The 70,922-nt window shown below is 37.9% G+C and overlaps 5 protein-coding genes and 3 long non-coding RNA genes across 10 annotated transcripts in view; 2 read left to right on the top strand and 6 right to left on the bottom strand.

The window, feature by feature from the left end:
* Positions 1-226: 226 nt before the first annotated feature.
* Positions 227-2,980, bottom strand: LOC146486482 (uncharacterized). The gene has a single exon (XM_085096371.1). The coding sequence runs from the start codon at positions 2,648-2,650 to the stop codon at positions 1,145-1,147; it is 1,506 nt and encodes a 501-aa protein (XP_084952497.1). The 5' UTR covers positions 2,651-2,980; the 3' UTR covers positions 227-1,144.
* A 691-nt stretch (positions 2,981-3,671) lies between these two features.
* LOC146486483 (uncharacterized) lies at positions 3,672-7,809 on the bottom strand. 3 transcript variants are annotated; one of them, XR_014859459.1, is made up of 3 exons: positions 7,649-7,809; positions 5,231-6,000; positions 3,672-4,406 (listed from the first exon to the last, which is right to left on the bottom strand). XR_014859459.1 is itself a non-coding variant. In XM_085096379.1 (2 exons), the coding sequence occupies exon 2, from the start codon at positions 5,957-5,959 to the stop codon at positions 5,495-5,497; it is 465 nt and encodes a 154-aa protein (XP_084952505.1). In that variant the 5' UTR covers positions 5,960-6,000; positions 7,649-7,809; the 3' UTR covers positions 3,672-5,494. The 3 variants fall into 3 exon arrangements, 2 of the variants coding, with proteins under 2 accessions (XP_084952505.1, XP_084952517.1); XM_085096379.1 differs by having other exon boundaries at positions 3,672-6,000; XM_085096391.1 differs by having other exon boundaries at positions 3,672-5,991; positions 7,645-7,809.
* A 1,512-nt stretch (positions 7,810-9,321) lies between these two features.
* Positions 9,322-20,403, top strand: LOC146486484 (uncharacterized). Its single transcript, XM_085101133.1, has 3 exons — positions 9,322-9,460; positions 14,455-17,749; positions 18,695-20,403. The coding sequence occupies exon 2, from the start codon at positions 14,481-14,483 to the stop codon at positions 17,730-17,732; it is 3,252 nt and encodes a 1,083-aa protein (XP_084957259.1). The 5' UTR covers positions 9,322-9,460; positions 14,455-14,480; the 3' UTR covers positions 17,733-17,749; positions 18,695-20,403.
* A 2,734-nt stretch (positions 20,404-23,137) lies between these two features.
* LOC146486485 (uncharacterized) lies at positions 23,138-29,252 on the bottom strand. Its single transcript, XR_014859667.1, has 7 exons — positions 29,241-29,252; positions 27,695-27,790; positions 27,050-27,099; positions 26,280-26,315; positions 25,991-26,066; positions 25,298-25,319; positions 23,138-23,157 (listed from the first exon to the last, which is right to left on the bottom strand). It is a non-coding gene; the product is annotated as an uncharacterized LOC146486485 (long non-coding RNA).
* Positions 29,253-33,878: 4,626 nt separating this feature from the next.
* On the bottom strand, positions 33,879-49,560 carry LOC146486486 (uncharacterized). Its single transcript, XM_085096398.1, has 8 exons — positions 49,419-49,560; positions 39,722-39,794; positions 38,818-38,882; positions 38,188-38,218; positions 37,417-37,481; positions 35,844-35,886; positions 35,077-35,141; positions 33,879-34,029 (listed from the first exon to the last, which is right to left on the bottom strand). The coding sequence occupies exons 2-7, from the start codon at positions 39,791-39,793 to the stop codon at positions 35,115-35,117; spliced, it is 303 nt and encodes a 100-aa protein (XP_084952524.1). The 5' UTR covers position 39,794; positions 49,419-49,560; the 3' UTR covers positions 33,879-34,029; positions 35,077-35,114.
* A 1,903-nt stretch (positions 49,561-51,463) lies between these two features.
* Positions 51,464-70,922, bottom strand: part of LOC146486487 (uncharacterized) — a 79,278-nt gene continuing 59,819 nt past the window's right edge. Inside the window, exon 2 of the long non-coding RNA XR_014860569.1 lies at positions 51,464-51,541. This is a non-coding gene — a long non-coding RNA (uncharacterized LOC146486487). The remainder of the gene's footprint in view (positions 51,542-70,922) is intronic.
* LOC146486488 (uncharacterized) overlaps positions 51,611-70,922 on the bottom strand; it is a 37,497-nt gene continuing 18,185 nt past the window's right edge. The window contains exons 9-18 of the mRNA XM_085101215.1: positions 70,415-70,633; positions 69,195-69,571; positions 60,924-61,091; positions 60,544-60,654; positions 59,954-60,073; positions 59,459-59,549; positions 58,815-59,189; positions 57,381-57,521; positions 56,515-56,751; positions 51,611-53,474 (exon numbers count right to left, since the gene is read on the bottom strand). Coding sequence (XP_084957341.1) covers positions 53,128-53,474; positions 56,515-56,751; positions 57,381-57,521; positions 58,815-59,189; positions 59,459-59,549; positions 59,954-60,073; positions 60,544-60,654; positions 60,924-61,091; positions 69,195-69,571; positions 70,415-70,633 — 2,186 coding nt within the window. The 3' untranslated portion in view covers positions 51,611-53,127. The remainder of the gene's footprint in view (positions 53,475-56,514; positions 56,752-57,380; positions 57,522-58,814; positions 59,190-59,458; positions 59,550-59,953; positions 60,074-60,543; positions 60,655-60,923; positions 61,092-69,194; positions 69,572-70,414; positions 70,634-70,922) is intronic.
* On the top strand, positions 61,759-64,144 carry LOC146486489 (uncharacterized). Its single transcript, XR_014859461.1, has 4 exons — positions 61,759-61,840; positions 61,936-62,005; positions 62,378-62,543; positions 62,931-64,144. It is a non-coding gene; the product is annotated as an uncharacterized LOC146486489 (long non-coding RNA).

Genomic DNA, 70,922 nt, shown 5'->3' on the forward strand with positions numbered 1-70,922 from the left:
GATGTGTGCTTGCAGTTATTTTCAATTGAAACTTCATGATCCTGAAATATGTTCATGTCATAAAGCATCTTTAACCACCCCTGGTGGAGTAAAATGAAAGAGATGAGAAGTTTGTTTTAGGTGGTATCAAATTAATTTCATCAATTATTGTTATGTGTCTGGTCCATGCAGTTGCCTTCAGGTGAATGTTTGACACTTGATTTGAACATAAGCTCGTAGCCAGTAATATCAACACCTTACTTGAATGTTATTAATAAATTATTCAAAACAAATTGTATTTATCACTTATGGACTCTTATCTAATAAGTGAATATTTTATATATCTCAGTGCATATTACGTTTTTTTTTTTTTTTTTCAATAAATTTAAAGTGACTGTATGGAGTCAGACTTCTATTTAAAATTTACAGTATATGCTACATCACAAGGAAGTACTCTAATACTGAAAATATTAAAATAAAATTTTTAATTTCAGGCATGCATGACAATGCATACACGGAGATCTTACATGTAGTCAAATTACTTTTTTTATCTTCACACTCAAATTGGGAAAAAAAAGGTTTTGAAAAAGAGGGTTTCAGGTTTTGTCCACCTTCAAATGGCAAACAATAACAACGACAACAACAATGAAAAGTGGTGGTGAATAAAATGTGTTTCAGTCTGTATTTTTTATTATTTGTGTGGACATTTCCTCTTTATTGCAAGGTCATTTCTCAATATTATTTGTACACATTCACTCTATTAATAAGTTCCCTTTGCTACTCTACAAGTCTTCACAATGCTAAAATAAAAAGATGAAAAACTATAAAAATATGTCCCATCATGTAACCTCATGCAAAGCATAGGACAAGTGATGAAATGTTTACATGAAAACTGAAAACAAACTTGAACAAAAACTTTATTAAAGAGGTTTGTTACAAAAATGTTATGGTTGATGTTTTCCTTGTATGTATACATTCATATCTGAGAGAAAAAAGTGGAATATTAAGTGAAAGAAATGGTTTTGAACAACAGCAAGTAAGGTAGGAGTTGAGTAGCATATGCATAAGATGACATAATTTGATAATAATTATCAATTATATCCTAAGGAATTTTTTTGTGTTCCCCCCCCCCCCCCCCCAACAAAATGGCTTTGGAATGGTTCTGTCAGTAGACTGTTTCATTGAGGGTATTAAGAAAATTAATTAAATCTAACAGCAGTTGTCTTGAATTCCAAGGTTTGCCATTTAACTTCTCAAACCATCCTCTCAGTAGATTGTCAGCCTCTTCATTTCCAGTCAAAAGGTGACTTTCAAAAACTGGTGATGAGCTTAATTCATACATAGGCTTGTGAGAATCAGGGGTGAAAAAGAACTTGGCTTCCTGTTCAGAATTATAATATGGACTTAAATTTGTAACATTTTCTACATTAAGAGTTCCTGGAAAGCAGTGCATAGAAACAGCAGCATCATAACTTGATTCATCATCAGAAATCATGCATTCCCTTAATATAAAAAAGATTTCTAAAACTCGAACTGGAACCATGCTGTCTGACCAATGTGAGTCTTCTTTGTAGTTTTTGAACATAAACAGGAGTATGTTCTTAATATGATAAGATCTTACAAGCCGATGACAGCATCTTTTGCATCCAAAGATTTTACTCAATTTAGGAAGGAATGCAGACAGAATGCATTTTGCAGTGCAGTAGACTTTGATGCGCCCATCTTCTGGTTGGAGAGATTGGAAAGAAGAAAGCTCTAGATGAGGAGCAGTGATTCTTGAAGAAATGCTGTCAAAAAACCCATCTGCCTTACCAAGAATTGCGTACAATTCTAGTGGTGATTGCTCCATGATGTTGCTAATATATCTAAACAACAACGCTTGAATAGAAAAGAAGTCGGTGAAATTTGTATTTGCATCATCTGGAATGGACAGAGCCCCCTTAAAATCATCAGCTCTTATTGGCACACACAAACACAGGTCAATGTCAACGTCTAAGCCAAACTTGTTACACGTCAAATGCAGTGTTGAAGCTATACCAGAACCACATGGTATTTCCTTATCAGTAGTGACGCGTTTCCAACCAGGTAGCAATCGTGAATCAAATATCTTAATAAACGTTTCCATAAACATTGAACGTAGAGAAATCTCGAGGAAACTAACTGTTCCTGAATGAACCATGTATCCAGTCGGAAGCAGATCTACAGCAGTTGGGTCCTTTACGTATATCCTAACTAAATCCCTCCTGACAACCGTTTGAAAGTATTCCGTGTTGGCAAAATGTTCCAGGACAATCAGAAAGTCAAACTCATCCGGGGCCTCTATTTTCGTTTTCTCCGCTACACTTCCGGCTTGAACGAGTTGACATTTTTGGAAGCATTTGCAAGACTTCCCAAGCTCGTGTAAGCTGTTTCTTAACATGGTTGTTATTTCATGCGATATTTGAGAACTTCTTTGTTCATTATGAATGTCCAGCTGGCGAGAAAAACTTTGGAGAAATGAATCAAACACTGGACCAACCGAAACTGGAATTTTGTGCGTTGGAGGAGCTTTGATACCGGTGTGTTCTTTGGTGCTGTCTAATAATTCCCATTTTTCATACGGCCAATCGGGGATTCTCACGTTGAAACGATAGCCCTCGTTCTGTATCTCAGGCTCTTTTTTCGACGCCATTTCACTTGTACACCAAGGAGAGAGAAGAGCAATCCGAAGAGAGTACGCCAACTGAACAACATCCAATGAAATTAGAGTTCTTGAGTGCTTCGTGACGACAGGAGAGTACGTCCTTTGTCACGCAAGGTCCCTGATAAAGTGAACGTTGCGTGACAGGATGATATACTGTAATCACGACCGTGCAATCAGATCCGACAACAAAGATAACGAAAATACTTGAAATTCGAGCGGACGTATTTCATGTATACATGGAAAGAACGACAATCTGGCCTTTTTCAAGTTTTGGCCAGAGTTTGCTCCGCGTGTCAAATTTCCCGTTCGTTTATTCGTTGCCAATCAGATCCAATCTCGTACCCAGAGTCTTCAGGCTTTTTGGTCAGCGGGGCAACACCAATTCAAAATTACACTGTCCCGGATGTTTCAGCGTCCCTTAGCACGGAACGCCTGGCAAATTTTTGTCTCTCCCCAGACCCTTTTTAGCTTGAACGTGAGCTTTTGAAACTTCGCTCGCCCATGACCATGTTTACTGTCTTTACTCATACTGTATGTGACCATATCAGCTGCCATATGTTCCCCATGCAAGGTTATTTTATACTGTGGAATAACACAGAAGGGTTATCAATGGCTAAGCTAGGAGAAAAGTTAACCCTTCCTTTAGACGCGATGTGCATTGAGATCGTTATCCAGTCTTAATTGTTTTAGAGGGGCACAGTTTCGAAGAATGCTGCATGTTGGTCAAAACTCAGCAATACTGCTCACAGGTGGCCCAAGCTGAGAGCGGTAAAGGAGAAAATATAAGAGTTTGTATATGAAAATTTACAATCGCTCTTAAAAGGTACAAATTCCGAAAATTTTTCAATAAAAATGACATACCTTGTCTCTACGGTGTAGTGTCTGTTTGTTGTTTCTTTGTCTCCTTTTGCTGATTTGAGGTCATTTTAGCGATTTTTCGAATCCTAGGTTTCCCACTCTTAGAGAAAGAGTGGGAAACCTTTAATACAATGGTAGGGTTATCTTTTACAAAACTGGACCATTTTATTAATGCTTCCATCGATACAATATGTTGTTTGGCTATCCAAAGTGACACTAAAAATGGGTGACGCTGCCTCTTAAGAGATATCTTAAAACCTAGCTATGAAACTTATCAAACTGATTTAATTTGAATGATTTCAATTACTATAATTAATTTTAGCTTTGAACTATTATATACTTTTCTGCAGTGCTTTAGTTTTAGCACTATCAAAATTTATTTTATTGTCATAATTTATAAATAAATATATGAAGCCGTTTCAGCTTGCTGGTAAATCAGAATGCCTTTTATAGCTGAAAGAATGTGCTCAAAAATTCACAGTAAGTCACTCAGTTCTTGACCAACTGTTACTTTTTTTGGACCTTGTTCTCCAACACAGTTATACACTAGCTGTATGAAGGGGTTTAATGTACAAAATGGCCAAGAATGAATTAGCCTGGCACTATATACGATTGGACTATGCAAATTGATTAAATTTGCATATTTTACAATAGGTGTCAAAATTTCCCGTGCACTGCTTAGAGTACAGACAATAAAAATGACATCAGATGTAACATGCGTGGTTTCTCAATGGAAAATAAAGCCAATCCACTTTACCGAAAAATATAGTGAGTGGCACCTTTACCCATAATAATATTCTTAGTGTACACAGGAAAGTTCTGAAAACTTCAAACATAGCATACACAGTGTTCAAATAGAAGAAAGATCCTCGCAATGAGTACGCAACTTAAAGTGCTACTGTGACAAAATTTGTCTTTCTAATCTGAGCCATTTTAAAACATAAACAAGTAGTCTGTACGTGAAGAAGAATGCTGTTTACTATTTTCAAATATCTCTTTTTGTTCCAGAGATATCCAAGTTTTTAAAATATGCAAATCAGCCAAGTGATGACGTCATTAACTCAACTGAACTTTAGTCAAATATTATGAAAAAAGATATCTCAGCCAATTTGTATCAGAAATGCTCGATTCTTTGCAGTGACATTGTTCTAGGTGGGCTCCATAATATGAGCTTATCAGTTTTGTTACCATGGCAACATACTGGGTTCCAGTCCTCTCTGATACTTAAGGCTTTGCTGGCCACCTTTGGCATGATCTTGATATTTGCCAATGGTGCCTCATCTGCATGACACAGCAAGCGTATAAATATGTTAGGTCGAGTTTGTGGCCTTGTTAAATGTTTTTCAAGTTGAAAACCACTAAAATATTGAAATCAGGTTGGAGGGGACTGGAAAAGAGTGAGTTGCCATGGGAACCGAATTTTTTATAGCCGTGGGTGTATTGCCCTTAAAACTATTAGCCTGCCAGGTTTCAATGGTCTCTGCTGTAAATTGACTGAGATAGCTCTATTTATATAATTGATGCTATATTGAGTTGAGAATATGACGTCATCAGTCCTCTCATTTACATATTTTACACATTTTTCAAACGTGAATGTCTCCGGAACCAATGCAGATATTTAGAAACGGTAAACGGTGTTTTTAATCTTTCCTAGAATTCTATGTGATTAACCTTAAAATTCAAGAGGTAAAAATTTGATCATAGTAGCACTTTAAGCAGACGTTACGCAAAGAAAGTCTGAAAAAAATTCAGGCTCAGGTTTCAGGCTTTCTTTTCGCAATGTCTGCTTAAGTTGCGTACTATCTGCGAGGATCTTTCATCCGCAGTTCAAAATATGTTTCATATATTTTACTTTCATATACACAATGTTGTTAGTACAGGGATGAATTTCCGCAAAAAAAGACTTTCCTGTGCCTATTGGCTGTGTGAGGTTCACAAGGTATTGTGGTAAAATGAACAGCTGCCATCCACGCCCTAAGTAGATGTCTCTTCTCTACTATCCTGGCTGTCCTTTTCATCATGTGACTGTGGCATTTTGTCCTTCTCAACACGTGACTGTGGTGGTTTGTCCTTCTCATCATATGACACTGGTGATTTCTTCTCATCGTGTGACCATGGTGGTTTGTCCTTTTCATCACGTGACTGAGGCAGTTTGTCCTGCTCATCATGTGACCGGGATGGTTTGTCATGTGACTGTGGTGGTTTGTCCTTATCTTCTGACTGTGGTGGTTTGTCTTTCTCGTCATGTGATTGTGGTGGTTTGTCCTTGTGCTGGTTGCACTGGTGCCAAATGCATATAGCCTCTTTTGTAAATTTTTGACCACAATATTGGCACATGTACTGTTTACTAGGTTGGTTGTTCTTTTGACACCTGCGACGACGGCACTTAAAACAGGAATTGCAGTTTACGTGTAAATCGCTCTTTTTTGTTCGTGCCATTCTTGGCTTGTGAAGTTGTCACAGCTATTGATCTTTTTTTCCTGAAAATTAATAAAAAAGTATATTAATGTTAGTAACATGCCAGCCGAAGGCCAGGACTATTACTTATTTTTGAATCTGTCAGTATTTCTTATGCAATATATTGGGTTTCGAAAATACCACTTGTTCTGTCGGCTTGACATTTATGGGCAGTCAAACAGATGTTGACTTGGCTCAGCAAACCCCGATATGGGGCATGTAACCAAGGTATGCAGAACTAGAAATCCACAATTGCATCTGAAGCCAGTGGACCCACCCAACCCCCACTGGTATTGAAAGAAATCTTTACACAAGAAGTTCCACATGACTATGAAAGGGAAAGCTCCTCCTTCCTTTCACACTTTTGAAGGTGTAATATGCCAATTTAGATGCTGTTCAGTGCTGGCAAGTTGTTGACTCAAGAGTCCTCTCAAAAAAATAGACGTCAAATAATTTCATTATATCATCACAGCAACAAAAGGCATCAGTTTCTTTTGGTTAACAGCCTTACAGGGTTCATTCCAAAAACAAAGCCAATTTCACCAGTAAGGATCGTAGAAAAAGATGCATGCTGTTTAACAGTTATTTACACTCTGATGGTTGATTGACAACTGAAAGCAAGCATGCCCAGGCTAGGCCCTTTTATACTGCAATTTCCTGTTTAACCTGAGTGGCAAGGAGCAACACGTTGCACTCCTTAAAAAGTGACTACATGTATATGACAAGTTATCATGAATTCACATATTTGATATCTGTTTCACAAGTGCCATTTAAGCTGCATTCAGATGTATGTGGGTAATACACTTGATTAACAAACATTGTCCTGTCCAAAGTGTGAATTGTAAATGATGTGATCATGTGACCTGATGGAAATATGTAGTGATCTAGTTAGTTTGAGCATGTTTTCTCTTCAGGATCGACATGCAAAACAATAATATTAATATGTAAATTTTAAGCCCTAAAAACTACACATGCTTTTATTTTCTAAAACGAAGAATGCAACAATAAATAAGCTCATAGGTCAAATGGTTCCCAGAAATGTGCAGTTCCAGAAAATATCCATACTCCCCTCACTTATAGCCTTGATGCCACAGCCCACGGAGGCTCTTCGCTGTTGCTGACACGGTTCTGCTGGCTGCCCCAACCTCGTTCCCAGCATCCCTCCTCTTCACGTTCAGGGGGGCGGGAAGAAGAGAGACGCTGGGAACTAGGTTGCTGGCTGCCCCTGAAGACTTTCTGGACGTCTCCCAGACCACCCCCTAAATGTTGCATGAAAACGTGGGGTTTTTTGGTTAATATCTTTGTCGATAATTTTGTTACTTTTCATCACTTCTTTACCAAACTTGGTAATTTAAAATGAGACTTTGCAAAGTACAGACCCAGTACAGCCGCAAAAAGCCAACATACATGCAAATATCATTGCCAATGTTTACGTACTGCTATCGTAGTAATCTTTACCCTGCTAGCAGATCAGAGCGTTTCTTTCTGGCAAGCCTCTGGTATTTCGCTTGGTCGGCTTGTTAAGCAAGCCAACGCAAAATACCAGAGACGCGAACGACTTTGTAAATGCTACAGGACTTGCCAGAGAGAAACGTTCACTTCTGCTAGCAGGGTAAGTTATCTTATATCGGTGTTGTATTTATTTAGTAAAACGTTTACTCTTAAACTTACCTTTAAGACGCCTTCTGTTTGACATATATTTCGCTCACACAAACCTGCACGAATACGACGCCAGATTGAAGAAAACACGAGAATAAAACTCTGATCTGAACCAAGGTGTGATGCTGTGATATTGGCTCGAATAAAAGGCTAAATCAAAATGGCGGCGAGTGTCACAGGTACCCCAAGTTCTATGAGAGTTTTAAAAAGAGAACGCGACCCCTTTGCGGGAGTGTTGAAATTTGAGCGTCACGGCGACCATTGCGTAATTCTTAAGTTCTTTGTTTTGAGTGTACTACTTCCGAACCGGAAAACTGGACAAATTATTGCGGCACAACAATTTCATTACTCCCTTTTTATTATCTACTCTTTATATAACTACCGTTAAAATTCAAAATAATATTAAAGTAAATTTTCAATGCTTTATTGTAGTTTCACTTTAGCTCATGTTGTTAGTTTTAATTTTTTTCCATATATTGAAATGAATTCGATTTATTATTAAATACGCTTTTTATTTACTGGTTTTTAATTCAAGTGCCTATGAAGTAAAAAATAACTTATGCTTATTTGAAAGGCCTTTCAAAGAGAACAAGTTAAAGGTTTTTTTTTTCTTTAACTGTCTGTTTTTGTTCAAAAGTTGATGACGTCACAACGTTTTAGTACAAAGACAAATTACAAAATCAAAAATATCTCGGGAAATATTCAAGTGATGCTGCTCAAACTTAGTACCAATAATGTAGCAAAATTGTTGCCATGGCAACAGCACAGTGGGCGTCATTTGGTGTCTTACCTGATGCACATTACAGGTGCCAAGTTTGGGCAGTATCACTCCGATAAGCTCAAGACATTGTTTGTTTTTTAGACTTATTTTTGTACTGAAACGACGGTCATCAGTTATTGAATAAAAACCTTGAATATCTCTGGAATGGGAGAAGATATTCAAGAAACGTGTTAATGAATCGGGTTGAATTATATTTGGTGTAATTGCATTTTAGATAAGTATTTCGTTTTCGTCGCGTAATCTATAAGCTGCCTTCAAATTAATTTTCCCGGAAATTCTGTTTGTGGCCTTTGGGTTTCTAGCCGTTGGTTTTTCGGTTTCGATCGAAGGCTCACAAACGGCTTTCAAAATTTTCGTTTTGGATTCAAATACTTATTTACTTCTTTATATTTTTCAGTTTAGTTTCTACTATTGAAGTAATGAAGGTATTTTAGCGAAGCAGGTTTTTATTATGACATTGTCGGATGACACATTAAACTTGGCCTTGAATGCGGGGAAATGCGCAAGCCTTTTGTCCTTGCTTTTTCCCCCTTGACAAGAAGACATGTCGAGAAAAAAATTCAAGAAAAAAAGCTTGCTATGTGTACAGTAGCATTTCAGTTTCAGAATTGGAAGACATTAAAGTTGAGTTGAGTTATATTTGGGGTGCTTTCGGTGTAGCGTACCTTACACCTTACAACATGTCAAGGCCGCACTGTTATTAGCTGACACAATTGAATGAAAACCTTTAATAAATGTTGTCGGCGAAAACTAGGTCTGAAATAAAACTTGGCGCGAAAACATAACCAAGAAAACTTGCTCGTGTGTAATGGGCCATATTCGTAAACTCACAGTTTATTTCTGCCTTTGTGACATCATTAGAACAGATTTCGCAGAAGTACAAAAGGGAACCGTATTAGTTCTACAGTTTGACTTTTGAACGCGTGCGGAGTCTTGCTAAGTGCAATTTTTTTGTTCGACTTCTATCACACGTTGCAGAATTATTACTGGCCGTAAAGCCAACTGAGGAACTGACCAAGAACAGATTTTCGGTAACAGCGTTGGTAAGTAATTCAGTCATTTTAAATTCAATACAAATGAGAACTTTGTAAAAAGTCTAGACGCCTTAGGCTAAATATTCCGTGTTTTCGTGATGTTTCGGCCAAACCCAGTCAATTCGGAATACGAAAGGCAAAGCAATAGAATATACTGTTGACAAAGGTTTGTAATTCTTATTTTCTTCATTCCACGCCTGTTGTGGTTTGTTGTTTTAGTCTCTAATTCCGTAACGCTTAAGCTAAGTCATTGTGCGTGGGTTTACAGGAACTGAAAGAACAGCATCCACATTTCTTTTTTGCTTGCTATTCATAAAAAAAAAACAAGCGATAGGCCTTGAATGGGTTGCACAGTTCAGCATTTCGTTCAGAAGGATCTTGCATGTGGGAGCACCGATGGCGCCGGCTAGCAGTGGTGAGAGCACTCGCCTCGCACTAATGTGGCTCGGGTTCGATTCCCGGACTCGGCGTCATATGTGAGTTGATTTTGTTGAGTGGTTCTCATTCTCGTTCCGAAAGGTTTTTCTCCGGGTACTCCGGTTTTCCCCTCCTCAAAAACCAGCATTTCCGAATTCCAATTCCCTCTGGATTATTTTGAAGCATTTTATCATGAGCCACTGGCTCCGGAGATTGCGCAGGCTATCCCCTTCTCATCGACATTAAATAAATTACTTTACTTTACGGCACATAACAGAACAAGTACTACTAGCTCTCTTTCATTGGAATTTTCACCCTTTGATTCAACCAGCCTCAAAAGAGTAAGAGCCACTTTACATGGTTCAAGTCTGGCTCTTTGCGCAGTAGGTAAGATATGGATGAGTCAAATATTCAACATCATATTTCAAGTTGACCTATATACGCTCGCACCTTGTTACGACCTTTTACTCCTCACTGTAAGTTGGCTGCGAAAACACTACCTTTGCTGAAACAACGACCTTTTTGATAAAGAAAAAAGTCAGAAAATGTCAACCCCTTTAAGCCGTTTTTAATAAAACACGTCACTAATTGCAGAAAGCTCTCAGTCGCCATCTTGCCTGTTTTCGGTATCACGCGTTATCCCAGTCCCTGCATTTTATCCAACTCACATGAAACAACAGTTTACAGGCCTAAGATTATCATTTTTAGATGCTGTAATGGTCCTATAACACTGTTCTTTATTGTTTATTGATTTTCGGCAAAATTTAATAACATCGATTTTAATCCATCGTTTTTTGTTTTTGTTTTTTTCATTTTTCATTTTGATATTGCTGGCGCTGAGGACTGTTAACGTCATCGACAACGAATATTTTTGGCGGAATGCCCGTTTTTTTGTTTCGTTTGTTGATTTATTCTTGTTTCTTGTTCCTTATAACGATATTTTTTTGTAAAATAATCGAGTTTTATCTCGTAACAAGCTTAAGCTGATCTTTTTTCGAAAGTAGAACAGTTAATATGCAATTTGTTGAACACCACGTTTGTTGTCCTTTAATGGTTAAGTTTCTACCTTTTGAGCAATTGCTGTATAAGTGGCAGGCATAATAGCGTTTTGCTGTTACTAATACATGATTTGGCTACAGCGAAGATTATAAAAACGCCACAAGGCACTGTGAGCACATACCTCAATTTGATAAAATACTAATTTACGTTATACTTACCACGGTACACAAAACTCTGATTGTCTCAAAATTTGACTCATTAAATCATCGGCTCGTGACTCACGAATCAAGCTGTGTGTAACTTCTTGTTCAGTCTTAATTTACACAGGAGTTTATTTACTTGAAGAAAACAAAATTACCGCATGAAAGCTTTGTTGTACTGTCGTCAGTCAGTTCATATTTCATTGCAAGCGGAAAGGCCTTGTTATGAGACATTTAGACATGAAAATATTCTATCGCACGCTTCATTTGTGAAAACTAAATAAGTATCTTTCATTTCAGGCTCCTCGTATTCCAAGTGTTTAGTATACAACAAGCTGATACTGGGGCGTAGGATTAAAACCGAATTTCATCAACGTAGCATTTTCAGACTTTTCAAGGCAGCAAGTAGTAAAAGTTTTTTTTCCGCCGATTTTTGGTGTTCTAAAACCCGGGGTAGTCAATCGATAAAAATTGATATCGGAAAATCATTCGATAAATCGATATCTATCGATAAATTGAACTTAAACGATATCGATTTTATCGGATTCATCGATCGTTATTGAATCGATAAAAATTATCCTGTTTCCGTTGAGGGAGCGTTTGGTTGTGATTCTTTAAATGTAGATTTCAAAGGCGGCAATGAAATGATTTGTTGACAAACACTGTACAAGAGACCAAAGAGACTGCATTATGATTTTCTTCCTGATTTTATTGTTCGATCTCTGAACCGGGTCGATTACAAACGTAAATTATTTTTCCTTTTCCGGGTTCTCGGCCTCAAGATTGTCGTCTAAATTTTTTCTCTTCCTTTGTTCCGTTGGTTTTGAAACCACGTTTAACCTAAGAAATATGGGGAACAAGGAAAATTTAGATTACGAACACGAGGGCGTCTAGATGATTTGTTTCAAAAAATCACGAAAATCTTTCCCTTTAAAGACTGGGTGAAAGAGCAACGAGCGTGCGATTGTGTTACATCAGCAAATAAATAAAACAGTGGAATAATCAACCAGGGATCTATATCGGATTTCATTCAAATACAACACACGCTGAGTAATACCAAAAGTTTGTAGAAAAGATGAAGCAATTTATATCGTTTTACGAACAGGGAAGTTGTTATAAGTGTCTCTGCGAGTTCTTTAATATCTTTAGGTGTTGCCGTTTCGAAAATTGGAACGATAATTCAGTTTCGATAAAATCGATAGCCCTGTTTCAAAAATCGCTAATTATCGATTACCCACAACGAAATATTTATCGATTTTTATCGAATTTCGAAGCATTTCCGTGTAAACGTTAAAAGTGTAGTTAAATTGGTTTTAGTCATTTTGGCCTGTTGCAATTTGCTTTCAGCATTACATAAGTTACATTTTGTATTTAGTATTCAGTTTTCGCCACGTAAGCGGTGTATTTTGCCATTGTCATTTTGCCTTCAATATGATGTTCACGACTTGTATGTTTGCGATGTAGCATTTCCACTTTCTGCATTTTGTATTCAGGGTCCGCCGACTGAACTTTCAGTTTTTATCCTTTTGCCGGGATTCTCGCCGCTCGCTTTTCGTTTGCTGACAGTCCTTGAAACGTTTTCACATGCCAGGTTTAATCTGCTCGTATGTACAGAAAAAATGTGGCGATTTTTTCTGAAAACGTTCCTCTTTAAAACAAGAAAACTTTTCAAGAGACGAAATTTGCTGATGTTTACAGTAGCATTTCGGTTTGAGCTTCAAGCATCGGACCTTTTATATAATTAAAGTTGATTTGAGGTGATTTGTATTCCACCGGTATTATATTTTCCTTGGGAATCACATAACTTACACCTTAAATGTAGCACTTCGTTTTTGGTATTCCCTAAACTGCATATGATGAAACGAAACTTGATTGACTCGGTCAAATTGTCAAAACCTAAAAACAACAGCTTTTTTGTCGGAGAACCAGATAATTATTAAGTATTTGTGACATTCTGTAGTGCAAAAACTTTTGGCTTGAAAGGCACGTAAAAATAAAATCCTTCAAGAAAATTGGTAAATGAAAATTTGTTTTTGATCGAATGAAATAAATCTTGTCAAGGAGGTCGCCAAGTTGCTTATGTCTAAAAAGCCATATCCATAACTTACGGTGGCTTTGGCTCAAATGTACTGCCGGAAGATTTTCTTTTCATATTCCCTAATTCATCTTCTTTAAACAGACCTTAATATTCGGTAATAATGAATCGGTTGTTTAATGACCGATTAACACGGATAGTCTGTTTTAAGGGAATTTGTTAGCCGTTCGGATGTGTAAGGACGCTTGAGGGAAAGATCGTGGAAGTATGTGTCATTCAAGCTCCTAAATGATAGAACAAATAAGCAATCGACAGAGGCTGCGTTTACCTCAGGTTATAACGTACCCTGATCTCTTTAAAAATAGGCAAAATATATTTTAAAACGTTTTTGATTAACAAGATTATCCTCACAGTATAGATTTACAATCTGATGATGATCTTGGTCTTCGGTCCTTCGAGGATGAGGCAAGGATAGCTACTGCCGACAGGCAAGACAAAAATTGCAAATGCACCACTAAAAGAACGCGGAGCCACAATAACGCATGTAGAACTTCTTTCTGTTCATGGAACCCCTACCTACCTTCATGTTTATTCGTTCAAATTATGATCGTCTACCATCTAAGATAAAACACACAGTGGTCTCATTGATTCTGACATCTACGAAGATGTTGCTAGAGACACAGGCATCCCGCCCGTCCAGGAAAGTAAGGTTCCATGCTTAGACTAAACGTCTAAAGACTGGGTGGTTGCTGCTGGCCTGTATTCATCGGCCTCCATTGCTCAAACAAACGAGTGACCTGACATCATCTTTCGGTGTAAAAATATTCAATGGGTATTGCTAATAGAGCTAAATGTCTCATGAGAAGACAATATACAGGAAGAGGCTCACGAGCGGATATGATCAGACATTAATCTAATAGAAAATTGCGAAAACAGAAGTAGTATGATAAGCACCACGGTTTTCTGTTACTTTTGCAGTAGATTGTCATTAATTTGCGGTGGAATAAATTAACGTCCATGACGTCAAAGGTGGAGATGACGTAATTGGAAACAAAAATTATTAATAATAAATAATAGTACGTGGAAGGGCTTCATATGATTCCGGTAAAAATCTTTATATCTGAATCTCTATATCTATATCTGAATCGCCGAACGCTCACTGAACGCTCAGATCAAATTTGGAATTCTGTTATGTTCAAACAATGGAAATAATTTGCTCGTCTTTCGTGTTATATTTTGTGATTTTCGTGATGCGCCCATACCAACAGTTTTGATCAAAAAGATACAAAACGAAACGCCCGTGTGAAAAGGCTTTAAAAAGTGTTCTTAAAATAAATATCTCTCCTCTACAGACTCAGCTACAGCCTTACAAAAAAAGATGGAAAAAACCAATTCAGATATAATTCAAAACAGCAGCAGAAGTCACTCCACTAAAGAAGAAGTAGGCGATATTAAGGGACTAGAGCACGCCATTGGCAATCCCGGCAACGCTTCCCAAAGGCTAGGAAACGTCCAGAAGGCCAAACACTACCATGACAAACATCAGATAACGGAAAAAGAAGTAGGAGATAAATTCACAGAAGGAAGGGCCTATGGTAACCTCGGCGTCGCCTATGGAAGCCTATGCAACTTCCAAAAGGCCATAGAGTACCATGAAAAGCAACTATCGATAGCAAAAGAAGTCAGCGATAAATCTAGAGAAGGAGCGGCTTATAGAAACCTCGGCAACAGTTACCAGGGCCTGGGCAACTTTCAAAAGGCCATAGAGTACTACAAAAAGAATCTGTCAATAGCAAAAGAAGTAGGCGATAAATGGGAAGAAGGAAGGGCCTATGGTAACCTCGGCAGCGCTTATAACAGCCTGGGTAACTTCCGAAATGCCATAGAGTACCAAGAAAAGCATCTCTCAATAGCAAAAGAAGTAGTCAATAAAAGAGCAGAAGGAGCGGCTTATAGAAACCTCGGGAATGCTTACCAAGGCCTGGGCAACTTCCAAAAAGCCATAGAGTACCATGAAAAGCATCTGTCAATAGCAAAAGAAGTGGGCAATAAATTCGAAGAAGGAAGGGCCTTTGGCAACCTCGGCATCGCTTATGAAAGCCTGAACAACTTCCAACAGGCCATAGAGTACCATGAAAAGGATCTGTCAATAGCAAAAGAAGTAGGCAGCAAAACCGGAGAAGGAGCAGCTTATCGAAACCTCGGCAGTGGCTACCAAGGCCTGGGCAACTTCAAAAAAGCCATAGAGTACCATGAAAAGCATCTGTCAATAGTAAAAGAAGTAGGCGATAAACGCAGAGAAGGAGGCGCCTGTAGCAACCTCGGCAACGCTTATGATAGCCTGGGTAACTTCCAAAAGGCCATAGAGTACCATACAAAGCATCTTTCAATAGCAAGAGAAGAAGGCGATATTACCGGAGAAGGAGCGGCTTATGGCAATCTTGGCAATGGATACCAAGGCCTGGGAAACTTCCAAAAGGCCATAGAGTACCATGAAAAGCATCTATTAATAGCAAAAGCAGTAGGCAATAAATCCATGGAAGGGGCGGTTTATGGGAACCTCGGCAAAGGTTACCGAGGCCTTGGCAACTTCCAAAAGGCGATAGAGTACCATGAAAAACGTCTGAAAGTAGCAAAAGAAGAAGGCGATAAACCCGGAGAAGGAGCAGCTTATGGAAACCTCGGCAACGGTTACCATGACCTGGGCAACTTCCAAAAGGCCTTAGAGTACCATAAAAAGCATCTGTCAATAGCAAAAGAAGTAGGCAATAAATCCCAAGAAGGCAGGGCCTATGGTAACCTCGCCACCAGCTATGACAGGCTGGGAAACCTCGAAAAAGCCATGGAGTTCTGTGAAAAGCATCTGGAAATAGCAAAAGAAGTAGGCGATAAGCAAGCAGAAGGAAATGGCTATGGAAACCTCGGCAGTGGTTATCATACTCTGGGAAACTTTCAAAAGGCCATAGCGTTCCATGAAAAGCATCTGACAATAGCAAAAGAAGTAGGTGATAAATTCAGCGAAGGGTGGGCCTATGGCAGTCTCGGCAACGATTACCAACGCCTGGGAAACTTCCAAAAGGCCATTGAGTACCATGAAAAGCAGCTGGCAACAGCAAAGGAAATATGCAGTAAAGCCGAAGAAGCAAGGGCCTGTGGTAACCTCGGCAACGATTATGCCAGCCTGAGAAAGTTTCAGGACGCATTCGAATGTTATCAAGCTAGTGTAAAACTATTTGATATTGTCAGGGCTACTGTTACGTCTGATGATGCCTTAAAAATAAGTTTTCGAGACTTCCATCGTGGTGCTTACGGTGGTCTGTGGCAAAGCCTGTTAAAACTCGGAAGAATCGACGAAGCCTTGTGTGCTGCTGAGCAAGGTCGAGCACAGGCCTTAGCTGACGTCTTAAAACAACAGTATGGTTTGAAGGAATCTACACCAGCGTCACTTGAACCTAATATAGCAATTTCTTACATCTCAAATAAGTTATCTACAAAAACTGTATTCTTGGGGTACCAGCGCAACGAAATCACTTTCTGGGTTATCAGCAAGGGAAGCAAGGTTGAATTTCGAGAAAACAGATTGGAACCTGGAAGTGAGCACGATGATGCATTCATCGAATTGTTGAATACCACTTTGGACAAAATTGGAGTTGGTGTTCGCGTTAGATGTGAGAATCGTTCGTTGGATGAGCTAAATGATCGTGATGGTAATGATGATGCTGACGAAGAGAATAAGGACAAACAAGCAGTGTCATCACAGTGTACCATCAACGCGTTAAAACCATTACATGATGCAATTATTGGCCCCATTGCAGATTTATGTCAAGATAGCAAATTGATCGTTGTGCCCGATGGTCCCCTTTGCATGACTCCATTCTCTGCATTGAGCACTTCTATTCACATCCGCACTGTACCCTCTCTGACCAGTTTAAGACTGATTACAGATTGTCCCGAGGTCTGCAAAAGTGTGCAGGGAGCACTGCTTGTGGGAGACCCCTATCTAGGGAATATCCGGTATCCAAAGTTCAGGCAACTGCCATATGCAAAAATGGAAGTAGAGATGATAGGAGAAATTCTACAGATCCCACCACTTACAGGAACAGAGGCAACCAAAGAGGAGGTGTTGAAACGAATTGCTTCAGCCGCTCTGGTTCACATCGCAGCTCATGGACGAAAGGAAACGGGAGAAATTGCTCTGGCGCCAAATCCCGGTTGGGAAAGATCCAGAGCAAAGAACAAGGGTCCTAAGGAAAAGGACTACATGTTGAGAATGTCAGACGTTCAAGCTGTTAATCTTCAAGCAAAACTGGTTGTGCTTAGTTGCTGTCACAGCGGCAGAGGAGAGATTAAGTCTGAGGGTGTCATCGGAATTGCTCGGGCTTTCTTAGCTGCTGGGGCTCGTTCGGTTCTAGCTTCACTTTGGGCAATTTCAGACCAGGCAACTTTGGAGTTCATGAAGAGTTTCTACCAACATCTTGCAGATGGAAAAAGCGCCAGTGTGTCCCTTCATCAGGCTATGAAGAGCCTGCGAGAGTCAGAGCATTTCTGTGCTGTGAAACACTGGGCCCCTTTTGTTCTAATTGGTGATGACATCACACTTGAATTTGGAAGCAAAAAATCAGAGCACTGAAATGATGCTTAAAAAACGTAATTTTTCTTTTCTTAATTTTTGTGGCTGTTATGTCCACCCCCCCGCCCCCCCCAATTCGCAAACATCAGCATCTTCTTTATACGCTGGGCTGTTAAATGTCCAATTAAGAGACAAATAATTAAGTGAGGTGTTGAAAAGCAAAGTGGCCTGTTCATTTTCAAAAAAAGAGCAAAGCAGAAAACAGAGAAAAGCCACATTTAACGTAGCAAAGAACAGTCCTACTCCCAACCAAAACGGAAAAATTGGGTTCGGTAGAGGACAGCTTGTCAAAAGTCTAAAAAAAGCTAATGGAGATAATGAATGAAGGAAAAAACGAACAAGCGATTGAATGAATGAACGAACGAACGGATGAATGAACGAACGAATGAATGAATGAATGAATGAATGAATGAATGAATGAATGAATGAATGAATGAATGAATGAATGAATGAATGAATGAATGAATGAATGAATGAATGAATGAATGGACGGACGGACGGACGGACGGACGGACGGACGGACGGACGAACGAACGAATGAATGAATGAATGAAGGAGAAAAGAAGGAGTTTCTGTGATTTGTCTACTAGAAATAAAGGAAATCGGTGGCGACCTTTTCCCTTTGTTGTTTTAATATGCTGATATAAATTTTTCTACAATGTGGATGTTCCAAGTATTCAAAGTTAATTCAATACTAAGAGATATCAAATACTAAGTATTTCCGCTGTCTAAAAGAACGGAAGTCAGAATAATCTATTTGTTTCTTTTTGTCTTGTGTTGTTTTTTAACTTTTCATTTTTCACCCCACAATCAATCGTGGTGACGTCAAACACCAATAATTTCGAGGAACCTTTGAACAAAACAATACGTACTAGAGTAGACCTGTGAGAACCAAATTGCATAGGTTAAGTGTTTGAAATATTATTTTTTAGTTAATGTATTTCATTTCTTCTTCCTTACAGATGCTGAATAATCGGACGAAGAGAATACCAACCAATCAGTGAACCAAAATTTGCCAACTTACAATTTCCCTAGCTCTGGAGATTTATTTTATCCCTTTCCAAAAAGGCTGGAAAGCAGCGACAAGCCCGTGCCATAGGCTGCTTCTGAAATACTTATTTGATTAAGCCGCTAGTTTTACTCCGGACATAAGTAGAATGGAAAAAAGATCGAGAAACGTCTTTTAACAAAGTTTATTATTTTCTCTGTATTCGCCTTTAAAACTCTTTGTATATGCCAATGGCCCGTTAAAATTTTAGATATAACCGTAATTTCATTCACCGTGCCTTTCAATAATCCAATGGGATTTTGACGTTCACGATTCAACCAACCATTACGCTTTTCATTGCCGCCAATAACTGCAGCGGACCTCTAAGAAAACAAAAAACGTTTGGCTGAACTGGGTCAAAAAGTCATGTTCGTGCACTGTGATTAGCGGATTTCAGTCCACGTTGTCGGTTTCTGTATTTTTTGCGGTCAGTCGGTTGTCGCCGTGATTATCTATGACAGCAGTATAATCCGCAACCGTTAGTCGGCGTTGAAGTTCAGAGTCCGTAGGTTATTGAAAGGCACAGAAAAATGATATATATGGACTATGTATCCAGAGTGGAAGATAAGGAAGGCCAATTAGGCAATACGTACACTCAGTAGAGAAATTTGAGTCCTGAATGGACGGCTCCAGATTACGCAGCCGTTGGTTTGGTCTTCAGCAACGCTTCTCTCCAATAAAGCATGCTTAAATGCTTAAGCCTGACTCACATACGAGACACATTCCTTTCCCCACTTTTAGCTTATAGCAATTTTGGTTCCGTTTCTAGAACTGATACGTGCCAAATTCTATGCCGGAAGACTCGTTTGTGGATATTTCCGCGTTTCTGGCATACAATATTTCTCAGTTATGGTGCATGTTAAATTAATTTTCTAAGCGTACCTTAGCTCTAGGGTGAAATACACGTATATACCAGTTATTTGACTAGTTATTGCATTTTACAAGACGTAAATTACGAGTTAATTTAATCGTAATCGTAACGCGAATAAACCGAGAATATACAATAAATATATCGAGAGTATAATAACAAAAGAATTCAAGGATTCCAAGCCTTGCTAGGTCAGCAGAAAATGGATCCTATTTTAACCACAGTGAAAAAGGTACTTTAGTCCACACCGCTGACCACTAGTTTTTTTTAGTGCCTACACAGCAGCAAGGGTCCTAGGGACGGGCTTATTCTATTTGACTTGAGAAACAGTACTTTGCTGCCACATTTTGGCTGGGTTAGACTTTCGTTTGTACTCTGATACACTCTAACGAAATTTCCTCTTGACCCTAGCTTTCTGTTTTATGTTTTTTATACATGTTGTCATCGTGATTACAGCAAAACTACAATACCAAGCACTAGTTTTGCACAAAAAAATTAAGCCAGTCTGTTTACACGAAATAAAAGTAATAAATAAAAGAGAAATAAAGGAGTGTGGAGGTGCAGCGTTCTTGTAGATTACCTTCAGTTTTCAACCTGTGCTTGTCAATTTTAGTCATTCTTTTCACGCATAAGGGCATTACCTCATAATTTACTGTCTCTATCAATGTGATGAAATGTGTCGGCTGCTCAGTTGGCTAGTAACTAAAGGCACAGGAACTGTAACGCCTTGTAATTATCTTAAAACAAAAGAAATGTTCAATCATTATGAAAGTTGGTGGTTTCTGACTTGTCCTATTTAAGGACGGTGCCTACTTTTGTTACTGTGTATACGTTCTGCGCATCTCGAGATACTCGGTTTTCCCATAGGTGGTGCCTACTAATACAGGGATATTTTTGCGCGGTTTACTGAAAACTATACGGAGAAAGTAGAACTTAGCAAGTGCTTTTAGTATCCAAAAAGAAAATTTGGGCTGAATCATGCATAGTTCCAGAGATAACAAAGCTTTAATTTGGAAAAAAACGCCATACACTGCTTTGTATTTTACTGTGTTTTAGAATAATTGTTGCATAATTATCTCTAAAAAAATGCGTGGTTAACCCCAACTTTCTTTTTGGATTTCAATGGCCCTAGCTAAGACCTATTTTTCCCGCATAGTCATAAACCACACAAAAATACTTCGGTATTAGTAGGCACCGTCCTTAACATTGGCAGGGTTTTGTAGTTTCTTGAGGTACTTCAAGATGACCATGACAGAAAGCTGACAACGATTAACGAGCGGTGACACCACTTCAACAACGAAACTAGTTCGCGTCGCTTTCGAGGGCCTGTTTAGCTAATGTTAATGTTAGTACTAGGGCGGTTTAGTAGCATCCAAAACAAAGTTGTCTCGAGTTTAAAAGTAATCTTTCTAGGTTGGGTCCTCATACTAGAATCATAGTTAAGACAACGTTTCAGTGTCCTTATGACACCATCATCAGGTCAAAATATAATATTCTAAATATTCAAAGTGACTCGATAAAAGCAAAACTCTTCACCTAGCCTCAAGGGACTTGAACTTGAACTTGAACATTAATATTCTTGTTATCTGTTGAATATTATATTTTGATCTGATGAGGGTGTTATGAGGACACCGAAACTTTGTCTTAAATATGATTTTACCCGTGATTTTCATCATCAAATCGATAACATTATTATGCCTGATAGGAGTCCTCATAGTAACCTAGAAAATTCAAGTTCTTCGCTTTAGTAAATGCGATAAATACAACTCGGAAAAGGAAATAATTGTAGAATAAAAACCGATTTTTGTCGGCTAAGTTAAAGCTACATCGGCCTTTGAGGTTTTGAGTTCAATTTCTAAAATCAACATAGAGTTGCAAACAGATTTTTAGAGCAACTTTCTTAGGCTTTCGAGGACCAAATTAGGAAACATTCGACAACAACATTTTCCGGAAATACGCTGTTCTTCGAAAAGTTTTTCCAACCGGCCGAAGGTAACCTTGCTCTTTAGTTACTCTGTCATATGAAAACATAGTAGCGAAAGAAAATAAGAAACCCTGACGCGAGGAAGCTATGGTTGCCCTACAAAGCGCACTGAAACAGGCGTGATCGAAGCTAGCTGTGGTCATGTGACCATCTTACCGTGACACTATGTACACCCACACGAAGCGTCCAACGAACAAAATAAGATAAAATATTAAAGAAGAAAAATCACCGATTGATGCGAGTTCAACGTTTTAAGTGTGCAGTAAGCAAAGTATCCGACGAGGAATTGAAAGTATGACCTTCCGCAAACTAGTGGGACGCCCACCGGTTTACAAGGAATCGTATGGCGAACAAGGTCACTTTCTAGATTCATACAATTGCGAGTGTAAACTGTTATTAAAATATAAAGCTGGCATCGCTCCAGCATTTCTCACGAAAACACCTCTTTACTAATTTTAGCAACTGATAGAATAAACTTGTTCCCGAATCTTTTCCACATCTAATGTGTGTCCGTTTTTAAGTTAAGGAAGCAGCTGTAAGAAACTGGAATAGCACGATACCAGGCTTTAGTTTGACTGATATATATATACAATGCCAGCAATAATAACATCATAGGCTGGGGGATACTCATCGGATTTTCTGGTGAGGGTGCCGGCTGCTCGGTTCCCCAAACTCTGACCCTACTTCCGACCAAACTATGAAAATTTCCGATACCCCTTTTCAGACCTGGCCTCATACCCATTTTCAGACGTGCTTTCTACAAATCATACCCATTTTAAGACTTTCAGACCAAAATGGTTAATATGTATTCACTATTTCAGATTAGAAAAGGCTCCAACACCGTACTCTTTAAAGCCTCACATACCTGTATAGCTTATAAAGGGAAGAGCCCCACCCCCCCCCCCCCCCCCTCTTCTCCTCGGGCGTAATACCTGGGTTACCAGTCCTTCATTTAAAGCTTCAGGAAAGATGCATGACGAAACATTACGAAAATTTATTAGTGTTGTTATTTTTGCTCAGTAAACTGGTGGCGGCTAGGTGGCGCTGGTTTGTTTGGTTGGTTAGCTCGTTAGTTGATGGTTAAATTGTATTTATTTTGTTGGTTGTTGTTGTTGTTATCCCTTGATATTCAGTCCTCTGCGGCTAGAATAGTTGTAATATTCACTGTAACGGATAAGCCTCAAGAGTGGATAGATAACATTATTGCACTAACCAGTCATTATAAAGAATTATTATTAAACACGACAATACGTTAGAACAATTTACGACAACTCGGCGTATTATAAATTACGACAAGATATTATTACAAAACACGGCAGTTCATCCCCTCCCCCACCCCTCCTCAGGGTAGACCATTACAGGGCGTAATCCCAGAGCTTTAGGCCAGTGGGAGCAGTATGAAGAAAAGTCTTAACCATCCTTTAAGTTTCCATGGAAACGTTCTTTTATTCAATTTCTCATAACAATTTTGATGTGAATAATAATTCTTTATCATAAAATGAAGATCACTCTGAATCGCCTGAACCTGGAGAAAGAAAAAACAACAAACAAATGATAAATCCGAAAATGTCTGAAAGAAAAACTGTAACAAGGGATACTTCAAACAATTTCGGTTCCAATTTTCGGAAACACTCTGAAATGTCTAGAATTATGACCTCCGGGAAAAATGGTGCACAAGATAATTAAAATCTCCATTCTTTTGTAACACTAAGGTGTTCAGGTTGCCATGTTGACACATTTATTAAAAACTGAACGTTAGAACAAAACTTCTGATTGTAAAAATCTGCATTTTCCTTACTGTCGTACTAAACGCATGCGTAAGATGACCAGTTGTTATTGCTTTAAGAGAACACCACACTTGTATTTATAAATGAGAGACCACCGCATTTATGTTCTCAATTTAAGCAGCTGCGAAAACAAAATCCTGCGTCCTCGTATAAATCTTGTTAGAGTTTTAATGGATTTTAACAAAACTCAACGTCATACATTTGAGGTCGTCCGATTTTGTTATGACTTGTTTGTTGTTAATCCAATTGGATGCTACTGCAGTAATTGCGCTTAGACGGTTATTTCAAATTGCAGGAGTTGCTATTTCTAGAGAGGTGCTTTTTCAAGTTGGGGTGTTGGAGAGGAGGGGGGGGGGTGGGGGGATTTGGAAGGTTAGGAAGAGTGGTGGGAGGAATGAGATGGACATAATCTGTTCATATTGTTCTTATTCCGCTCCATTATAGGCCTGTGAATTATAAAATGCAATCTTGGAAGAAAGAAAAAACACTAGTTTCTCTATGTAGTCACGAGCCGTTTAACCTGATCCTGAGTCACTAATGATTGTACACAGTGAGGAGTAATAACCACCATCAACACTTTTTATGCTCAAATTTTGACATCACAGTATTCATTCAAATAAAAACAGAGGGGGTAGGGGAGGGGGGCTTTCTCGATGGAAGACGCTTGGTGCAAACTTTGGCAAAGGGTAGCGGTCTTGTTCTAGTAAGGGGAGGTGAGGGGAACGCTTCTTTCAGGATTTACCTAATAAGTATCCGATTCAAACTAAAAAATAGACGCACAAAGATGCCGCTAGGAGAGAAAAATCTGTGGGAAAAAACTTCTCGTGTGGAAGCTTATTCTTCATGTACGCTGGGTCAAAAGGACTCCCGAAACTTCAATTTGGGTATAAACTGAGGAACCAAATAGAGGGAAATACAAAATACGGGCTCATTAACTTTTGAGCCAATCGATCATGAGCTTTTTTTTAATTTCTTTTTTCACATCTCATGTTAGATCAACACGGTCTTTCAAAATCATCCATATATTTGCGGTAGGCTGAAAATAAAGCTTTTAAGCTGTCAAGGTGCGACGTCGTTTTCCCGTCAAAATCGTTTAAAATCCGGAGACAAAAAATCATGAGATCGTTTAAAATGTAAAGCTTGGTCATCTTTCATGAGTCACAAAGATTATTCCCCGGATGTTCAAAGAGCGGTTAACTTATCCAGTGGATAAACTGTTATCCTGCAGGTAAAATGTAATAGTACAGTTCTAAAAGCAAGATGCTAAGGTACTATGTGAAAATATGGTTGACTGGCAAGGACTCGAACCTCGGGCTCCTACATTTAAGTCAGAGGTGATAAATTTTATTTTATCCATTGGATGAGCTATCCGCCCTTTGAACAACCTGGGCCATGTCCTAGTTGGTGTGATAGCCGGGTCAGTCGGTAGAGCGCTGCACCGGTATTCCATGCAGAGGTTTTGGGTTGGAATACGGTTCAAGCCTCATGGTTATTTTTCAAGTTTTCTCTTCATGATCACTATCTCAGTGCTAGCAGCTGCTTAAGGTTTTCACATCTGCGATGGTCCCTCATTTTCATATATGAATTGATTTCAGTAAGGCGTATTGTCAGTTGACACAAGGTGATTTCGTGCATGCTTGAGGGCAGTAGACCCCAAAGAACATAACATACATTCCAAAATGAACAGTTCAAACGAAGGAGGAGGTGTAGAAGAAGGTTGACTGTCTCAAGATACTGGCTAAACAATTATTTTCCGCTGTATTGTCAAATAGTCCCCTCGCGTTCTATGATAATCCCACAAGAGACCATGTTATATTGAACACCATAAATTCACAAGAAAAAAAGAAAGGTTTGGGAAAAAAACGTAAAATGAGTTACCTGTAGCGGCGTAAAAGAAATCCTGGAAATGAAAAAAACAAAAAAACAACAACAACAACAACAAAAAAAAACATCAACGAGTGAATTAAATCAATGAACAAACGAACGAATGGGTGGATGGATGAATGAACGAACGAACGAACGAACGAACGAACGAACGAACGAACGCGGAACGAACAAATGAATGAATGAATGAATGAATGAATGAATGAATGATTGATTGATTGATTGATTGATTGAATGAATGAATGAACGAACGAACGAACGAACGAACGAATGAATGAATGAATGAATGAATGAATGAATGAATGAATGAATGAATGAATGAATGAATGAATGAATGAATGAATGAATGAATGAATGAATGAATGAATAGAAGCTACCAATGGATATGAAATCATGAGATCCTTCTGTTCAACACTGGAAACCACAGACATAAAAAATACAATTCTGTTTCACTCATTTCCTCAAACGAAAGACGTCGGAGTGGGGGGGGGGGGGGGGGGGGGAAGGGGGAGTCAGAAGCGCGTAAGATCATCTCGGAGGTTATTATTCTTTCCCTGAGCATCAAAGCGTGGTACTGTTTCACGGTTATTGACGGGTGCGTCTTCAGTTAAACGTGCGTTATAACGATCAGAATTGTTAGAATCATATTTAGTAATCAAAATATCGTTATTACTCATTTACAATTACCTTTTGCTTTTCCAAATCTTCAAGTTTTGGTTTACCATTTGGATATTTTCTTGGGTTGTAACACAGCTTTTCATCGCTGTGAAAAAGTGAAGACATGTAAGAAAAGTCAGTCAACAAGGAAATCCTCTTCACAAGTGTTTTTTGTTGTTTTGAAAATTCAAAGTAAAAAAATACAAATAAGTAGTATTCTTCCTTTCTGATGCGTAACTTGATGTATAGATTCTTTAAGTTACCTTTTCCATGCATATACGCTATAAAAGAAGCAAACATGACTCGACCAGTGACTTACCATTTCCAAGCTTTTGGAATACACCAGCCATTTCGGCTAGAGGAGAAAAAAAGGAATATTTTAGCTGGGAATTTTCGGATGTACAAACTTCCAACAAAACTTAAAGTCAGGCCAATCTTAATACGAAAATGTTCAAACTCCCTGCAAAATAAAGCATTTTTAAATCATCTGTTTTAATCATGATCGGTTAGCTCAATTGTACATGTGATGATAATCACACTGGATAATATCGTGCAGACTGATTAATGAAGGTGAATGTGATACTGATTAGCTGCGAAGACCCCAAAATATTTTGAAGTTGGCCACTTTTTGTTGGGTTTCGTACTGTTTCGTCCGTTAGTAGTCTATACAACTGTTAAACGAGCGCAGGATGAAATGCTGAGCTTTAATCGTTCCAGATCAAAAAAAACGAGAAGGATAACAGTTTTTCATTTAAGAACAAAGCTTGTAAGACGATTCAATGGCAGCAATTTCTCGAGAAATAATGGCTCATGATATATTCGATGGCCGCTAAGCTCATCACAACTCTGGAATTGCATCATGCAGTGATCCAGTTTCAATAATTTTCGTCAGTCTGAAACACCATTAACATTTCGCAAAGAGTGACAGTTTAGTTCAGTTCAGGGTACTGTTGTTTTGCTTAGTTAATTTCAGTAACAGCGTTGGTCATATTACTGATCATTTTACAAGGGACACTGTGCCTAAGCAAAAAAAAAAAAAACCAAAAATCATTATGACTCGAGTATAATGTTTTTGTTTTTTTTTTTTACCAACGAAGACCATGTCCTCTACATGAATGTGTGCATTCTTTTCCTGTTTCCTGAAAAAACAATGGGTAAAATAAACACATTCAATAACGGCAAAATTTGGAAAGGTTTGAGTGCTTCAGCTGAGTGTTAGCCCTTCAAGAAATTCTGGGTTGTATGTGGTTTATATAGTGACTGGTGAAACTTCGCTACTGGAGGGGACATGGTAACGTTCTCCTTAGCTCCGCTGCTCACTATAAAACTCCAACACAACCGTCAGTTCCTTTATTTGCTTTAATGTCTAACGAAGGGCTAACCGGCTCGAAACGTCAGCAGCATCAGCTATCGAAAACAGCATTCGCATTTCATTTACACCCTGGCTAAATTACTTTATTAACTTACTTGATAAAACCAAACATTCGCTCGACACTTCCTGACTAAGGTTCCATTACCACAAACACATCACACTCTATGGTATCTCTCTACATCAACACAGAAAACCTCAAAACTTCGAACAATAATTCACTTTTCCAAATCAGCATTCTAAGAAGACACCCTCCTCACACATATAATATAATTGCTTTTGGGCTCGATAAGTAATCATTTGAAAAAGTGGCCCTAAGGCCCCTTATATTCTCAGCACAACGTCGAAGAGATATGTGACTTTACCTCGATTTCTACAAAATAACCAGTTTTGGAAGCTGCAAATGCGTTCATGACCATGAAGCAAACGATGAGGGCAACAATAACAGCTCCGCGTTTCATCTGAAATTAAAAAATTAAAAGAACAGCATACTTTATTAGGTATTGTATGTTCAGTTAATGATAATCTCGCCGCTTTTTTCTAGAACTGAGTCACGTTTTGACTCTTCCAGAACGCACGGTACCGGCTTACGGTTCGAAAAGCTTCGCTTTTCCAACGTCGCCGAAGGGCGACGATCGTTTCCTCACAGGCGACCATTGCCTGCTATGTAATCTTTCAACAGATTCGCGCGTAATAATATCTCATGACGCTTTGTTCAATCACGTTCTTGTATCAATAAACTCAATTGCCGCGCAATTTCGCAGTGAATTTAGCTGAAATTTGCATCAAATTTAACTCCTCTGCGCCCTGTGCTTGGGCGAAGGCGGCATCCGGGGTTCGGTGCGGAGAGGCAGCGAAGCCGTGAGGGGAATGGGCAGGAAAAAGGTGATATGAAATCCTGCAGCTAAAAGTTTACACGATGCCGCAAGCTTTGAAACCCAAAGTTGTCGTCGTTTGGATCGGAGGTCGAGCTCGTTTTTGGTTCTTGTCTATATGTTTTGAGACTAGTCTCGCCAGACATGAATTTCCACTTCCTCTAAAACAAAATTTAGTTCGGTCCGGAGTTCAAGGACACAGATTTGTCAATCGTTCAGGCTCCTTTTTTGTCACCCTCTGAAGCAAGCCGAAGAGATCTATCCATTTCCTTATTCATTAATTTTTTTAAGTTTAGTGTGACGGTACACAGATTGTGCGCGCCTGTATCTCTCGCTCAAAAGGGTAAAATTTACTGGCCTATTTCCTGGCATCTATGAGAAAAAGCTTCCAAATTAATTCCTCAAATTTCGGGCGCTAAGCCTCTTTAGTAAATTGTGCCTTTCTTTACTTCTTCCCGTTCAGTTTGATTACCCATAAAAAAGATCAAAGCCGATGAACTCTTAGAAAGCACGTTAAAGGAATCCTGCATGAGTTTTGAGAATTATTACCATTTCAAGACGAGCTTTAAAGTAAACGTTTTTTGCAATTGCAGCCCTGTTCTGTTTTGAATTCGGTTGAAAAACCGTTAAAATTTGAAGTTGAGAAACGTCTCAGGGTTTTTGAAGGGTTTTTTTGTGATCGATCATGCTAAGAGTTTTCAGCCACTCACTGTTATATTTAAAATTACATCAATGTAATTCATTCATTCATTAGGTTTGGCTCATTAAAGGTTTAACCGAAAATGAAGTTAACCAGTTGAACCAGAATAAAGGAATTTCTGCCGTAAGGAATGTAAAGCCGGTCTGTGCTTTTGTTCCAGCAAAACGGAAGAATATCTAATAACGAGGGCGGCATGTTTATGGAGTCGCTACAAGGCAAGGCTGCAAGGAGTCACAAAACACAACGAATTCCCCAATAAAAAAAGACAATTCAAATGTTATTTAACTAGTTATATCTTATAAATTAAACAACAAACTCGGGTTAATACGAACGTACCTTTTGAGATGTTTCCTCCTCAAGTCAGAGATTATAGTCGATGGAATCAAATCGAATCAAAGCAGCGAGGTTATGGCACGGTGGGACGACGATACGCCCTAAATGTCATGCACTGAAGTGACCCCATTCAATTATTCATGTCAGTATGGGCCAATCAGGGCATTCTATTATTGTTAAGTTCAAAGGTTACAGAATACGTCATTGCACACAGCAAACCAAATATCTCACTTAATTATTTAAGTCGTTTTTATCCAACCAAGGAACCCTATTGGTGTGAAGGTTATCGACTAAGGTTGTGACAAAAATGCACATTGTAAACATCCCCTACAAAGTGTAAACGGAGTAATTCCACTCAATTATTCACGTTGTAGGTGGCCAATCAGGATTCCCTTTTTTCGTCAAGGTCATCGGGTAGGGCATATGTTAGTGTAAGGTGTGAAGAAAGGTGCCCGACTCAATTATTGAGGTTGTTGCCAGCCACTAAGCGAACCGTCCAGCTATTCGTAACATTTTAGCCAATCAAAGCAACCTTTTGTCTCTGGAATAGTTCACAGGTACTAAATGTGTTAATGGCAAGTTAGTGCACGTGGATATCACCGATTCAATCTGGCTAAACTAACTGGAAAAGCAAGAGAACAAAATGATAAGGGGAAAACATAAAGAAATGAAGACCCGGCTGAAACGTATGACTGTTCCAGTTACAAAATGACAGACACGTGACGAGAGTAAAAAATTTCGCAAACGTTTTAATTGGAGGTATGCCTTCTTTTAAAACGTTTCAATGTTGACGAAAGACATGCGGAAAGGTTAAAAAAAGTCCAAAATTTTACACTGAGAATGCGCTTTGTGACGCATTTGGCCAAGTAAAAAATGAACTGGTTAACCGGTAATTAGTTTTTGTTACAATCCGTGAAAGAATATATACTGAATCATCAGTTAATGTGCTGAACCTGGACTCATATGGTTAGTAATCAATAACTGAAGGTAATACTGTACTTTTTGTCTATCATAATACAATTTTGAGCGCGTCTGGTAGAACGTGTTTCATGCAATTTCCAAACACAGAGAAGTGGTTTGAAAAAAGAAGTTTTTAAACCAATTTCGATGAGTTTGGAAACGGATGAAACACTCTTTCGAGTGCTTGATATAGCTTCTCAAACTTTAATAAATCTTGGAGAAACCCGAAGCAAAAGTTCCCCAAATTTTATGATAATTAAAAGCACTTTTCCAAGCCTCCTTCATGGAAATGATTTTCTTTGTTTTCTCTTCATTAATAGTTAATGATTTGACAACTGGTAGTAAATCTAAAGTTTACTTTTCAATAACAAAAAATATATATGGAAAAACAAGAATAATGGGACTCATAAAAGACATAGGTTAAAAATTGTCCGGTGAGGCTGCTAGTTTATCCTGTAGAAGCAGGTCTGACTTAAAGGGATTGTGTTAAAAATTTGTGTCTTTGTCATTGTAGAGTGGTTCAGTAGGCAGACATTATAAGGGTTGACGATAGACAAAAGACTCATAGAACCTATAAATAAAAACAGTCAAAGAGTATACGATACAAGTTATTGAATGTGTGGAAAAGTCATTTTTTGATGTACTGATTTTGACTGAATTAAATAGTATCTTATATGCTTTTTATTTCTTCTCGCTACCTGTTTAATAAATCTTCCTTCCATAAATTTTAAAACTAGTATCAAATATAGGAGAGAATGTAATAGGAGAAAAACAGGAGGAGGATAGATTTTTACACCCATCTAGTATTGTGAAAGAGTTAAAAATAAAGCTTTCTTTAATTAACTTTTGCAATAAAGGTCACTGGATGAAAAGAAATGAAAACATAAAATGGAAGTTTGACCTTTCATTTCGCTAAGGAAAAGTCTCGTTCTCAGCGAATTTAATCCGAATTTGTAACGTGGTTAAGGCCTTTCAAACACATTTTTCACAGCGCTGAATTGTGGCCGAATGTCTTAACAGATTCCCGCCGCCAATGGATTGACATTTCGACTGATGCCGTAGAAGGGCCTGTGAGTTGGAGCCACTTTTAATCGATGCCAATTTATTTTACTGAACTTGGGTTCAATGGCATTTGCGATAAATGCTAAAATGTTGAAGTCGATAAACTGTACAAGATTTTGGAGACATGTTTGACTCCTGACCTCTCGGGGGGGGGGGGGGGGGGGGAAGAATTTTCATGTTATAAAGTGAGAAAAGTCCAAGTGTTCCAAACGTTTTGGCCAGGATCAGTGTAGATAAACCTTGCCTTCAGATTTGTTGCGTTAGTTAAAGCTTATGAGTAAAATGATTTTATTCAAATAAAAAGACATCGTTTATAACTAGCGAATTGGGAGGTTTGGGATGATCCATACTACCCAGAACTGTCTTATAAAGGCACAAAGTGTCGAACACAGCCTGGGGTGCGAAAACTTCGAATCAGAAAATTGTTAAAAAGTTAAATTTCTCCAATCTTATTTCATATTTGCTATCTACTTGCCAAGGGAAGTTGATTTAACAATTAGCCAGCGAAATCGTTTTTAAATGAAATTGAATATGAAGATGTTAGAGCGCGTCGCTCTTAATACGAAGCGTGGAAAATCACTTCAAAGAAGCGAAGTTCTTGTTCTTTTGTCGCAATCACGGCTGCAGACATTTTCCGGCAACAGTAATTTACACAGTCATTTCAGGTGAAAGGTAGTAGTCTAAACGTAAATTTTATGGAAGTGAAAAGTATATGTTGATTTTGCCAGTTCGTTGGAAGACTATCAGTGATCATTCATGTGTATGTATTTAAAATGTGGGAAACACAAATTGAGCTAAATGGAGCAACTGGTAAAGGGTCAATAAAAAGCTTATCACCCGCTATTTTCTGTCAACAAAATTAGGCAAAAGAAAAAAATAACCCTTATAGAGGTCTATCAAAATCCAATAAGCATATATTTGTTATTCCTTGAAACCGTTTGGACAATGGATAAAATTGTTTGTGGGTTTTCAAAAAAACAAAATTAAAAAGAAAATTAAAGCGGCTTTTACAAACGATACACTGGTAGTAACAGGTGTAGGAGTCAATAAAAGATCTATTACCCGCTACTTTTAGTCGAAAAAGGATAGATCGAAAATTGGCAGTAACGTATACATCAACTGAGATTTAGGGAATCCGTCAGTTGCTTTTAGAAACTGTTGGCTCATTTGGTGGGAACTGTTTTGTCAGTTTTCAAAATCACGGTGTGAGTTACAATTGACCGTCGGTGCTGGCGCTTAAATGACGCAAATCATGGATCAGAGAATTAACTTTGCAGTGTATGTTAAAGTGCTTAAGTTTAACGTATACCTTTAGAGGTGTCTCGCGTCCAAGCGATGTAATGCGTCCATTTTAAACTGTAGATACTTAAACCCCTATATCAATTTAAAGCTTAAGACCTGGCTATCAAACTATACCAAGAATTTTGAAATAAAATGAGTTGCCGAATTTTTCACGATCTCTAAATGCGACCGTCCGAATCACCTTTTGAAAGCCACAAGTCAAAGCGAATTTTGTTTTTCGCTTATTTAATTTGCTCCTCAGTTTCTGAACCCAAAGCGCTAATTAAAAAAGCATGTGTGCGTTTTGCCATATTCAATTGCAGTGAAAAGTTACGGAACATTTTCGAAATATGATTAAAAAAATGCGGAGTGATCGTACAAAAATCGCTCTCGGAGAAAAAAATATTTCGAAAGAAAAAATTCTCAGATACTTTTTTGTTGTTTATATGTTAAACTAGCTACTGTCCAAATTTGAAGGCAAACGAACAAATTCCCTTTGAGCTTTTGCTCTATAAAGTGTTCCCTTCAAGTGAAAAAAATAATTCGAGAAAATAGCGCTAAAAATTCGACAATTTATTTGATTTAAGCAAAACAGAAACTGTATCTGTTCCATTCACTACTAAAGAATTTGTGTCAGTTTCCACCTGTCGAATGACCTGTCAACAGATTTGTATTATGTTAATACACTACAAAAGACAATTCTGACTAAAGAGACAAAAGATATGACTTGGAAGATGAAAGTTGCCACTGGAAGTGCATACAATGGTGTCTAAAATGGAAGCATTTGGCCCTAAGCCTAATTATTTATAACCCTTTCTGTTATTTCTTTGTCCGATTCAAATTTTGATGTGTTTCTCGATTCCTCGAATCAACTCAGTTGTGAAATGATTACAATAAGAAAGATCAAATTCCCTTTCATGCATGTGCTTCAAAATTATTACTCTGGTCTATTCACTGGTGTTTTGCCTGTAAAATGTCCTGTAAACTGACGGACAGAAGTCAAATATAAAAAAAACTTGACATTTTTTCCACTGAAAAATAGCATATAGACTCGGACATAAAAACATCGCAGGAAAAAAAAACTAAATTCTAGTTTAAGTGCATTTGGGATATTTTCCTATTCTAGGCTTGTGTACCTGGCCTGTAAACTGATATGGAAGCCAGATCAATTGGAAAATCGACAATTTTTCCAAATGTAGCATTTCGGCTCAAAAATTAAAAAGAAAAAAGTTTTCACGGGAAGCGAATCTACTCAGTCAAAAGGTTAAGGTGTGTTCTTCACGTTGTGCAGCGATCTATCTTTAAAGACGCCAGACAGGCAAACATGGAACAAACTCGTGTCTTTGAAGTAGCCTTTATTTAACGTGATATCTTTATATAATGTGATAACTTTATATAAGTTATCCATCCAGCGGCGCATAATGACTCCATGAAATAATTGCCATTGATATATGTATATAACTCTGTGAACACCTTAGATCCTTTTAACCTGCGGAAATAAGATAAACAGATGTGAGGTGATTGGCCATCGCTTTCCATGCGCGTTCGTTTGTCGTTTCAATAGACCGTATTCGTATTCTCGGTATTGAACTGGAATTAGCTTGCACACGAGGCTTATGCTGGGAAATCTTTTCACATGCCGGGTGAAATAGTTTCCAATATATTCCCCTGCAAGAGCCTCCATTGCAAGCTCGATCCAGTTCAATACCGAGAATACGAATATGGTCTATTAACAATAGAGTGTGTGCACGACGGCCATGTTGGAGGACCAAAACAATACAATGATTTTCCTTTGGAAAATATATGCTATTTTTATGCAAATATCTTCTATTGTTTTAGTCCTCCAACATGGCCGCCGTGCACACACTCTATTGGTTCATGCGTTAGCGTGCGTTCATCGAGATATGAAGCACGCGGGAAGTTTGGAGAGCACGAAAGATGCGTAAGAGTTGCTCGAGGCTTAGCCGAGGGCAACTCTAGCTTCTTGAGTGCTCTCCAAACTTCCCAAGTCGGCACCCTTAATTCCCACTAACGCCTTTAAAACAAGTAATTTATTCTTGTTTTCTACGTTAATACGCTACCACCAATAGGGTTACCGAAGCTCTACTGTTCAATATAGACCAATATATAAACCACATACAACACACAATTCCTTGATTCGCTCTGACGAGAACTAACGCTCAAATATCTTTACGGTGGCCAAATTAAGATAATAGCAAACATTCGTTTCTACTTCCCACCGACGCAGTACAACAGGTTTTGTAGAAACTAACCCCCTTATCTATTTATTTCATCAGGACTTGTTGACATTTTAAAACGTGTCCTCCTGTTTTGGTTATTCTCACATATAGTTGTCAATCAGCCACTGTAACACGTGAACAACTGACAAACAACAAGAAAAAAAAAAGGAAAAATTTACTGTACTCTAGGGTAATTGAAAGCCAAACATCCATAAACCACCACCAGGGAGACACATTTGAGAATAGTTGAAACCGTCTTTCAAACTGATTGATCATAAAACATGTGTGTAACATACCATTCCGTTGACAGTGATCAGTGAATCCCTTGTCCACATTAATGAGCTTTTGATTTGTGCTGATCCTGTGAAACAAGTGCAAAAGACGCAGTCACACATCTTGGTTTAAATGTCTGATGTGGTTGGACTAATATTAATAGTTCATGGTAATTATCACGAAATTTTTAGTTCGTTTTATAACTCTGCATCGCAAGTATTGTTATAGGAATGGTATTTATTCTTACCTTTTTCGTCGGATTTCGATCAACACAATAGCCATGTTGAAAAATTATACTTCAGGTTAAGGTAACTGGCCCTGGATTCCAGCACTTTCCAACATCCAAAAGTTGACGGATCAATACTACCATTGTTTATCAGTTGATACAACAATAATGGTACGACACAAATGCCAACTTTATATTCTCTTCATAGGCTACCATAGAAACGATAAAAACTTAGAACGATAGAAAAAGTATCAAAAAAACGAGCCCCCTGATCCTCATTTTTACTGTCAAATTATGAACATGCCAAGAAGCAACATTTTGTAAATTTGATTGGGATTCAGAGCACCTTAATTTTCGAACATTTAAGGTTGAATCGTTGCTATGGTAGCCCACTATGTCAAAAAATGCCGAGAATTTGTTTGACAATGTTTAAGCATGTGTTTGATACCATTCTTGTAGTACCCAATGTTATAAAGGGGTAGCAATGATTGATCAAAGGATAACTAAAGGGAAGTGGCAGAAAACGTTGTGAGCCACCTTAATTCCGCTGATAAGTAGCTTTACCTTTTTCTTTTTCAGTTTGCGACCAACACAATGACCATTTTCACTGGTTAAAAAGTAAAACAAGGAAAAATGAATAAATATTTAAAGTTGCAATGTAACTTCAGTCAAGAACAACTCTAACAAAAAATACTCGAAGTTCCTCAAATAAGGTGGCTCGTAAAAGCCTCGAATAGTGAGGCCAATCGAGTAACGGATTCAATCCCATAGTAACCCAATAATTCTGGATGTAATATAATGTTCACAACGACTCGATAAAGGGGTAAAAGAGTAAAAGGTGTCACATATTAGCTTCCAAAGTTATGGGGCATAATGACTTCAGGGTTCATTCAATTTACCTCAAAGTTTACACTATCACAACTAGTTTTCAGTAAGATCGATTCCAGCCATTTTGTATTCGTATGCCTGAACGGGAGGTAACTTGCCCTCCTTTGGATTGGAATTTGAATTTTCCACAGTTTTAGTTTGTGTACTGATATATTACAAATTCAAGACTTAAAACTGAAGTATACATTTTTCATGCGCGTCATATTGTTCATTTATTTATTTATTTATTCATTTATTTATTTATTTATTCATTCATTTATTTTTGTCTCTAAAGTCTCTTTCCATGCCTACTCGATTTTAACTCCCTTGGTGTCTGGCGAGGTTTTGATTCAAGATTTCAAACTGAAATACATTTTTCATATACGTTAAGTTTATTAATATTAATCTGTTAATGTTTCCCTTCATGCATGTCTACTTGATTTTCAGATCAGACTCTTGTTCATTTGACTCTTGTTGGCGCTACGCAAGGCTAAGTAGGGAAGACAAGAGCAACTCAGAATGGAGGAAATTACTTGAATGTGCGGATTACGCGAGTAGAAATTGTACAAGTACTCCAACACTTATACTAAACGTATTCTTCAAAATGCATTAATAATTCATAAGCCCATTGACCTATCAAATTGCTGATAAAACATCACGTGCAGTGGTTTCAAAACCCGATAAAACTTCCTCCTAATTTCCAACCTTCACAAAAGCATCATTGTTATGAACTCTCTTGACACACGCTATTCCAAGAATGTTTTCAAAGCCGTTCAAAAAACTCGCAGCAAGTGTCTTATCGGGTCTAAAACCATTCGGCTGCGCCTCGCGATTTTAAATCCCGATAAAACGCTGCTGGTCGTGTTTTAAACATTACTTATCAATTTATGGATCGACGAGAAGACGTGCATTTGTTTATACAAGTTTGATGTAATACTATTTTTTGCTTATACAACATTTTCAGTTGACTATGAAATACAACTTATCCCTTTATTGGAAATGACAAATGGAGGAGAGTCTATAACACAAAATACAATTACTCCATATCATTTTTTTAAAATAAAGTAGAGTGTACGCTCACTCTGTTTGATTGAATGACCCGTTTTCATAATTCCATAAAAACACGGTGTCGTGTACTAATTAGTGGCATACAGTATAAGTAAATTAAGATAGTCAACAGGCGTGACGCATTCTTAGGTTGTCTGAAATAGTGTCTAAGTGGTTCTATCTAACTCCGTCAAAAAGATCTAGAAAACAAGAGGAACCTTACCATTTCTCCGATGGAGGGCACCTCTTTCCAGGTCGACCGCATTTGTCCGCTATTGGGTGGTCCTCCTACAAAAGGAAACGTGTAAGACTCGATCTTGAATATGAGAAAGATACAGACTAAACCTCTTATACATATGAACACCAAAGGCTGCTACGTGGCTTTATAACTCTGCACACTGAACTCAGGCGTATGGACAACAGGAACAAGGAACTCTGGGGGTGTAGGAATGGCGGAGCTTGCCTCCCACCAATGTGGCCCGGGTTCGATTCCCGGACTCGGCGTCATATGTGGGTAGTTTGTTGTTGGTTTTCATCAACGACTACACCAACAACACCAGCAACAAAAACTTAATTATATCACAAGCAGATAAATTAGTACAAAAATTCTTCCACCCGCATGTAGTTAACTAATTGAGGTGGGGGAAGAACAAAACAGAAATTACAAATATCATACTAAATAAAATTGTAGCTTAATTTAACAACACTAGCTTTAAAAAGTAACTAATATTAGGATAACACTATTTTTAAGGATTATGGAAGGATATCATAAGTTTTTTCTTTGGGTACTTTCTCTCCTCAAAAACAAACACTTCTAAATTCCAATACCAATTCCAATTAGTGTTTTGCGCTAAATACATTGCTGTTTGAGGACAAAATTTTCCATACACTATCTGCATTTTCTTTAGAGAAGAAGATTATTTCTTCATTTTGCTACCTGTCATCATGCAGTTATAACATTAATGATGATAATAATGACATGACTTTGTGTTACCTCGTTCCAAGCATGACACGAGCCATTTTCACTGGAAAATTAAGACAGACAGAGGAAAGAGGTCAATCATGCAATTTTTCCTTAATTTCATAAATTTCCAGCTGTTTTAGGTGAGAGCCGTATAAAAATAAAAGCAAAGCAGGCCCTGGACTTTATGATTTGATCGTGAAAGGGTATTGTCGCGGGAAGTTTGCACTGTTTGGGTTAAAACTGCACTGACCGATTACGGATTATTCAAATTAGGGTTAGGCTTGAATTAAAATGCTCTTTTTTACTAATAAAGAAAGCCATATAATAAACAACTAAGTAATCTCGACCGTTCGGTCGTTTTGGGAAAATCTGAGATTTTCCTGTAACGACCTCACTCTCGGTTATTAAGTAGTTACTGGTTACTATATTTTGACAGGCTCTTGTCACAGTCTTGATACTCTTGGAGAAACAAAGGTACTAAAGCAACACTAAACGGTGGAGAAGTGCGAATCATTTTGCAACAGTCAAGTCCATATTGAAGTTTCGGCAGTATGTCTTGAAAACGTTTCCTGTGTTCCTTTCAAAACAATCTTCCTTGAATTGGGAAAAAAATAGAACATCTTTGAACTTGAGTTTCTGACTAGCCTGCCAAAAACTTACCAAAACAAAAACGGGTTGTTGCAGGGATTGGTTGGTCCACACTCATCACCCGCTTGTTTTTTTGCCTTCAAAATAAAGTCAAGGAAACACAATAGGCTTTCAAAGATTTCAAAGGTGACCTATATGATTATTATATTACTAAGCACAAATTGTGTCAAACATCAAGAACTCTAATCATCATATAAATACTGAATAGCTTTTAATTAATATGGATAAGCATAACTGGCACGCTTACATACTAACGATACAAATACGTTTACTCGTGCGTCGTGCCTTTTATTGGGCCAGTGACAGAAGTCAGAACGTTTTCGGTTTTCTCCGGGAAATTTCCTGAGGTTTTCGGAAATTATATTTAAAGACGGTGTCTACTTTTGCTACTGCGCGTACGTTCTGGGCATCTCGAGATGGTCCGAGAAACTTTGGACGGTCACAACTAATTCAAAAATATTTTTCGCAGTTTATGCCGGACTATGCGAGAAAAATCTTAGCAAGGGCTACTGAAATCAAAAAAGAATGTTGGTGACAGCAACCCATTTTTTTAAGGAAGCAATTAAGCTTCAATTTGGTAAAAAACGTCCATACATTACTTTGTATTTTAGCGCTTTTTAGAATTATTTTTGCTTAAATATCTCTGAAAAATGCGTAGACGCCCATTTTCTTTTTGGAATTTTGTTTTAGCGATGTAACTTTAAGTTGTTTTTATTTATTTTTCTTCCTTTATTTCCTTATTGTTTTGCATAAAGTTCATTCTTAACATGCGGTGGATGATCTTTTAAAGTAGTGGAGGGACCGAGGGTTAGCGCTATTTCGCTCCCCACCTCCCACTTACCTGAAGGTCTGTCTACCCTACTGACATGTATTACATTCACAGACAAAAAAAAGAAAAGAAATAAACAACAATTACCTTCACGGAAAAAACCGCCATGATCTTAATGCAAACGATAAGGGCAAACAAAGCAGCATTTCGTTTCATCATTCTGCAAAAAAAGAGAACATGATTAAGGAATGCTCATGACATTTTTACCAGTTAATTATCATGATATTAGGCAACATTGAGATTTATGTCTATTGCCCCATTTCCCACTAGCCATTTCTAGAGTATTGTAAGTGATTAGAGGTTCTGTCCCATTACAGAATAAGACAATACAAAAATAAGCCACCCTCGCGAAAAGTTACGTCACAGTAAGATCACTAATGAAAAACAAACAACCAAAAAAAAATTATAAACAGCCAAAGAAGCGAACGAACGAAAAAAGGCTTACATGGAGCTGTGGATGGTAAAGGTATACGTATGTTTGGCTAATCTTTACAATGACTGAATTCATTTTACTAAAAGAGTCTAATTTTCTGAACCTTTGTGCAAAAATACAAACTTGTCAGTCAAAGTCATATTAGCTGTTGTGCTGAAGGTTGAGAAATCATTTGAAGGTATAACGATGATACAAAGACCTTTAAAAAGTGATCAATGGCCGCTTGGATGGCTTTAAGTGAAGAAACTTTGAAGGGTTCTCCAATTGTTTGTCTCACTGACACATAAAACCTCTGCAAACAAGTGTTTAATTCGGCATTGGTTTGTTGTTCAATGGGTGCTGTAATTTCTTTTTGGGTTGAAAACCAGTCCAGTTCTGCATTTACCTTTACAAATCTTCATTCCATACTTGTTCTAGGGAAACGATTAATGTAGCTTTACAAAGCTTGAAATACGTCACGAGAATAAGGAAAACTCATCGATTGTTGCCCGAAGGAAACAATTTAAGTTGTAAACGGCTTGCGAGTTGGCTACTGCGTGATGTGTTTCACGCGTGCAATTTGGCCGCTTAGATAAAAAATATTTGTAAATTCATTGCTTTGTAAATAAACGTTAACGAAAGAAGAATAAAGGAAAAGTAATGTTTGGTTGTGGTCCGAAATATTTGAGCATGTTTACAAGCTGACATGGTGAATAAGCATCGCGAATTAATTTCACAAGTCCAACACATTAATTCATAACTCTGTGAATTTTCTCCTACAGAAATAATTCTAGTCTTTAAGCGAACGTTAACAAAAGCAGAATACAGGAAAAATAATGTTTTGTTGTGGTCCGAAATATTTGAGCGTTTAAAATTGTGCGCGTGTTTACAAGCGCTTTCCGGTAATCACAAAATGTCCAAAAATTAATTTATCCACAAATATTTGTCGTATGGCAACGATTTAAGTATCTGTGTTTAGTTTGAAACGCGTTAAATATGGAAAATTATCGAGAATTACCTACAAAAATGCATTAAGTTTCTATGCGACTTGCGAGTTGCTCTCCACATAGTTTGTTCGGGAATGCCGAAATGTGAGATCTGGTAAAGTTCGATACAACGCCATTTCTGGTTGGTTACCAGAATTAAGAATGCCTCATTCTAATCTGCTCTGTGATTGGCTCTTTCCTTCTGTGTTTGGTTTTCGCTCAGTTCGGGGAAGAAACAAAAACACGGAAAAGTTTTCGCTCCGATTAAGATTGTCATGCGACGTTTTAATACATACATGCCCTTTGTGTGGGGAGAGAACAGTGAGAAATTGTTTTTTCGGAAGACAACAGCGACTTTAGCCGAAAAGAGTTTGCAGTAACGTTCAAACGGCCTTGCCAAATTACACAAGTTTCCAACACGATGGATATAAGCTTGCTTACTTTTGGGGATAAAATGGAGGTAGGTCATATATTTTTGTTTTTGGTATTTCTTGACAAAAAATGATTTTTTTTAAAATGATTATTTATTTAGTAAACGCAAATTAATTTCCCCAAAATACTTTACCTTGAGTTCCTGAACACGCGCGCCGCATTTGCTAGCATATTTTCAGTTTTTGTCTTCTGCTAAAAGACTATTTTCCTTCTATAAATTGAACTGGACTTTGAGTAAGAGACTTCATAATATAATATTAGTCCTTTCAGACCAGTGTGCTTATTCCTTCAAGATTCATACAACATCTCTCATAGGACTTTGGAGAAATTGATAGAGTGTCCACACAATATTATTATTCATCTGCTGGTGAGATCAATATCCCTCCCACCCCTCAGCTAAGAGAAATGAAAAATGTCCGACTTATGACCGCCAAAATAATAGTAATGAAACCCGTACTACAACAGAGAACACCTTGTCTGAACCGATTAGGGCTCTTTATGTAAGTGTAGTTAGTTTAATTTTATCCCCTCTCTCCCACCTACTGAGTTAAAAAAAATTTGGATCCAAAATATTAAACTAGCCTTCCTCTAAAATAAAAATGGGGACAGTGGTTTACATGTCTGCACCACCTAATGTTTTGTAGGTCTATGCTTGTGATAGGCTTTAGAAAAGAAGTAGTTTTAAAAGGAGGACATGCCTCTTTGGATTTGACATCACTTATAGGTTTTAGAATCTTTTTGCCATTGTTCTTTTCTTCAAGATAGGGGAATTTCTCCATTATTTTATCATTAGTATGGAGTCCTTGAAGTACTAAACACACTTCATTTACTACTTTCATTGTTAATCCTTAGCACATTCTCTGATACAAATAGTTATCACTGGCCCCAGTTTCTCCTTTATTTCTTATTAACTCTGCCTTAATTTCTTCCACCTGATTTCTAGGGAGAAGCAAGTTCCTAAAGTTCCTATCAGAGATGTGAATATCTTCAAGGGCTAAAACAGCTGGACACAGCTCAACACATAATTAAGAGCAATGACAGTCATTTCGGACAACAGATATCACAACAGCTGCATTTCTCACACAAAAGCCAAAACCAAAGTGGTTATAAGCAAAAATTTTCCCCTGCACAGATTTCTGGGGTATTTACACTAATCTGTCATGATGGGTTGCATTTCTTCAATATTTGCACCAATATGATTGTTGTTAAAGTAAAGTTTTGATGTAGCAGGCTTCCCATCTCTTCCACTTTCTTGGAAAAAACTTTCCATGGTTTGCGGAAGACCAAAATGAATAAATTATTATCCTTCCGACACAATGAGAATCAAACCCCATTCCCAAAGATTGTGGCAAATAATATTCATTGTCAGTCTGTAGAGACTGAGCCAAAAGTGTATTTTGAGGAATTTGGGGAGTAAGGTAGAACTGGTGATCCCCAAGCTTTCCACCCAAAAAGGCACCCCCAAATCCACACAGTACTAATGATGAGTAAATAACAGGCTGACAGGCTTAATTTTTGACATTGGTGGTGATAAGTTCATCTGCTATGGGCGAAAATATGTAATCAAACTGGTCAACATTACTTTGTGTTAAGATAGGAGGGCCTTTGTAGTACTCCATAAATCTTTCATATTCAAACTTTGTATGATTGTAGTTTGGTTGTTTTTCTGTTGCTGTTGTTGTCATGACAACAATCTTCGCTGTAGGGAATACTGAGGAAAGTGTTCCTCGTTTGCTGTACTCTGAAGTTGTGCCCCCTGAACAAAGATGCAATTAATTAAGAAAAAACTGTAGTCATTCACCGGGATGTTGTTATTCTTTCCATTAAAATAAGACAATATAATTACCAGAAAATGGATAATGAGAAGGCTGAATAAAAAGGGATTCTCAAGTAACTAAGCCCTTTTTGACGCATGGGGTGGTGGAAGGACGAAGCATAAAAGAAGCTGCGATAATCACCAACAATATGGCTCTGTATTTATTAGCTTTTAACCTTTAAGCCTCAGTGTCAACATACAGTTTCTCCTTACTGGTCTCTACATGTCCATTTTTCATAGTAGCATTATAGGGAGGTTGTTGAAATATCAAGAAATTTCACCACTGGTGATCTCATGACCTCTCCTTGATTGTGTATTGATAAATATTGGGAGAAATTTTGATACTGATCACCACTGGGGCTTAAAGGTTCAAGGTTCACTGTTCTGATATTTTTTGTGTACTTGTGTGAAAAGTCCTTGAACATAATTTTGTGTTGCTGGTCTTAATATTAAGAAAAGTTAGGACCTGACATGGGTGCAAATATCAATACAAGAAAATTTTTTTTGCACAAGGAATTGGCATCAACAAGGAATTTTCATCCAAGACAGACACTGTTTTCAAAGTTTCTTTTCCCCACCACTTCTCTGCAGTGGGTTTGTGTCTGACAGTTTGATTAAATGTTGTTTCCTGGCTATGGAAGGCCATGGTTAAGGAATACTTAGGAATTCATGGTTACTGAAGATCAGCTTACTGTGAAAGCTGTTGTTTTGCTGCAGAAATGGGTGACAGTTCATTAGAACACACAGACATGCACAGGAAAACAAATAGTGGAACTATTTTTTTTTATTTGTTTTCTATTTATCTGCCATTTGCTACTTTTATGAGCCCAAAAGACCTTCACACCTTCCTATTATTATTGATATTATTTTTTTTTTGCTGAAATCAAGGATCCCATCAGAGGTGAGTGTCCAAGCACCAAGATAGCTGCTTTGGACATAAAGAACCTTGTATTATTCTTAGTGTATCATCCTCTATGCATGTACAAATAATGCAATGCTCAGTACAACAATGATTATTTTAGCAGCTCATTGTGCCTTGCAAATCAAATGCAGATAATGACCTTTGTTCTTCATATCAAGAGTCAAATATTATTGGACTTGTGTATTATGTGGTTCTAATTTTCGAGTCTGTGGACTCCTATGTGTAAAATTATAACCTTTATTAACTTGTCATCAAAGAAGCAGTCGAGGGGGCATGTCCCCTAAACTTAACATAAATTTCAGGTGAAAACTTTTCAAGTGTTATGTGATAAAGGTGAATCAAGAACCACTGAAATGGAAAGCTCATCACTACCAAATAAAACTCTAATGGGAAACTCATAGGGACTTGCTCTGTTTGCTCACATGTTGCAAGTAACCAAACATTCTTCAGATCCAAAATCCAGATGTGGTACCTCCATTTCCCAAAAGAAGTTCAAACTTCCATTTTTGAGAAAAAAAAAACCCCTTTAAAACAGCAAGGGTGTACTCGGTATTTTAATGTTGGACATAATTGGGCGCCTACCATTTACACGGACAGGTCTTTCTGGTTTGCTGGTATATAACCAAGACAGTAGCATGGTGTTAGGGCTAGGATGGTTCATGGTTCATTTATTTCACACTATTTACACAACATTAACATAGAAAGAAAAGTATTACAACAAATGATTACAAGATAAAAATAAATACAGTACAAATTATAAAATGTGTGTGGTGGTCAAAGTAGCAAAGGCTTTCTAGCTGACCACCACCTACTTTTAAGTAAACAAAGAAATGACACTGAGCTTTATTGAGATATTAGAAAATGTGGGAAATGTTTGTAGAGCCTAGGATGTACAAGAGAGAATTACATTTGTGTAAATTAAGGTATGTTCGAGATATACTGAACCGAGCAAGAAATCTAAACAGGACAAGCTTAATAAAAGAAGAACAAAACAATAAATAAATAAAAACAAAAAAAAAGCAAAAAAACAACATACAAACAACAACAACAACAACAAACAAAAAGAAAGGAAAAGGACAACACATCATCAGCAGCAACAGCAGCGACAACAAAGATCAAAATATAAGCAGACAATTATTATTATTATTATTATTATTATTATTATTATTATTATTATTATTATTATTATTTTTAACTCTATTATTATTATTAGATAGTTACATACTATTATATTTGATCATTAAACAGAACATATATTATTTGATTGACAAGAGATCAGGTGGGCCTTATAAAGTTTCTTAAACCTGTTAAAAGTTTTTGTTTTTTTCAATGCCATGGGGACAGTTTCCCATATGACAGAAGCAGAGTACTTAAAAGTAAATTTGCCTATGTTAGTTCTAACTTGTGGTCGGTGGAAATTAAGCTTGGCAGAATTTCTGGTGTTATAGGAGTGGACAGTTGTTGTAGGTAGGAGGAGGCCCTGTTTAGCTGGTTCATATAAAATTATATTATTACAGTGACCTTGAGTTGTGTCCTTTGGCCTGTAAAAGAAACCTGCCGCATTTACACAATCCATTTGGTTTGGAAATTTAAACCATTAACTTATGGAAGAAGGAGAATTTGTGTGACCAAATCAGCTGACAGACTACAAAGAGAAGAAATAATTTTTACGTATCACTGGTAGACCACAATTTCTGAAACTTTGCAAATGAAAATATGACATGAACCATTTGACTTTCCAATGCAAAATTTAACACCAAGATGCCAATCAGTAACTCTATTGTGCCTCATCTACAACAACGACCACAAAATTTTTCTGATAAAGCTTCGACAACAAAAACTCTCTGCACTGTCTGTTGCTACCTTTACCTTGGGGTGCACAAAAATTATGTGACATTTCCCCGCCTGTAAATTACAGTATCTTCAATACAGTTACCATCTAAGGCGAAAACTGGTACAGCTTACTCCGGTTGACTTAAGTCTTTTTAATTGATCGTCGATAAGCACGTTGATTTTGAGTGGAGAAAGCACAATTACGATGGATTTGTTCTTGGAACAGTTTTCATTACAAAGATGGTCTAGATGGTCACAAAGGGTAGGAACTAATCTTAGTAAAAAAGTGATTTACCGCGCTTGTTGATTGCAATCTCTCCTGTTGCCTTTTTCGTTTTGGTTTAAGTTTCAAGTTTTGTTGTCCCCTCGACCGAAGAACGTTCCGAAGAGCACAAACCTCACCAGGAATGATCACAGTTACGAGCAGCACGGTGGACAAAGGATGATGGGCAGGCCCGTATTCCGGGCCTCAAATCGAACTTTACCAGATCTCCCCTCCGCCTGACCGTGGGAGATCTGGGTACGAGATTAATATTTCGCCTGTTTGCTTGTCCTCTCATTCGCTGTCGGGTTTCACGTTGAATTTTACTTATTCGTCACCTACTTTCTCATTTTCTTTCTCTCTCTTAATCTGTTCTTTCCACGTTTTTTCACATATTCAACGAATACAAAAATAACTTTAATTTTCTTTAAAATTCCCGATTATTTTTCTAAAAGCAGTTAGCCATCCAACTTCCCGCCGAAAACACGCGGGTTGCAAGCACACTCCGTAAAAACTAAAATCTTAAACTAAGATTTTACCTTACGTTTCCCGTCTTATGCAAGACCACCACCACATTAAATTGAGACGGTGATCATCTTATTTTAACACAGGAGATCTCAAATGAAGACTATCGGAGTCTCAGTTAGTATATAAGATAAAAGATTGTCTTAAATATTGTCTTTAAATCGTCTTCATTTGAGACGGCGCTTATCTTAATCAACATTGAGGCATCTTACTTTAAGAAAGACCAGTCTTAATTATATTAATCTGAGTCGATGGGGTCCTTATTTTAAGACGTTTTTTGGTCTTGTGGAAATTTTAAGACGCCTAAGCAGGCTATAAGATACTGCCATCCTACGTAAGATGCAATACGCCTTAAGCTGGCGACACACCTGGCATTTTATACGACGATCGCAGCGAATTTGATCTCCAGCGAAAATCGCAAGTGATTTTTGCCACCGATTGATGCGGACACACCTGGCGATTTTTTTCGCCGATCGCGGCGTTGTTCATGTGATAAACCCGCCCAACCTGACTGATTTACTTTACTGGCAATTCGCAGCGATGAGCGTAAAAAAATCGCGGGAACGGGCACATTTGGCGAATTTAATCGCCGATATCTGACATGCCAGATATCGGCGATTTAATCACCATTTTAGTTCTCGGTAAAAAAAAATAAATAAAAAAAGGCTAACTTGGAAGAAATAGAAAATTCCAACACAAAAGGATCCAAATTTTGGAACGGCCTTCCTGATTGGTTCATTAAAAAAAATGCAGACCCCATAGGGAACAGGACTTCTCTTCTGATTGGTTGATTTTGATCCAAACTCTGCAGACACGGAGTCTGGGCTGGAGTCTGGAGCTTTGATCCATCGCAAACTCTCACCTTGTTCAGACTTAAAACAAGCCGTTAATATTTTTCAAGCAGGGGAGAGTGGAGAATTTACAAGAATTTCGAGACAACAACTTCAATATTTAAATGAGAAGACATCTGGACATCAAATACGGTCTAAAGCCTCGGTTAAACGTTGTAACTATACACGAACTTAACAGCGTGCACTGCACACTCAGCGGAATGAAAATGGAATGAAGAAATTACTGTCTCTTTCTAAACCGCCTGTTTTTTGAAAACCAAGATGAGTCCTGCAATTCTGCTGCGTCACCGATCAAAGGAATGAGTGTAGTGACAATTCAGACAATCTGCAATGCAAAGTTTATAATTTACGGGACTTTTAAGACCAACAAAACAGTATTTAAAATGCCGCGGCCCGAGCTCTGTTTTCCTGCAAATTTACGGTAAGCGGATTTGTATAAGTTGTGTCATTTCAGATTTGGTTTTAATAAAGTACTATGGATTGAAATTTGTTGTGTTTTCATTGCTGCATGTATCATGTTCAAGCTTAACGGTATTAAACGCTCCCTGTTTTTGAATGTAGGCTTAATAGTGACCGTTGCTGTTAGATTGAAGATTTCCTCCTTGCTTCGAAACTTGAATTGAGATTCTAAAGCATCTAGAATAAGATTGTTCAAATCTTGAGTTAAGATGAAAATATGACTTACCACAGCACTTTGAATCTAAGAAAAAATCATCTTAATCTAAGACGCCATCATCGTATAAATAAGAAGAAAGTCGTCTTATCCTAAGATAAATCGTCTTCAAATGAGATTTACGCGCTGTCTTACCACAGCACCAGAATTAAGTGTAAAAAACGTCTTAAAGTAAGATTTTAGTTTTTACGGAGCAGGGTAAAATTGAGGGTGGCATTTCACATTGGCCTACATGGAGGAGCGTACCGGCGTACGGACAGTGACATTATAACCAAAACAAAAAATTCTGGCATCGCTGGGCTACCAAATTGTCTTACCCATGAGGCTCCGCGCGCGCCGAAAAGCTCTGCTATAAAGCGGCCGCTAGCTTGCTTCCTCCCAGTCCTTAGTACGGACGCAAGTTATCCAGTATACAGCCACCACTTTGGCTAGGATAAATCGTCGCTCGACCCCGGAGAACGCTGTTTAGTTTCTGCGTACACGATGTCAGTCTGTATCCGAACATACTAAGCCAATCGACGAATACGACATTCGCCCGGTGTCTTCATAAGTTACAACTGCCGCCGATTATTAAATCCAAGTCAGCAAAGGTGGAGTTCCGTTTAGATTATATTTCTAAGCACCAAACTAAGTTTGAAATTTGCCAAATTGTTGTGAAGAAAATCTTACATCACAAAGGTTACCTTAATTTTGTTTTTCACTCTCAGAATAACAGATATTCTAAAGCTGTCAGGGACATATCCCCAGACTACCCCTGATGGTTATGCAAACTGCGAGTCTTGGGATGACGTGTGAGACATGCGGTTCAACGGTACAGTTACTAATCTCTTCATACTATTCCATATCCAAATGAGTGGAACCATAACGTCGATTTTCCCCCCATTGCGTGAGTATTTTTGTATGTGTGAAATCGGAAGGTTTACACTTAAAAAGTGCTAAGTACGTAAGAGCAGACAATACTTCTTCTGTTCTGATGCACAGGCAATCACCTAACGCTACTTGTTTGTGACGATTTCCGTTGTATTTTCTTGCTAATTTTTTGAATGAGAAAGTACTGGAAAATTAAACGTACCTTTGGAATCTCTCTCTTCACACAAGAGAATCGGAAAGGTCAGCCAAGGATACTGCCGGGTTAAAGCACCGAATTTGTGTCTTGTAATGGGAACGAGAGACTTTCCTAATCATAAAACAGAAATGGACGTGCACTGCTGAAATATTCACGTTGTTATCAGCCAATTAGAACTCACTATTTTGAAAAAGGCCATTGGTTGCTGAATATGGATTAAAGCAAGTATGCCTTCAGCGAACCAGAAGGAATATTTTTGTTAACTTGCAAATGACTGATCAGTCCACCTGTTTACCTTTGCGCCATTTATTGTTATCAAAGTGGTGAGCTTGGATACCATGGATCATTGCATGGAGTAGTTGCAAAACGTAGTGAATGTAGTACTGAATTAAGCTCAATTATTTCTGCTATAATAACTGATCTTACCACGGCAACCTTATTCTGTTTAGCTTGGCGATCAAACTGGGACTGTTTTTTGCTTTTAAACTTAACTAGCAGCATACGTGTTATAATCCTGCTTACAATCTTGCTCTCTCTTTCTTCTCTCTGTACTTCCCCACGCATTTAACATGGCTTCACTTTAGTGTAACCGAACAAAATGGCCCGGGGTGACTTGTAGGGAACAAGAATCCTATTCAGTGCCGATGGGGGCAGTACAGCTCAGGAACTGAAAGTAAGTGCAGTGTGCCCTATACTATACGGCCGGCAAATCAGTTCTTAGTCGTGACTTTGTTATGGCACGTTTAAATACAAACAGTCAGATGGGTCACATGGAGGATCTGCGAACCTTTATGAATCAGTGGACGAATATTGCTAATGATATATTAGCCATAAATGAAACTAAACTCGATTCTGCTCTTTACGACAACGAAGTGTATTTACCTGGCTTCGATATATTGGAACTTCACACGGTAAATACGTGAACCTGTTAATGTAGTTTACTATTTTCTATTACAAATACTGACATTTTTACCGTGAAACATTTAAGTTTTGTCCTTGTTGACTTGGCTTTGCCAATACAAGGCAATAAAATAAGGCTGACTGAAATGTTGGTTGTTGAGCGCTGATGTATTTTTGTATGTTGTTTAACATAAATTGTGTATGAAAACTTGGTCGTTTGCCTCTTATTTATCAAAAGTGGCAAGGGTTTGTTTTTCTTCTGGTACACAAGCCACATTAAGACAACCACGACAGACAATTGACGGCTACTAACAAACGGTCAACAACGAAAATAATTCGTTGACAGACAATTCAATCTCCTTCAGTGATTAGAAATAACTAAACTATTTGGAACTTACCCTAAAGTTGGTACCTGGATTATTTTATGCATTATAGTGACATCCGCTTAGGAGACACCTCTCGAAGAAAGACAACTGACGGTTAACAGTAAACTTTTCATTCTTGGAACATGATGAATTTTCCGGCAGACCAGACCTTGTGGCGCAGTGCCCTAACGGGGAGACGTCTGCCAAAGCAAAGCTGAAGCGGACCACTCGCAAACTTGACGGCATGTTCAGAACACCGTTGCCACTTTATTCAAAATCTCCTTAGCCCGTTATTCAGTGTTTTCATTGCCAAATCGAGCATACCGTGTTTGTTTTAAAGTATGTATAGTCAATTCTCTCGTTGCCTTGTTGAGCTGAGAAAGAAAAAGCTTCTCTACACTTCCCTTCGTAAGCGGAAATGCCATGCTTTTAGCCACCTGGCCTAATAGACTTTTACCAAACAAAACACGCGGGAATTGGACAGTGAAACACAAAATACAGCATACAAAATAACTGCTTTCAGTCTTTGAGGCTAAGGTTTTTTAATTGCGAAAAGAACTAAGTACCTCGAAGACCGCGAATTTGCTCATTGAGGCAAATTCAAATCGCAAGTTTGTTACTTGTCAATGTGATTTAATTACCGAAAACTTCCTATGGCCAATTTAATGTGGATAAAATAGGAATAGTTCAAACTGACTTAAACTGATTCAAAGTGATACAAATCGATCGCAGTTTTTCTGCTTCCTTCAAATTTCACTTCAATTGCAAAACATTGATCAAGTTGAATCAATGTACGCATCCTTTTTATTCTTTATTACCTTCTATCCGCTAATTTACAATATTGCGTTTAACAGCTCCATGTAACTGATGTAACTGCTCTAAATGAACATTCAACCGACAGTTTTCATAAGATTATAATAACTCCGCTTCATCGCTCGGGGGAAACGGCACCAGTAAATGAGATCAACAGATGATTTTAGAACAAAAAAATCTGACAATTGGTCAGATAACAAAGACGTGGAATCAGGAAAGGATCTTAAGTGTAAGTTTTATCTATCAGTACCTTCAATACGTCATTTTTGTGTTTCTTTGAACCTCATTACGAACGCCAGGCTAAGTGGCAAGCTTTTCATGTGAAAATTAGTTTTCATAATAAAAACTATGCACGAGGTCTCATTTTCTCAATGAAGCTCAAAGCATATTACGTGTGTGGTGCAATGCAATTTCGGCATAAACCACGTGATATGTCAAATTATATACCATTCGGTCATCCGTTTACATTTTGACCTAACACAATTATTTCACTGAAAATTAATCACAGTTTTCATTTCTTTGATGTGATTTGATCATTAAATTGAAAGAAATCTCTCAGTGCTTATTTTGACTTTTTGCACTTAGCCTCGCTTTCATAATGAGGCTTACATCAACTCGGAAATGGCCTATTGAGATCATGTTTATATATATTGACTTCCCCTCTCTGCTGACAAATTCAACTTTAATTTGTAACCTTTTCAAGTCATTTTGTTTCGATTCTCACTGAAACTTCACATAAACGTTTTCTCAACAGATTTAAATACACAGATTTCATTTTAAACGCAGATTTTTATAAACGTATTTTAATACACATTGTCAAAAGTTATGAAAATGTTTTGCCATGCAACCTTACAGGCCACAAGGTACATCTTGCCATCTCAATCCACAACAAAGAATTTTCTCTAAAATAACCTATAATGAAGAAAACATAATCTACTCCCCTTTAGCGTTGTGTAAAAAAGTTATTAACTGCTGAATAAGCTTTATGTAGTGCTAGTCACCTTGCTCTCTTGAAAAGGAAAACGAGAAATAAAATGATGCTATTAAACGGACCCAGTGACTTCGTAAAGCAATCTACCGTGTTTGGAAGAAATCAAAAATGTGTGTTTTACACCGCTTTCGTCCCCTCATTGACATCGTAAACTTAGTTTTTACTTCACTGAACTTTAATGTTAAGGCCTGCATGTATACTCAGCAAATTTGTGTCGTTTTTACTCGCGCTCGGCCTCGTGCAAGTTCGAGTCGCGCAATTACACAAGCTATGATTATTAGGAAGCGAGTCCTGGTGTTAAGTTTATTGTTAAGAAACGGTTTTGCACTGGCTATAGTTTAGAAAAAGTAATAATGCCCACAATTTGACTGCATCATCGATCGTTAACAGTAAAATTACATACTGAAATTAAAAAAAAAAAACAAATAAATAAAAAAAAGCTAAACATAAGAGCGAAAACAAAAGCATGTAAGGGAAACTTAGAGCTTGATATGCCATCCAACTACGAGTATTTTTAAAAGCGCTAACTTAACTTCGATCCCTCTTGTGTCTCAGCTTGCGTCAAAATCTAACAAATCAAAATTACTGTCCTGAGAGGTAGCAAGGTGCATAAGGATCAAAACTTCACGCCATGTGCTGTTTACATTTAAGTTGTTTCGTAGAATGTTTCTACTTCGTCTGGTGTAAAGTGATCGTTACTTCCTCCAGCCAGGAAGGTTCGGGCGAAAGTGCTGGAATACCTGTACCCGCTTGGTGGGGCATATGTGTGCCCAAGGTTTGCACTAGAGCCGCTATTAGATGATGCGTAGCTGGAAATATAGAGGTCATTCCCTCCTCCAAATGTAGGACCATAATGTGAGCAGCCGTATGTGGAATGCATATTGGAACTGTATTGTCCTGTTTGAGTCAGTTTGACCGGTGCCCATCCTGGCTTGTTTACCAAAGAAAACAGGAAGGCTTTGGAATCGTATCCATACGAACGACACCTAGACACTAGTAAGAGAATAATAATGATAATTATGAAGTGTTCCTTTTCTTGAAACTTACTTACTTATGTACTCACCTACTAGCCAACTGACGTTTAGTGAGAAATCCGTATTTTGGTTAGGCGCAAATAAGGGTTAGTATTTTTACGCCGCCTTTAATTTTCAGTGAAATTATAGCAAATTAATAGGAAAAATTAAGAGTTTTAAACTAAACTATTTGACGAAATCGACACAGGCACAGAAGAATGGACATTAGTCACAAAACTAAGTTAATGCCTGTGCTAAAAAAACGTCGTGAAAATTTGCAAGTGGAAAAAAAATTCATCTAAAGTTTTCCATTGTCATAAGGTCAAGTGCTATCACACTGTTGCTTTCATGGGAGTGTCTATTTGTAATTTTCGAGGTTCGCGAAAAATAGCAATTTTGCGAGCCAACTGTAGTCCACAGGTGTTCTTCGTGTTTACCACTGAAGTGCAAGGGCCGTACTGGAGAATATTGGCCTGAGCTCGTCACAGTACTGACGGACCAAGCGAAGCGACGTCCGTACAAAAGTGACCAATTAGTAAATAAAACCCTTCAGGCGGCTGGTATGTCGGCTGATAATGTCAAGGACACTATCAGCCGACATACCAGCAAGCCAGAAAGGGGTTTATTTATTTTATAACCCTCCCATTAATTTTTATATCACGTGAAAACCGCTCGTAAAAAAGCCAGTGCTGATCTGATGACGGATGCGCGCAATTGGTTTACAGGAACTTTATTTTCACTTTGACTGGACCATATTTCGACAAACTGACTCAGTTTGCGTAAGCCTAAGTCTGAAACTTTCTACACCTTTAAAGACGTTGACAGCATGTTTTAATGACATTTTTTTACTATCCGGAACAGCATTTGCGACCAGCTTTTTGCTGTAAACATGACTGGACATCGACAAAACGAGTTTGTTTTTCTTCCATGTAAAATAATAAAGATGAAAAGGTGAAACTCTTGAGCTGGTTTTTTTCCGCTGGCTTTGTTTCTTTTCAATGGAAATAATAGGAGGGCAAATATAGACGCAGGCGGGGGTTATTGCGTGATAACCGTCCTGTGAATTTGCACCACGTGACATAAAGTAGCCAATAAAATCGGGCGAAAATTAATGGGTGGGTTATAAAGGCTAATATTATAAACTAAATTCGATTTTGAGGCGTCAATACGACTTTTTATTGACGGCTAGTTGGGAGAAAAAATATTCCGTATTGGGCGGAGTCGCGAAAATTTTTATCGCGATACTGACATTTTGTTGGAGAAAGTAAACGAATAAAGTACAAATCGAGCGCTGATCAAAAGAGAAATTCTTACTTCAGTTATTTCTCTGGGCGGGTTATTTGAATTTTTGGCGTTAATTTTTACGTCAAAACAAAGAAAATGCAAAAATTTACAGTCCATAAAGCACCTACCATTGATGAAATAGACGAGCTAGTAAGTTTGAACATTTTACCAGTAAATTTTTATTGAAAATTTGTTACCGCCGAGATATAAACAACAACATGAAAACAGTGATGAATAAACCTCACAACCAGAAGCAAAAATAAAAAAGAGCAACCATACTAGTACCCAAAAACGAAAACAGAGCACTGTTATCCTAGCTTAGATGCCGTGGAGATTTAGAAATTTGAAAGAGACCAAGCGGCGAAGAATACTGTAAAAATTACCGAGTCTGCCGTTCGGCGCTACGACAAGAAGATCAAATTGACAGACCTGAGCCATGAAGAGAACGCAGCAGGGCTCTTGGAGCAAATTTTTCTAGAGATAAGAGACATCAGAAAAGAAACAGATCCTTTTGCTTTTAAAATGCCATAATTTATTGGAATTTAAGCCCATTGCTATTTACCGTGGCCACTTTCACGCTCGAGAAGTCTTTTAAGTAAACAGTTCTCTTCATCGAATTTTCGCTTACCTTCAAGAAAAAAGTTGTGTCCGCTGTATCATGGTACATGTTCACCCACAGAAAAAAAATATTATAAGTGGTCCTTGAACAGTGTCAGAAGCTTTGTAAACTCAAATGAAAAGAAATAAACAACACCATCCAACGTCGCATGTTCATTCACATCTGATTCACAGAAGTAAAGTTTTCATCTGTGCGCGACGAACCCATTTAAGTGCCGTGCTGTCAGGCTTACATGACAGTTTTTGAGCCAATCAGAAACCGTCATTTGAGACGGCAATACGACTTTATATTGACGTCTCAGCGCAATGGGAAGATCCCCCAGGATCGCCTTAATCCCCAGTATGGTCTCGAACAAGTGCGGTTTATAAGAATTAGTTTATTACATTTAAGTCGTCTCTTGTAAACTGATATTTTCACGATTATGACTCTGTAATAGAGCCGAAATATAGTGCTTTCCAACTATCTTGTAATAAGCCAAAACTTGGTTTCTACAATGATATCAATTCTCGGCCTTGCTTTCTTCATTTTGTAAATACATTAACATCTTGATGGATGTCTTTTTTTCAGTCAGTGACAAAGGCATACTCAGAAAAACAAAATCTGAGTTTTCCCAACGGAGTCGAACCTAAGACCTTCCGATTGCTAGTTTGGATTCTCTATTACTGAACTACAAGAGACTCGTGGGAGCTAAGGCCATTAAAATAGGTTCCCGTGACAAACATCATGCACACCGCTGCTTGCAATTGGATTTAATTGTCGATATGCGGCATATACGCAATGGAATAAAAGTGATAGTCACTATGTGTATACTTGTATATACTAACATTTTATTGTCTTGGTTATTCTATGACGACTCATGATTGATTTTCATTAAAATGTTACATTAAGGTCATTTGGCTGTGCTTCTAAAACGATTAGTTTGAAAAAACGCTACCTACTTGCTATATTAAGATGGACCACAAGGATTAGCACTATTAAACGATCATAGCTCAGCAGGGCATTATACTCCAGCATTCAGATGTTGAATTTTTACTAAGCTATGTAATATGTACATACTGTACGATGTAATTCTAGACTCGTTCATAAGATAAAAACAAAACAAAACAAAGTCACTTACCCCAAGAAAGACTAGTGTACCCTCCAAATATATAGCTCCCCACTTTAACAATCGTAACAGTCGGACCCTTATTGTCACACTGAGAGTGAAATGTTGATGCAGCCCAGCCGTCCACCGACGCATGCCAGCAACGCTTCCAGGCAGATGACTTACTCTGTGCAACAGGTTTGAGCCAATCACTCAAAGGTGTTAAGTACTGTAGGTTACCTCTCAAAATAACAGAGTCTGATAGTCCCCCTACACAAAAAATGAAACAATACAATACTATTGAAACCTCACAATAAACAACTAATCCATCCATACATCGAAGCAATCGGGTACTTCTCGAATACTTCATAGACTCACTGGAATCTAATCAAATCGAAGTTATACAATCACAGACTGTAAAGAATTTGGGATGAAGTAATTGTGTCATTCTTGCAGGACCCTGAGATTAGGCATGCACCGGCTGCGTACATTGTTTTGAAAGGTCAGTTGAAATTCAAACACTTGTTCCAAAAAAAACCTTCTAATTTGGAGACAAGGAGTGAATTGTTGTAAAATGTTAACAAAAGTGGGAAGAAAGGCTACAAAAACTACAACTAAATCCATATGGAAGTAGTGTCAAAGGATTACATGCTTTCATTTGTCAATTCGAGGTTAAGGAGAATTAAGTAAGCTGTCAATTCAGCAAAAGCTTCCAGTAAACGCCATCATGTTTAAAACAGCTCCTGTATTCGGTTTTTGCGAGGCAGTGAGTTATTAAAAGGGGATTGGTTTAAGTCATCTGCCTGCATACGACAAAACCTCAGCCTTGATGATAAAACTCGCTATCATACTTTTAGTGATATCCAGTATTGATGCTTTTGAAGAGGTAATTATCATACCTGCATAATTGAGATTGCACTCAAAACCATCACCAATGAACCCTTGTTGGATGTTGCAGATACACTTGAATGAGCCTCGATAATTGGTGCAGGTCGCAAACTGATGACAGTAGTACTTGTCTCTGCTGCACTCATTAAGATCTGTTAGGTAAAAAATAAATGAAATCTAAAATATATAAAAATGAATCAATGAGGTGAACGGATTTGTCATAGACACGATTTTTTTTTTTCAGTTTAATGGCTTCGCTGGTAAAAAAATTTACTGACCTCGTTCATGCAAACGGAAAAACAAAACTAATTTCGGGAAATATAAGTTTTTTTAAAACTAATATTGATGGCAAGTTTAGCCTTAGAGGAAGCTCAATTGCTCAACGTAACCAATTGACCTTCCTAGCAAACTGACCCATTGTCGTCCCACCAGTGCTCTCAATAAAGTGTGCATAACAAGGGGCTCCTCATAGATCAAGTTTAAATAATAACCACCCCCTCTCCTCCCACCCACCGCTATCGGCTACTTTGAGGTCTAGCGGGGCTGGGTCGAGTTTCAAATTTTACCCAATGTATAAATTGACACCACCGTATGAAAGATCACTTTACATTAGTTATTTGACCAAGTTTAGTACTGGTACTGTCCCCCAAAACCATATAAACTCTCAAAATGTAACTTATGTATATGTATTTTAATGTATATGTAATTGACCACTCCCCCTTGGGGCTTTTCAAGGTCAATGAACAACGGCTCTAATCAGATAGACCATGACACTGGGAACTCCACGCCCTACTCTTTTCGAACAGTGCCAAGGGTTATTTAACGTCCCACAGATTATTATTAGGAATAAGTGTTGTGAGACGGGACCTACGGTTTATCGTCCTTATCCGAGAAGACTAGAAACTCTAACCATTTGCAGATGTCATTACAAAGGCAGCACTTTCTCCTCAGTTATTTAAAGACCCTGAGTTTTGGTCCAACCGGGGTTTGAACCCACGACCTCCCGCACGGTAGTCCGGTAATCTACCAACTGAGCTAAGGCACGTGATCTTTTATATGGTAGTGTAAATTTGTAAATTAGATAAAATTTGCAACTCGACCTAGTCCCCTGCTTATCCTAAAAGTGGCGTATATAAAACAAAATATGTACCCCTTCTTATGCCTTTTATTGCCCTGCACCCTTCTGGTTCAAAGGCATTTTTTGCGACCTTTGAAAGTGGTATATCGTGAGCGTGTTTCGCTTACCAAGAAAGTGAAAAGGACACCTCTTTCTCCAGAACCTCCCCATAGAGCCCATTATATGAAGTACCCCGTGATAACAAATAAGATTCGAGCGCTTCGTCATGACGATTGAAGCATCCTTAACTGACCCTTTTTGGGCTCGTAGGAGGTTGTATGATTTAGGGCCTCGCGGTAACTTAAACAAAGTAAGATAAATTACTCACCTTTCTTACAGGTAAATTGATGGCAGTCACTGCACTTCACGTCATTCCATTCATAGTTGTGTTCTACACCAAGCGCGTGTACGCAATCCTCTTCTCCCAAATTATTTGGTTGGTTTTTTGCCCAGGCTGAGAAGTTCCCCTCACCGCGATCAGCCCAAGTAAAGCTACCCTCTGTGGAGATGTCATTTAAGCCAAGCCAGGATTTTTCTCCGTTATGGCGGTGTTGTAAATAGACATTTTCTTCGTTATTGTTGACATCGACAAGAACTGAGTTTTTTCGACGGCATGATTTCAGTGCTGTGGTCCAGTTACTGCACGTGTCACTTGTGTAGTAACAAAAGCCATTGAAATAGTTCCACCCAGGATTGCAAATATCTGCAATAACATCATAACAGTTTACTTTATTAATAGTAGATAATGTTATTTAACTCTATTCCGGGGTGTCACATTCCCATTCATAACTGTTGACCCACGCCCCTCTAACTCTATTGACTGACAATTTAACTATGCCTAACTTAATTTTTTGAAAGTACTGCACAGCCAATTGTACAATTTCTGCATCCTTCCTTTTTATCAACACGCAAATGTTGCGGAATGTTTTAAAGTAAATACTTTGTTTATGTATTTTTATGACAAAAACTGACCTGTAAGAACCGTATAACTCACTGACAGCGGATCGTATCTGGTCCCGTACAGTTCCTTGACACAAGCTCTAAATCCAGATGTATTCATGTTCTGAAGGCATATATATAAGTTAATACATACTTGTTGCATCTTGTAGAAGTGCGCTACTTAAAAGCCAGACCCATTTTTTGTATACATGTATGTACCAGTCTTTCAATAAACTGGTCCAATCTTCAGTTGGAGTTAAGTACTTAGTTTACAAACCTGATTTTTTTATATTTTTTTTTTTACCAACAAAAATATAAAAACAAAAACAACAACAACAAACTTCAAGCTAATATTCCTTTATCTGATATTTTTGTAATGACTACGTCAACTGAAATTACGTTTTAACCCGGGACCTCTCTATACAAATAATGTCCGGTGACAGGACCACGCAATCATACTCATACGTGGAATTCTCAATAGAGGCCATAAAAGAATTACAAAATTGTCATGTAAAAAATTAAACTTACTTCGATCCATGTGGTGATACCATTGTGGATTGGAGCTGAGTTTCCACTGACCGAAGTGCTATGGTTAGCTGATAAAAGTACTGTTGGTGTTGTGTTATATTTTCTTGTAAATGAAACAAACTAAAACAAAAATAAATAAAAAAATAATCAGATAAATAACGCTTAATTGTAATGACATGGTTCACGCTATTTTTTTCAGTGTTTCAAATTTTTCTTGTTTTCAGAGTAAAAGACTTGTCTAGCTTATTCTGAAATCTTAATAGCAAGTACTGCGGATTATTATCTTATTTGTCCGCATTTCTATTTTTCTTTTTAGTTTACATTAGAAACATTACTTTTGTTCAAGACCTTGATTAATGCCACAGGACTCCTTTCGTGTATAGTGCGTCAGAGAACTAAATGCCCACACTCAGGACCCGATTGTTGCACAAATATTCTGACACGGTAGATCAAATGCTTTTGCGTCTTATCCAATTGCGCAAATGCCTTGTCACATCATTACATACTATGGTAACCCAACTAAACTTACTAAGCCACTAGACCTCTGTCATTTCACGGCTTTAGTTTAATGATATTGTCAGTATTCTTACTTCGCAGTAAGCGTTGTTGTTTTCATCTGTTGGTGGATTTGTGTTTGGAAAATGGATTGCGCCATGCTCAGTAAACAAAGGCTTGTGTAGCTTGGAGAACGCGAACCAATTCTGTAAAAATAATGAGTGACAGCAATTAATTGTTAAAATCCTATCCTTACTATGTGCACTCCAAGGTCGCCGTCGCACTTCGTTTGGTTATCTGTCACCTTAGACTATGTAAACACAAAATTTCCATCTATCTGGGAACTGTTCATTCACATCATTTCTGTTATAGTTACTATTCGATTCCACGTGATCCTTTCTGAAATTTTAGTCTCGGAGTAGGAGAGGTGGGCGAAATGGTAAATTGTAGTTACTGGCTCGTATTATGAACTTACCACGTTAATATCTTCATGCTTCCCATCAAAGTTTTGCATTTCCCGTAGACAGGTTTTAAAAGAGTCCTTGGAAATATCTTCATTCCAGAGAAGAGCGGCATCGTACTCTTTTCCAGTTCGTAAATGATCTGACGTCACAAGAACTACAGGTGCTTCATCAAACTTGTCCTAAAAAATTAAAAGAAAGGAAAAAACTCACGTTGGGGAATTTGTAATGCAAAGTTGTGTTGTGTTTCAAAATAGCCGAAATAATACTAAAAAGGACCAGCCTCACAGATATTTTTTGAGACACATTTGCACTGTGTTGTGAAGCTAATAAAAGGTTTGTTTTCGACTTTAATTTTAGAATAAAGTTGTTATTTCCTTTCGATAGTTTTGATGGATATTTTCTAGATTATTTGACATTTTCTTGTTGTTCAAAGATTAGAGTTAGCTACCGACAGTACCGTGGACAGGTTTGCCTTCTTAGTAGTGAGGGAGGGACCACGGTTTCCCCCTTTTAAAGGGGGAATCTCATTTACTTGAGGGGGCATAAATTACCGACGATGACGTCTTGGTCTATTGTCTTGATCACTCATGATAGGATGACGTCATATTTTATTTTAGCCTTACCAACAGGTTATGAACTGAGAATGATGATTATTCAAGAGAGTGACGCAGGCATACTCGGAAAAAAGAAATCCGAGTGCTCCTATCAGGAGTCGAACCTAAGACCTTCCGATTACTAGTTCGGATGCTCTACCACTGAGCTACAGGAGACTCGTGGGTGCTAAGGTCATTAAAAAAGGAGGAGAAACTAAGCGCCCCATAATGCTTTGCGCTTAATATTTCACCCGTCTCATGGCTTCAGTCGGTCGAAAAGTGCTTCCAACGAGCTTTTTCAATCGCCGAATTGACAGTGATCAAACTGCGTAAAGGTTAGTTTTTTAGTTTTCTGGGAATCTTTATTGTATCATGCCTATAAAACTTCTGTCTCTAGCTCAAAAATTCAATCTTTTTGTCCTTGTTTCAGTTCAATTTTTCGGACCTCATTTTGATTGCAAATTGCGCGATGGCTGAATGACCTCGAACAATCGTGGTAAGTGAACGTTGTTTTCGAAATCTTTTGGCCCATAGATAATAGGAATAGCAAAATGAGATAATTTTGAAGGTATTTCGAGTTTGGAACCTCGAAGTACCTCACGATTTCAGTGTGTTTTATCGCCGCAAAGTTTGGTATTTTTCGGCATCAGCATGTGCTCTCGAGGTGTGTTTGCGCCTTGTTGCCGCGGCTTTGCCGCGGTTCTTTTTCTCTCTCGCGAAGAAAATAACCTTTGGCACCCCGAGTAACGGCAATAATGCAAACCTGCTCTAAATCTTTACGAGTTTTTATTATTTCATCGTTCGTTTTCGAGACGTTACTAACAGATACTTGGTTAGATCTTTTTATTACCTTTGTTCTCTTATTTTTCTAGATTATCAATTTATTATGGATGAACGAGAGAAACGTCCATATGTTTGCGAGTGGTAGTACCCCGAGCAAAGGCCACGTGAAGTTGACCTTTGCTGGAACCAGAAAGCGAGGAAAGACCTCCGCGAAGAACGTTGGCTTTTCAGGGAAAAGGAAGCCCCTTGCAAAAAGTACTGTATTTACTTAAACTCATGCATGGGATGTGGCAACTGTTTTGTGCGGCCCTTACTGATGGGCACTGCTTATTGGAGGGAGGGTGTCCATGTATATAAAACAATATATACCTATTTAAAATAACATATGATAGAAAAACGAAATATCTTGTTAGTGAGAGGCCCTGTGCTAAAGAGAGTGCTTATTAATATTCCAGTTGTTTAGTGCCGCACTTCTTCAATGCCCCTAGTTATTATTTTAGGTGCAACACTTATTTGAGTGACTGCCATATTTATTTTGTCAATCATTGAATTATCACTATTCTTCTAACAGCAAGTGCAGGTACATATCTGGAGTGCTATTTTTTTTTTGTCATTTTGTTAATCACTTACTCCACATTGCAGGGAATTTTGCTAAAGGATGGACACAGATTAACCATTGTTTTATTGGACTCTGAATGAATGCTGCTCTGAAGAGGCATATTCTTCATTTGATGCAAGACCTGAATTTGAGATGGCAATGATACACATAATCACTGTTTATGTCTCCATGGGCTGTGACTGAATCAGAGGGAAGAAAGTTCCATCTTCATAGTTGGAAGGACCCACCTCCCTGCTTACCACAGGCATACCATCTGTCAGTCATTGTCTTGGAAACTACCTTGCCCCAACCCCCCCTGATTTTTTTCCATGCTAACTGTGTAGATGCTGTGGCTTTATCTCTTTCTGATTTGAGTTTTTCATTTTTAGAGTTTTTTTTAAATATTTTTGTCAAATTGTGGTAACCTACTCTAACAAGTTTTTGTTGTTAAATAGTATCTAGGAAAATTCAAATAAGAAGTTAATCAATAAAAGATAACTAAAATCACAACACATACATCTGGTATGTACTTGTGATCTAGTTTGGATTTGGAAATCCAAGTTCTTACACCTGAAGTGACTAATAAATTATTATTACAAAGACTTGGTTGTACAAGGTTTATACCTAACAATGGAGTTACACTATTGGTGGGAGCTTGCTAATGTAACAAACATGAATAAGTTACTGGAATGAAAACAATCTCTTGATAATGTGAGGATTAAGAGTAACATAAATACCAAACAAGGCAATTATCACTGCATACATGATGTAACACATTTTCACTTTGTTTCATAATGCAGTTACCCTTCCCAGGTAAGATGTAACCTGATTCAGACATGCTTTGTACACTTTGTTTTGGTTTTAATCCAAAAGCAACAAAAAGTGGAAATATGGCCACTGTCATGAGGTTGGTAAACATCTCAGTTGTCAACACCTCATGCCACATTACACATGATAAATTAAAATCATGGAATATAAAAAATCACAAAAATTTACATGAGCCTGAATGTTGATTCTCATTTGGAAATTCAAATGACTGCCTGTAAGACCGAAATGGGATCTATACCAAATGCAAACAATGCAATCAAACAGAATTCGAGATGATGATAATGTTAAAGCATGGGAGCATTTTTTTTCTTAACCAAACACAAAGCAAATGGGGAAATAGTTACCTGAATATCACAAACCAAAGATTTTGTCATTTTTGTTATATGGACAAAACCGAAAATACAACATGAGGCAAACGGTTTAACACTCCACATAACTGAAGTTATTGTTATGGGAATAAATATTACAGTGAACTCTAAAGGTGGACACTTCTCTAAGACAGAAAATGTTGGTACCCAGGTAGATTTTCTTTGATAAAGTTGGCAACTAAGTTCTCTAGAAGGTGGCAAACTCTCTCAGGCAGCCAGTTACAAATTTGTGGGTCCCAGAGGACCCAGAGCTGTCCAACATAGTGTTGACATTATTTGCAGTTATTCGAAGGGCTTTCGGTTTTAAAAGCTTTTTTTAATCATAGGTTTAAAAAATCTGTGCCATAAAACTATTAAAACGATTGCACTGAATGTTTCTGAACAGCAGAACTGAATAGAACTGGAACAAAATGTAATGGCACTTAATTAATATTGTCAAAAAGCTTCATTATATTAGTAAAGGCTGATTTAGACGGTACAACTTTTGCTTACGACTGTCGCATGCAATTTCTAGAGCACGCGCTGCTCTTGTCGTGCAAAAAATCGAACACAACTCTCGTCATTCAACATTGCCTATAACTTCGATTGTCATAGGATTTTGAAACATGTTTTAAAATCCTACGACGTTTGTTGTGACGTACATGACAGTCATAAGCAAGTTGTCGGTTTGATTTACATTTTGTAGGCCTGTCGTAAGCATGTCGCATGCAACAAAGTCGTACCCATTTTCCTTTCTAATTACATCATCCACATCGAAATCCCAAATGCTTGAGCATGCTCTTTTTTTTTTTTATAAGAATTTATTTCATAAGAATATCGAGGCTGAAATTTGCGAAATTTTAAGAACATTTTAAGAATAAACCCAAGGCTGAGATTTTGAAAAGAATATATTTTTTGTGTTAAAAATTTATAAATACAATGTTCACAATCAGATGTTTATAACCAAACTATAAAATTCTTCTTTTCTCCAAACGGCAAAACTAACCAATAAAACGATAAAAACCTACACTAGCGAAATTTTAGATGCTAATGACAGTTTGATGAATGCTACAGGTATTACATACATACAGTACACTTCTACAATACATTCTAAAACAGAAATGTCATACGCTATAATCTAAGAATATTTACAAGAATATATTCAGCCAAACATCGGCAGAAAAATAAGAATATTCAGCCTGGGCCGGAAAAACAATATTCTTACATAAAAAGAAAAGAGTGTAATTTCTTCGTCGATCATCTTTGACCTCATCTGGATGAATCTGCAAATCGTAACAACAACAATCGGTAAAGCAACACTTTAACTATTTATTAGATTTTCTAAGCAGACAGTACACTTTTTATGACTTTCAATGATTCTTACCTGGAATTCCAAACTAGATTTTGCCCAGATTTTCACTTTATCAAGCTGTATCAAGCAGACGCGTGCTAAGCTGTGGTAAACAACACAACCATCCGCCGCTCCGAAAGTGATCCAGGGAAACTCACACGTCCAAACAAACATTTCAGCTTAAGAAAAGGTAAACTAAACACTGTGAGTACGGAAATATACTCGGTATCGACGAATACGAATATAAAATCTTTGATTTCCGAAACATTGGCGCTTGCCGCGCTTGTTCCTCCAACGAGTCCGCTTTGGAATGAGGAGGTCATGTGACATCGACACTTTGATAATATAGTTCGAAGCGATGCATTGTGGGCTATGTGGTTTCTCCTCCTTTGTCATTAAACTAGGTTCATGGGACAAACATCCTGCATACTGCTAGGATTTGAATGTCGAACGTGTGGTATATGAGAGAAATGTGATGGTATATTTCCAGCCTGGTGAATGAATGAGAATGATGATTATTCAAGAAAGTGACGCAGGCATACTCGGAAAAAAGAAATCCGAGTGCTCCTATCAGGAGTCGAACCTAAGACCTTCCGATTACTAGTTCGGATGCTCTACCACTGAGCTACAGGAGACTCGTGGGTGCTAAGGTCATTAAACTAGGTTCATGGGACAAACATCCTGCATACTGCTAGGATTTGAATGTCGAACGTGTGGTATATGAGAGAAATGTGATGGTATATTTCCAGCCTGGTGAATGAATGAGAATGATGATTATTCAAGAAAGTGACGCAGGCATACTCGGAAAAAAGAAATCCGAGTGCTCCTATCAGTGAACTGGTTTGACAGGTTTATCAATGATGTCTTGCTCTATTTTTAACTTATGGCAGTCATGGGCCGTATCACCGGTTTGACAGGTTTTTGAAGTTATTTTTGGATACATGACATCATATTGTACATACATACATACATACATACATACATACATACATACATACATACATACATACATACATACTTTATTGTATAGCTCCCCTTGGGGGCTCTTCCGTCATACATGAAAATAAAAATAATAATAATGAAAACTATTTGCATTTGGATGTTAACATAGAGAGAAAGAAAAAAAATACGATAATGAAAACACTATGAATTAAAAAAATCCTTAAACAATCTCTTTTTTAAAAACGCTAAGTTTTCCCGTGTCTCTGATATGCTTCGATAAATTATTGTAGATTTTTTTGCTCCACGAAAGGTGAAAGCCCTTTGGCCGCTCGCAAGCTCTAGGATCTACAGTTTTCTAAGCTAAAGAATCTGCATTCGGTAGTCTTTTTCTTCTTCTCCTCCTCCTCCTCCTCCTCCTCCTCCTTCTTAGGAGGAGGGAAAACAATAGGAGGAGGACGAGGAGGAGGAGGTGAAGGAGGGAAAACAATAGAATTGAGGAGGAGGAAGAGTAGGAAGAGGAGGCAAGGTCAGCAAAAACAGAAATACACCTTTTGCGTTCATTTATAGAAAATATTCGTTCATGTCAATAGGTGTTTGCATATGTATTAACATTCAAAAGCATAAACAGGGCTCCTTTTGGCATTCATTTCCAGAAATTGCATTAACGCAAATAGACTACCAATTGCATCATTGGACAATCATTTTTCTAGAAAATAAACTCATTAACGGATAAGCACTAACAATCTATTGCATCTTTACACAACCATTTCAATGAGGGTAACATTTTTTTAGTGCAAAAAGACAAGCATAAGTTTCATCATTACATTCAACTATTTGAAAAGAAAATTGAAATTCGCTGTATGAATTATCCTTAATTTTCTTGTCGCCAATTAGACATCGTGGTAAAACGTTTACAGATAACGATACCACTGTCCACATTAAGTTGCCGTAATGGAACCAATATTCCCTTAAAAGCAACAATTAAAGCAACCATAACCCGTTCTGAGGTAAAAGAACAGATGACTATTATAAACATATGAAGGCAAACTCGGCGATTCAGAAATAGAATTGAGAGTTACTTTTATTCATTCGAAATCTCCAGTGTTTAAATCTTTTTCTGTATTCGCTAGTCAAAGACAATAAGTTATTTAGTCAGGTCTCTCAAGAAATGTACCTTGTTTAATAGCAAGCCTTTACTAGTCGCGTGTTTTGATTGTGTTTTAATTGATCATTTCAAGGAACTTAAGCTGTCTATTGTTTATGATAAGTTAATTGGCTTTTTCCGTAGAGTTTTTATGCAAATGTAGTTTTCAGTCGGATCACTGCTTCTGCATAATTAGTGGCTAACGGACCGGGAAGAGAGGTTGCACAAGAGCTTAAGTCCCTGATCTGAAAGCCAAAAGCGCATTGACCCTTGTTAACGTAAGTAAAGGTGGACAGTCAACATCAAACATAACCGACTTTAATGTGATATACATATTGCAAAATCTCTGTATGCAGATTATTCTTATTCCGAGCACCGAAACAAAGACCACAAAGGACTGTTTTAACTCTTTAATCCTCAAAAAAGCTCAACCTGACACGAATTGTTTTTTAGTCATTAGGCGGGAAAGGCGCTTAGCTAATTTAGGCGAGGAACACAGACGACAAATATTTTTCATTATTTCTGAGTTTTCGGGAAAAGTCAGGTTATATAGAGTGTCAGAAACGGCCAAAAACAGGCCAGAAAGGCCATTATCAGGCCTGAAATGCCAAAATCACGACAAAAGGGACAAAAGGAGACAAACGGGTCATTTGTAGTTGTGTGTCTTTATTTTTCTCAGACACACGCGTGGGTGTCGCGCGTATTTGTGTTTTGTTTTTTTCTAAAAAGACTACCGAATACAGATTCTTTAGCTTAGAAAACTGTAGATCTTAGAGCTTGCGAGTGGCCAAAGGGCTTTCACCTTTCGTGGAGCAAAAAAATCTACAATAATGTATCGAAGCATATCAGAGACACGGGAAAACTTAGCGTTTTTAAAAAAGAGATTGTTTAAGGATTTTTTTAATTCATAGTGTTTTCATTATCGTATTTTTTTTTTCTTTCTCTCTATGTTAACATCCAGATGCAAATAGTTTTCATTATTATTATTTTTATTTTCATGTATGACGGAAGAGCCCCCAAGGGGAGCTATACAATAAAGTATGTATGTATGTATGTATGTATGTATGTATGTATGTATGTATGTACAATATGATGTCATATATCCAAAAATAACTTTAAAAACCTGTCAAGCCGGTGACACCGCCCATGACTGCCATAAGTTAAAAATAGAGCAAGACATCATTGATAAACCTGTCAAACCAGTTCATAACCTGTTGGTAAGGCTAAAATAAAATATGACGTCATCCTATAATGAGTGATCAAGACAATAGGCCATGACGTCATCGTCGTTAATTTATGCCCCCCCCCCAAGTAAATGAGATTCCCCCTCGAAAAGGGGGAAACCGTTGTCCCTCCCTCACTACTCTTCTTCCTTTAACCTTGGTTTGGTCGTCCTGGAGGGCTGAAATCAAGGCAAAATACTAAAGGATTTTATCGGCCTGTATGCTCAGAATTCGAGATATTGTCAGGGGCCGCAATTATGATGGAACACAATCAGTCCATCAATAAATGAATGAATGAATGAATGAATGAATGAATGAATGAATGAATGAATGAATCAATCAATCAATCAATCAATCAATCGATCAATCAACGTTTGTTTATGCCGTGAAGGGTATTAAGGCTAAACCCTCGTGGCTTCTAGTAGCTGTTATTTCTCTCAATTTGACGAATTCTATTTTAGTTGGAAACCAACCTTGGGAAAAGTGACATCTGCACAGTTTGTTCCAGACCACCACTTTTGCATCTGAATGATTCCTGTCAATCCCTCGACTGGTGCACCTTGGTAAGCTACCCAGTCTACGGTTGCGAACGGATTAAAATTTTCCTCTTTTCGCCCAGATTGCATGACACAAACGGTGAAATTCGCCGTATTGACTTTTTCTGTCCAGGACGTAACAGCATGGTGGACTGTCAACGAGTCGTTCAATTTCATGTGATTCACGGTGATTTGGACATGGACCTGCTTATCAGGGTAGAAGCGGTATGGCGGGAAAGCGATTGTCTTGCAGCTAGAATCATGCCACTTTGGAACACGGATAAGTTCTTCTCGTCCTCGAACAATTGGAAAACCTGTAAATTAAAATAAAAAGAGAGAAAGGTTGTGTTCTGAAGTACACGACAGATTTATTTTCTTAGCATCAAAGAGATGTTAAGAACCAAGAATTGATGTCTTTTCTGCGCAGAAGTGCCATTTGTAATTTATCGAGATACAAGGTCAACAAAGTTGATAACAACAGAAAGGACACCAAGCAGTGTTTCATCCCAGGGAACCCCAGGGCTTTATTTCTATATCTTAACTGTATACTTAATAAAATTAACTTTGTACGCGTTGGTTTCAGAGTCCTTTGGTTAATCTATGTGGAAGGAATCTGCATCATATGGAAGACTGTTTCTACTTTCCTTTTCAAACGGTAATCATTTACCAAGTGAGTCGGAATCTAGAGTCTAGCGTAGAGTCCCGAGTTTCAATTTCTAATTATTTATTCTCGCTCTTTCTTAATCTTTATCTGTTAAAATTTAGTATAAGATGACACCCAGGGCTCTCTCCAGGGGAGAATTAATAGGTAATAGTTAGGCTGCAGAAGAGGCTTTATTTTGTATGTTTCTCAAGCGAGCGGAGGGGAGCCCTGAACGCTAGTCACGCGCGACGGAAGGGGCGCAAAATCGCAAAAAAAGAAAGGCTAGGTAATCAGAGTTGAAACTAGAGCATCACACCGAGACACGAGTTTCCCATGCACTTGAAACGATTACATTTAAAAAGGCATGGATAATCCGTCTTCGTTTTGTATGCAGATCCCTGCCATTCCGACTGAAGGACACTGACATACAGGCGATTGATTTATTTTTGTTATAGCAATGAATCCCGGAGGCTTTTCATTTTAACAGCACTTGATAAAGGGAAATCTCCCTTACCCTCACAACTTCCTGGGTGGTACACAAGGTTGTTCTCCAGTCCTCTGCAATAGTTCAACTCGTGCCAGCATTTGTTGTCGTATGTTGTTCCATTCGCAGTGCATACTGGATCCTGATAAGAGGGACATTGTTCAAAACATTCACAGCGACCGTCATGCGCACTGTACGTCTTGCAAACTCCAAACCGTGGACAATGCACATTAAGACAAGGATCGAGGTCTGTGGCAATGAACAAAAAATTAAAAGTGGATTCCTTGCAGCATTGCCATATAGTAAATATAGTAAGTTAGAAAGGTCACATTCGTTTTCCTTGCAATAGTTCGTCTGGCACGAACTCGATGTGGTAGCCTCTGGCAATACTTTAGGCAAGCAGGTGATGGCGACCATTTGGCGCAAGAGAATTGTCCGTTACCCTTAACTAAGACTATCCCCTCCGGAATTAAGAAAAGTTAAACCCCACAGAAAAGCCCTGGCTACAAGATAAGTTGGATGCAAAGAGAGACTTCCA

This window comes from Pavona decussata, unplaced genomic scaffold (genome assembly GCF_977016875.1).
Source record: "Pavona decussata unplaced genomic scaffold, jaPavDecu1.1 SCAFFOLD_21, whole genome shotgun sequence".
Classification (NCBI taxonomy): domain Eukaryota; kingdom Metazoa; phylum Cnidaria; class Anthozoa; order Scleractinia; family Agariciidae; genus Pavona; species Pavona decussata.

What these genes read in the sequence shown, in the direction of transcription:
- LOC146486486 (XM_085096398.1), bottom strand. Translation starts at nt 39,793, where the DNA reads ATGATGAAACGAAATGCTGCTTTGTTTGCCCTTATCGTTTGCATTAAG. An exon ending in AACAACCCGTTTTTGTTTTG is followed by an intron (nt 38,219 to 38,817) that starts GTAAGTTTTTGG and finishes TTAATTTTCCAG; the next exon opens with TGAAAATGGCTCGTGTCATG. An exon ending in TGCCCTCCATCGGAGAAATG is followed by an intron (nt 35,887 to 37,416) that starts GTAAGGTTCCTC and finishes CTTTTTAACCAG; the next exon opens with TGAAAATGGTCATTGTGTTG.
- LOC146486482 (XM_085096371.1), bottom strand. Translation starts at nt 2,650, where the DNA reads ATGGCGTCGAAAAAAGAGCCTGAGATACAGAACGAGGGCTATCGTTTC.
- LOC146486484 (XM_085101133.1), top strand. Translation starts at nt 14,481, where the DNA reads ATGGAAAAAACCAATTCAGATATAATTCAAAACAGCAGCAGAAGTCAC.
- LOC146486483 (XM_085096379.1), bottom strand. Translation starts at nt 5,959, where the DNA reads ATGGCACGAACAAAAAAGAGCGATTTACACGTAAACTGCAATTCCTGT.